Source organism: Camelina sativa, chromosome 9 (genome assembly GCF_030686135.1).
Source record: "Camelina sativa cultivar CO46 ecotype springtype chromosome 9, ASM3068613v1".
In the NCBI taxonomy this organism is placed as follows: Eukaryota; Viridiplantae; Streptophyta; class Magnoliopsida; order Brassicales; family Brassicaceae; genus Camelina; species Camelina sativa.
The window spans coordinates 18,781,556-18,852,383 of NC_141888.1; the positions used below are offsets into that span (position 1 = coordinate 18,781,556).

The 70,828-nt window shown below is 33.1% G+C and overlaps 7 protein-coding genes, 1 long non-coding RNA gene and 2 pseudogenes across 10 annotated transcripts; 5 read left to right on the forward strand and 5 right to left on the reverse strand.

Moving 5' to 3' along the window:
• The first annotated feature begins 4,753 nt into the window (after positions 1-4,753).
• Positions 4,754-6,300, forward strand: LOC104710968 (vacuolar protein sorting-associated protein 24 homolog 1-like). Of its 2 annotated transcripts, none has more exons than XM_087467351.1 (6): positions 4,754-4,936; positions 5,156-5,232; positions 5,339-5,441; positions 5,532-5,653; positions 5,722-5,898; positions 6,005-6,300. In XM_087467351.1, exons 1-6 carry the CDS (start codon positions 4,825-4,827, stop codon positions 6,083-6,085), a joined length of 672 nt encoding a protein of 223 aa, XP_087323477.1. In that variant the 5' UTR covers positions 4,754-4,824; the 3' UTR covers positions 6,086-6,300. The 2 variants fall into 2 exon arrangements, with proteins under 2 accessions (XP_087323477.1, XP_010425931.1); XM_010427629.2 differs by having other exon boundaries at positions 4,769-4,936; positions 5,722-5,916.
• A 9,124-nt stretch (positions 6,301-15,424) lies between these two features.
• Positions 15,425-17,045, forward strand: LOC147938290 (zinc finger BED domain-containing protein RICESLEEPER 2-like). The gene is made up of 2 exons (XM_087464193.1): positions 15,425-16,506; positions 16,591-17,045. Exon 1 carries the CDS (start codon positions 15,492-15,494, stop codon positions 16,422-16,424), a length of 933 nt encoding a protein of 310 aa, XP_087320319.1. The 5' UTR covers positions 15,425-15,491; the 3' UTR covers positions 16,425-16,506; positions 16,591-17,045.
• Positions 17,046-19,719: 2,674 nt separating this feature from the next.
• On the forward strand, positions 19,720-22,893 carry LOC104710971 (serine carboxypeptidase-like 48). The gene is made up of 9 exons (XM_010427633.2): positions 19,720-20,495; positions 20,909-21,077; positions 21,200-21,319; positions 21,404-21,547; positions 21,629-21,779; positions 21,875-21,969; positions 22,066-22,324; positions 22,430-22,563; positions 22,653-22,893. The coding sequence occupies exons 1-9, from the start codon at positions 20,152-20,154 to the stop codon at positions 22,767-22,769; spliced, it is 1,533 nt and encodes a 510-aa protein (XP_010425935.1). The 5' UTR covers positions 19,720-20,151; the 3' UTR covers positions 22,770-22,893.
• Positions 22,894-23,042: 149 nt separating this feature from the next.
• LOC104710972 (uncharacterized) lies at positions 23,043-24,205 on the reverse strand. Its single transcript, XM_010427634.3, has 2 exons — positions 23,965-24,205; positions 23,043-23,664 (listed from the first exon to the last, which is right to left on the reverse strand). Exon 2 carries the CDS (start codon positions 23,637-23,639, stop codon positions 23,238-23,240), a length of 402 nt encoding a protein of 133 aa, XP_010425936.2. The 5' UTR covers positions 23,640-23,664; positions 23,965-24,205; the 3' UTR covers positions 23,043-23,237.
• Positions 24,206-24,216: 11 nt separating this feature from the next.
• On the reverse strand, positions 24,217-27,514 carry LOC147938291 (dolichol kinase EVAN). Of its 2 annotated transcripts, none has more exons than XM_087464176.1 (13): positions 27,201-27,514; positions 26,976-27,088; positions 26,689-26,892; positions 26,486-26,590; positions 26,226-26,296; positions 26,015-26,095; positions 25,718-25,932; positions 25,421-25,610; positions 25,252-25,317; positions 25,073-25,161; positions 24,850-24,964; positions 24,712-24,763; positions 24,217-24,617 (listed from the first exon to the last, which is right to left on the reverse strand). In XM_087464176.1, the coding sequence occupies exons 1-13, from the start codon at positions 27,404-27,406 to the stop codon at positions 24,403-24,405; spliced, it is 1,722 nt and encodes a 573-aa protein (XP_087320302.1). In that variant the 5' UTR covers positions 27,407-27,514; the 3' UTR covers positions 24,217-24,402. The 2 variants fall into 2 exon arrangements, with proteins under 2 accessions (XP_087320302.1, XP_087320303.1); XM_087464177.1 differs by having other exon boundaries at positions 26,190-26,296; positions 27,201-27,442.
• A 134-nt stretch (positions 27,515-27,648) lies between these two features.
• On the forward strand, positions 27,649-29,030 carry LOC104710974 (uncharacterized). Its single transcript, XM_010427637.3, has 4 exons — positions 27,649-27,800; positions 28,286-28,458; positions 28,544-28,692; positions 28,774-29,030. Exons 1-4 carry the CDS (start codon positions 27,749-27,751, stop codon positions 28,859-28,861), a joined length of 462 nt encoding a protein of 153 aa, XP_010425939.1. The 5' UTR covers positions 27,649-27,748; the 3' UTR covers positions 28,862-29,030.
• Positions 29,031-29,295: 265 nt separating this feature from the next.
• Positions 29,296-31,343, reverse strand: LOC104710975 (high affinity nitrate transporter 2.6-like). The gene is made up of 2 exons (XM_010427638.2): positions 30,384-31,343; positions 29,296-30,283 (listed from the first exon to the last, which is right to left on the reverse strand). The coding sequence occupies exons 1-2, from the start codon at positions 31,224-31,226 to the stop codon at positions 29,495-29,497; spliced, it is 1,632 nt and encodes a 543-aa protein (XP_010425940.1). The 5' UTR covers positions 31,227-31,343; the 3' UTR covers positions 29,296-29,494.
• Positions 31,344-46,098: 14,755 nt separating this feature from the next.
• Positions 46,099-47,252, forward strand: LOC104715271 (KIN17-like protein pseudogene; annotated as a pseudogene).
• Positions 47,253-58,732: 11,480 nt separating this feature from the next.
• Positions 58,733-60,527, reverse strand: LOC109131340 (uncharacterized). The gene is made up of 7 exons (XR_015567261.1): positions 60,388-60,527; positions 60,009-60,100; positions 59,752-59,842; positions 59,565-59,654; positions 59,403-59,452; positions 59,275-59,333; positions 58,733-58,983 (listed from the first exon to the last, which is right to left on the reverse strand). It is a non-coding gene; the product is annotated as an uncharacterized LOC109131340 (long non-coding RNA).
• A 6,981-nt stretch (positions 60,528-67,508) lies between these two features.
• On the reverse strand, positions 67,509-67,916 carry LOC147938292 (zinc finger protein ZAT7 pseudogene; annotated as a pseudogene).
• Between the last annotated feature and the right edge of the window lie 2,912 nt (positions 67,917-70,828).

The window sequence follows — 70,828 nt, forward strand, 5'->3', positions numbered from 1 at the left end:
GTAAATATATTAATTCATGTTATAAAAGAAAACACAACATTTATGAAAAATTAAAATATAAGTTCATAATATATTGTTATAATAATAATCGTAAATAACACATCAACATAGACTATTATGTATTGGCTGTTATAGTTTATACTAATATATATATATATATATATATATATATATATTACAAAACAACGAAAACTTTATATTTCTGTTACGTAAATCAAAGTTGAAAAGTCTATATTATATTTGTAAATTAAAAATACTGACTAGCACAAGGTCCTATACTATGTACATATGTATGTGTAAAACACGATAGAACCGGCATTTAAAACACGCAATGGTAGACGTCATGGTGAAGAAGCCTCTCTTCCACCGGCGCAGCTAATTAGACGGCTTGACCAGGAGGTACGAAATCGAATCTACTCAATCCAACTTTAGCGAGAGGGAAAGTTTGATGGCTGTATGGTGGAGTGGTTCACATCAAGATAACACTTGCGGAGCTAAGTTCCTCAGTTCCATTTTATTCTGTTTTTGTAACATGAACCGTATTTAACGAACGATGCACTCGTTGTAAAACTGTAATTTTTTCGAATAAATTTTACATTTATTCAAAAAAAAAAATACTATAGAACCTAATACATATTTTATTATCTTAACATTTGAAGTTGGTTATGGTATAGATATTGGACTTGTTGGTAACTTTGTATTGGACTTGTTGGTAACAAAATCAGGAGGCTTAGGTGCATAAATCATGCCGAGAAAAGGGCTACTTACCGTACGGACATTAATAATTAACAATAATATTGTTCACTATTAATAGTAAAATAAAGAACAAAAAAACATCAATAATCTGATATCAAATAATGAAATGGGATGCAGATTACTCCATTTCAGGAAAATGAATATTAGTTTTGCAGGGAATATGTTATTTAAATTATTCGTACTACCTATATCAATACCGATTGCCACAACAACTTTGTGGTTAAGGTTAACCAGCTACTAATAACCACATTAAGGCCAGTGGATGCTGTTTTGATGAATAAGCCACGAAAGCAACTATTATGTAACATATATATATCGTACTAGAATAAGAATGATGATCGTGAATTTAGTTCCACGTAGAAAACTATTGTTTTCGGAAGTTTGGTAAGTTTCCAGAAATATATATTTTCGAAATTTTTGAAAGGATCATCACCACCTCTCGTGCTCCTCCACCTCCAATCTCCCTTTCTCCTTCATTTTTGGTGAGAATTCACCGTGACTCATCTTGTTTTCTTTATTCTCTTGACCCTAAGTCTAACTAAACCATTATTCTCTGATCATATAGGAAAGAAGAGAGGAAGTCAAGGGAAGGAAAGGGATGCTATCATATCTCTTGAACCGGACAGGTCAACTTGGTTAAACATCTAAACTGGTTGTCAAACCTGTAACTTGTTAATTGGACATCATAAGTCCTATTTAACAATTAGGTGATACTAATTTAGTAAATTGTAGACCAAGGAAGTGTTTTCAAACCCCTTTTGGTTTAGTGAGAACCAATGTTAGTATATTATCGTAGTTTACAACTTTACATAGTTCTCCTGAAAATTATTCTGTCTATGCTGGACGACGAAGGCAATATTTGGTCTACGGTACGGTCCTTGACTAGTGGACAATCAAATATTGTTCTATTAATTTTTTTTAATCAACTAAAGATTTTTATAGTCTAAATTTTCTAGGGTTAATCTAAATTGAATCTTTAATTTTTTTAATTTGCTTTTAAAGGGTAAATCGTCACTTATTCTTTTATTAGCTCAAAACAGTATTAATTCCTTAAATTATACTGTAACTATAAATTACTCATTAGTCATTTTCTAATTCTACTTTTAAAAATGACCTAATTGTAGTAAACTACTCTAAAACTTTTGAACATACTTTCCTAAATAACAACCCAATTACAGTAAAGAATACTTAAATTCATATATGTCAAGTACCATGATTATAAATAAGGTTCCCTTAAAAACATTTCGGTTGCTTCTATCATTTTCAACAAATAACTTTTGCCGATAAAAAATCTGAGTGGGGGGAAAGATTGGAATCTAATAAGCTTAATTAGAAATGTGCTTACCGACAAAATCTGAGTGGGGGGAAATATTGGAATCTAATAAGCTTAATTAAGTCATGTCACTTCAACAATTGTGAAGAACATTCTATCCTCTTCGGTATTGTAATCATTGATGGTAATTTCATAAGAACAAATATTAATCTTTTTAATACAAAACACAAATGGTATGGTTTACTGCAAAAGAATATTAGTAATGGAACTAAAACACATAAACCAACTAAATCTGGTTTGCGGAAAAAATGAACCAACTAAATCTGGTTGTTATAATTATCAACAATATAGCCTTGAGATGTGTCGGTAGGAGCAAGAAGACTTTTGATATTGTCAGTTGAGTGGTCATGATCTCAGATACTTAATTTAAACCTAGTTGCTTATCATTAAAGTCAGATGATGAAAGTTTTGCATGGAAAGATATAAATAAAGGATAAATTCGTTTTCGAGGTGCACACTTGTAGTTTATAGATAACATTGAAATTGTAAAAATTGGTATCAAGTCCTTTAACTTTAACTTTGGTATCGGTTCAAGTAATTGTCCAAGTTTTATCGGTGTTTCCTTCTTGGATCTATGATGGTTGATAATCTTTTTTGGTTTCCTATTCATATTCTTTTGTTGTTTCGTTCTTTAAGTTTTAGTTTTTGGTTTTTCTGTTTTTTTGGTTTACTCTGTAACCGTCATAAAACTTTGATATCCATATCTCTATGTATTAACAAATTAATGAAGAGTATGTAGACAATGTTTATTTGGGAAGAAATTTGGTAAATATCGATAAAGTCATGCTAATCTCTACATATTTAAGATGATAAACATCTTCATCGTTTTGAACTTTCAGATCAAATAAAAGTCACATATTTGAAATATGAAATTGATAAATCAACAAAGAACAAAATCATATACAGAAGTCTGGAAATTTAGTAGCTTGGTCAAAAGCAGAGCAACAGACATAAATATTGTCAAAAACAAAGCCATATAGTCATGGTTTTAGTAACCTTCTAAGATGATGCAAACCAAAAAGAAGCTATTTAAAATGGTTTTTTTGTACTTTAACTAAAAATACATCTCAAAATGGCAAAATTTTCTTATACTTAAATAGTTAAATATATGTATATTTTAAATAATTTTATATGAAAACAAATAAAATAATATCAAAATAAAACAGTATAATTGATCCTGTTTAATATGATTTGAAAAGATAAATTACAAAATAATAGTGTACATCAGTTTAGCCAAAAAAAAGTAGTGTACATCAGTGACTATTTGAATCTAATGAAATTAAAACGATAGATCTAAAGGAATTTGTTATTCATCAATCATCCAATTATCCCTAAATTATAACATATTTTCTTACATAACAATAATTATAATATATATTTTTGACAAATATATAATTTAAGAGCATAAAGGCTTAGGTTAACATAATACAGTATAAGTTAATGTAGTTCTAATATTCGAAAATTCTCAGTTTTCTATATAACTTAATTTTGAAAAATGTATAATTGCAATGATTTCTCGAAAAACTTACAATCATGAGAAAAAATAAGATAAACATAACTTAAACACGTATTTTACAAATTTTTCATCTTAATGTGACATCAATAAAATAATCGTAAAGGAAAATTACTTTCGACAATTCAACGATAATTTTTTTGTATAAACTTTAAAATAAAACCACATAAACAAAACCTCGTCTCTAGAGTAAGTTCAAAATTATAATCAAAAAATTTCTTCTTTTTTAGTCATCATTCATCTTTTTACTTGTTCACACATACGAGAGGACTAATTAACAAACTCTTAGAACATGCTGCACCAAAGTTAATCCAACTTTGAAGCTCGTTAAAAAAGCATTCCAACATTTTCTACAAAATGATATAAAAGGACCATTAAAAATAAAATTTACTGTTACCAAAAATAAAAAAATAAATAAAAAAATTTACAAAATTTACAATTATCCAATCATCCTAGAATAGTAAAAACGATTAGTTTGAGAAAGAGGCCAAAGTCTTTGAATGGCTATTACATTTCCAATAATTCCATCAACAAAAAGAAACCAAACTCAACACTCGCCAATGATTGCTCCATTCCATGGTTGTTACACAATGATTTGTTTATTAAAGTTGATAATAATTAACAAATCAATGATCGATCACACGTTACTAAAAACAAATAAAGCAATGACCCCGATGGCTCCTTTTTTAAAACAGAAAATCCCCCGAATATTTTAAGTGGTTTTCTTGTTGACAATGACCACTAATTATAGCCTACAAAAAAAATGACCACTAATTATAATTTAGGAATTACAGTATATATTTTCATAAACAGTGTGATGAAACTGCCGCCATAAAAAACAAAAAATTAAAACAAACAGTGTAATTAAACTGCCGTCATAAAACAAAAATATTAAACAGTGTAATCAAACTTAATATATAAGCTTTATAAAACAACACAGTAGTAATATACACTGTTTTTAACCCCAAAAAATGAAAAAAAATGTAAAAAGAAAGTTTTGCTAAGATTTCTCCAAATTTGGGCTTTTCTAATTGGTGAAACAAATAAGCCCAAAATTGGGCCTTTTTGATAAAAACAGTCATAAGATTAGCCGTATTCGGAAGTGTAATTGTTGAAAACTTGAAATGGTATAAATAGCACAAAGACGAAGAAGATTCAAAGACTTTTCGTGTTTCTGGAAAACTTGGAAAAATCAAATCTTCAAAGAAGTAAAAGAAAGAAAATGAAGAGACTGATGAACATGTTCAAGCGAAAGCCTGATCTGAAGCTAAAGCTTCGAGATTGGCAGCGGAAGCTACGCCAAGAATGCCTTAAAATCGAACGCCAAATTCGAGGTATTCTTGAAGTTTTCTAGTAAAAGTTTCGATCTTTGAGAGTTTTGGTCACTTATATGATGATTTAGATTGATGGGTTATGATCAAAATCCGATTTTGTGAAGTAATGATCGAATGGTTTATGAGAGTATATTGAATGGTGTTCTTAGAATTGGATTCTGGTTGTTTCTTGGGTTTGTGTATTAGGGTTTTGTTTTAACTGAGTGAGTTTGTTTTCAGATATAGAGAGAGAAGAAAGAAAAGTAAAGAAAGATATTAAAGACTCAGCGAAGCGGAATGATATGGCCACTGCGAAGGTACGAAAAGGATGAAACTTTATCAGCAAATCTGATCAATTACGAAAGATGTTGAAGTTTTAAAGATTGGTTAAGTTTTTTTCTCTGTTTTGTGTGTGTTTTAAAGGGACTTGCTAGGGAAATAGTGAGTTCTAGAAGAATAGTGAAACGACTTTATGAAAACAAAGCTCACTTGAATTCGATATCGATGCATCTTGGGGAGACTGTTGGTAAAATGATCAAAAAAGCTTTACATTGTGGTTTTCATCTCAAGTCAAGTCGTAAGATGTGTTTATTTAGATTTCTTTTGCGTCTTTTAGGAACTGCGATAACAGTTGGGAATATTTCGAAGAGCACTGAGGTTATGAAGCTTGTTATTATACTCATGAAAGCTCCGGATTTGGCTGTGACAATGCAGGAGTTCAGCAAAGAGCTCACTAAGGTACTCTGTATGATCATATTAAGCATATGTATCTTAACAAGTTTTTTCTGATGTGGGGATTTATGTAGGCTGGGGTTATTGGAGAGTTTGTGAGTGATGCGGTTGATGATACCTTAAATTCTGAGGATATGGAAGAGGATATCGAGGAGGAGGTTGAGAAAGTGTTGACTGCCGTAGCTGGAGACACTGCAGCTAAGCTCCCTGAAGCAGTTAGGAAGGGAAAGATAAATGTACCAGCTCAAAAGGTGAAAACTTCACGTGAGGCAAGGATCTTCCACAGTTGAATGATTTGCAAGATGGTATATTTACTGACAGGGGAGATCAAAGTCTGAAAAGTTTAATGTATTGCAGGAAGAGACAATTGCAGAAGGAGTTGATGATGAAGAAGAACTTGAGGAAGTTAGAGCTCCGTTCGCCAAAGTTAGATCGTAACTGATATATACATACGTGGTTCGTATTAGTGAGTTTTCTTATAACTGCGGCTCTATTCTTGGTGGATCTCTGAGTCTGAGCTTGAACGATGTGTTGGACAGTGATTGTGCTACTTGTATAGTTTGAAAGAAATTTTAGTTTTAGTGTTTGTTAGGTTTGGTTATGTGTAAAGTTTTTTGACTTGGAGAAGGAGAAACCCATTCGGTTTTGGTTCATCTTGATTTGATTTGGTCTGGTTCGATATACTAATTGCATCATCGTTTTAAAACCAAAAGATTATTATTAAAACTTGGTCACATTACTATATTTAATGTGCACGCTAAAATGATTTATTAAGGCAAGCTATATTGATCAAGAAATGATTTATTAAGGCAAGCTATACATGTGTAGTTGCGTAGAGTGTTACGTAAACATGCGATTGAGCATCACAAACTTCAGACGGCACTTCTTCATTGAAGTGTCATGTTCTTGTTGAGATCTAAGTCCAAAAGAGGCTTTTGTAGACTTGCGTGTGTCACAAACATATGTGTGTTCTGCTGTTTTCTATTTGTTAATTTCCAATTAAACACTTGTGGTCAATACTGTATTTATAACATTATTAACCTTTCAAAACTAGGATGAGCAGTTAGTTAACTCTGCCCCACCCTATTTATTCCGTAACTTTATTTTTCATTTTTCTTCTATTTACTATTACAATTTTTTTATATAAAAATTTCTATTTTGCGTCTCTCTAAATATATATCCATATATATGATATGACAGTGTTAATCTATTTAGTCTGCCTTAGCAATTGCATGCTAAAATATGGGTTGCTTGATGCTTAGAGTATATATGTACGATAGGTGTCTAGTTTGTGTGTGTGCGTGTGTGTTAGATTTGTTCAATGACACAAATGTTTTGAGCGACTACTTGATCTAAAAAGAGAGGTTGAAGTTGTGGTACTTAGTTTCCATATATATGAACCAGGTACAGATCATCTTCAAAGATACACTTTGGGCTTGGACGATTTAGTAATGGACGCAGTAGCTGAGACCTTAACACAAAAGAAAAAATATATATATCGAATAAAAGGGAATATGGACGAAGAGATATATAATGGGAATTTTGTTTAATGTACCATATTTCCCACAAAACTTTTCAAATGTACCACAATCAAGATTCCTTTTCTGATCTACCATAATGTGAGATAAAATGACGTTTTTGCCCTTCTGCTAATATGATAAATCTCGTAGACAAGTTGAGGAGTACAAACTTGTCCATTAGCTTAAATTATTTGTCTATAACATAAATAAATAAATGATTAGTTGTCTCTATTTTGTGCGAGTTTAAAACTGGTCCACCGAGTTAATAAAAATGTTGTTTACTAGAATTTTTGTGAATTATCTAGTGCATGACAAATTTAATAGAGGACAAGTGGACAAGTGGACATTGTGGACAAGTGTAAAACTTGTCTATCGAGTAAATAAAGTATTGTCTTTGTAAAATAACTTGTCCACGATAAGATTTATAGTGGACAACCTGATGCGTTTAATTGGTCTATCGATCTTGCAAAGAGAAGCGGAAGACTATGCCAACGACGAACGTCAGATCCGGTAGTGAAAGTAAGACCAGCGACAGAACTAAAAAGCAAGGGCCAAGAGATATATATGAGGAGGCGATCTGGCGGTTCCGGTTCGTCCGGCGAAAGAGCTCTGATGAAAGAGCTCCGGCGATGGCGGTGGTAAGAAGAGCTCCGAGAAAAACCAGGCTGAGAAGAACCAGACGAAGACATGGCGGTTACTGATTCTCTTCTTCTTCCACTCACTGGTTCACTCTCTTTTTCGCCGGTGTTTGAAAAAAAAAAAAAAAAAGAGCGAAAGAAAATAGAGAAGAAGAACGGAAGCAAAGAGAGAGAGTTAAAGTGAAAATTGAGAAGGAGAATGGAAGCAAAGAGAGAGAGAGTTAAAGTTAAAGAGGTAATTAAAAACAAAGAAACATTTTGTTTTTTAGTCAAACAAATGAAGGATACAATAGTCATTTTGGATGAGCAGATTTGGTAGATTGAAAAAAAATTTAAGAATGTGGTACATTGAAAAAGTTTGAGTTTCAAATGTGGTATAATTGTTAAATATCTCATATATAATCGCAATATTAAAAGTGATATTTTGAAGAAAAAACATTTCTCTTATAAAGTGTATTATATCACACAAATGGATGAATATGGATTTACATATATATATATATATATATATATATATATATATATGTACTTTAGTTGCAAAGAGTGTATGTATAGACACAATTATGTATCTTGAATTTGTAGACGACAAAATTTTCTTCAACGAAGTGTTGTCATGTTTCTGTTGTGGTCTAAATTTTAAAATTCTAGTATGTGCAATGCATAAAGCAAAGGCGTTGTATTGATGATAAAAGGAAAAAAATGAAGTTACAGCAAATAAAATTATTATTGAAATTTTAGATTACCGATTATATATACTATAGATCTGGAAGTGTCATTTTCAGTGTTTATTCTAAAATTCAAAACACTAATTATTAGAAAATAGCAAGTTCTCAAACGTAAACAACTCCCTTCAATTCGTTTACACATTATCATAGTCATCAAACTAACCCTACTTTATTTCCACTATTCCGATATCCAATAATTGGAAAATGCAATTGAAGTACTACTTAATTTATTGTGTTTCAGTTATAAAAAGAAAAATAAACATTGTAGATACATATTCGCTATGTTTTGAAAAAAAAAATATAGTTAATATTAGTTTGATTTTAGAAATGAATGGTATAACATGTTCCACATTTTGAAAAAGGTAATTCTGCTATTTCTTACCACTCAAAAATATATAAAGGCCCTGATTGGTGAAGGCTTTTAAGACTTTAAAAGCATTTAAAAGTTTTAAAAGTATTTTATTTACCAATCAGACTTTTATGACTTTTTTATTTTTTTTAAGTTTCAACAACCACTTTAATTTTTTCCTTCCTTTTTTAAAGCTTCAAAATGACGCTTTAAAACCAACAAATTTTAAAACATTTTTTTTTCTTCCTCCATCATAATTGAAAACTCTTTATAAATTTACTTTTTTTTATACATTAATTATCAGCATTTTTTTATTTTATTTTGACATCCACTTCTTTTCACAAATTTCTTATTTTAATCATCACATTTGTATTTTCTTACAATTTTGTTATTAATAAAATTACAGCCACAACTTTTAAAGTTTTCTTTTTTAACAATAGAATTTTAACAGTTAAGGTATCTACAGCCAAAGTCTCTGCAGCCAAATTTTTACAGTCAAAGTCTCTACAGCCACAAATAACAGTCGTTACCAATCGGGGCCAAAGTCTTTTACGGTTTAGAAAACATTTTGCGTTATAAACCTCTATTCTATTAAAATTACAAGTGGAAAAAAGTTATTAATCTATTGAAACTAGCTTTTCAGAATCTTATAAGTATTCTATAATATAATTTTCCCAATTTAGTTTGTTCGATTAACAAATTTTTAATTATTATGTTATTCCACTATTTTATTGACATAATTGTCATTGTCAAGGTGGTAAATTAGTTTCTGGAAATCCAAATATAACCTTGATTTTTTTGTAAAAAACAAATTAATTAATAATATGTTAATAATGATGAGTGAAGGAATGATATACAAAATATTTGTATTATAATACTATAAATTATAAGGATGGAATAAAAAACAACGAGTGAAGCAACAACAGGTGGGTCGGTCAAGAAGGAAACATAAGGCGCATGTATTATTTGAAGATAAGTGTTTACATCATCTTATTCACTTTCAGTTTTGCGTGAATTTATAAGACAGTTATAACAACAAGCAAAAAGAATCGGGGGGAAATAAATACTGGTTAAATGTCGTGCCAATAAAATTTAAGGAATCTGGCAACCTATTTATTACTATTCCGATTAAAATTCTGGTTTGTCTCAATTTCTTTTTTAAATGTAATTTGCTTGGAAAAAATAATGACAAGATTTAATACTACCTCAAAAACCAAAAAAGGTTTTAATGCCTTGCACGCAACAAACTATGAGATTGAGAATCTGAGATACCGACTTAGGTCTTTTGATTTATTTTCTTGAAAAAGGGAAAACATGCAAAGGATTTATTAAGTGTGAGTCATACATTACGTATATTGTTTCATTGGATTAATAATTACAAGATTGTTATCTCATATGGAGATAAGAAAACAATTATTGACAAAGAAAAATGGATATGATTATTTTCTTGAGACATTAAAGTCTATTCCGGTTTAGATAATGTCATACTGTACGATTAAGCAAGAGAAACTGAAAGCTACATCACAAGTTTTCTTTTTGAAACGTGACGAGTAAGTAGTAGAAAAGCTTGAGTGTGAGGAAGATTCCTAGAAAAAGAACTGCTGAAGTTGTGGCCATACGTAACACAAGTCTCGGATCTTTAAGAATAAAACGATATGATCATTCAAGAATCATGATGATCTGCATGACTGCATATATATAATATTTTATTGAGATCGTTAATTAATTCTATTTAATAATTGTTAATTATTTGAACATATGCATGTATTTGTTCGAATATCACGAAAGACATGTAGTTTACACAGCTATAAGAATTTATTTTAAGTACATCCAATAAAATCAGAAATATATACGTTGTTATGACGACATTGCTGCAAAAGATCTTATTAAAATATATGTATCAGCAATGACGAATGTATTGTAACAAACAAGAAAAAGAAAAACAAAACTTTCATGTACTCTCTCGGCTTAAGCCTTCCTCGTTTGGATATAGTATTCTACTTTATATTTTATCTTGGTTGAAACCAAATTTATCAATTATATCAGTTGACAAAAAAAAAGAACAAAAACAGAGAGACATTAAGAGGTGGAAATGAGCACCACGGGCCACGGCTGTGGTGGCGTCGACGAGTTCTGGTGACAATACATCATGTGTATTTTTTTCTTGTTACGTGGTTACATGATGTCTATGTCTGTTTAATTTTGTTAAATGATGTTTTTGATATAATAAATATCCTTTAAGATCATAATCCGCTGTCGGATATATATTTCATACGGGAAGGAATGTAGTTTTTATTTACTGTTCTCCATATGGTAGACATCAACAGTCAAACATAACGTATATGTTTGAAGCTAAAACTTTTTTTTAACTAATTAGAGCGTTGAAATTGAAGCATACATAATTCTAGGGTATATAAACTGAAATCAATCATACAACGAAATTATTCTCTATTTATTTTTTAAAAAAATTTTACTTTTATATTTAAAAGCCATTGGTTAATTGGTTTGACTCTTTCAAGTATCCAACTTTGTTTGGATTTCATATTTCTGATGTGTAGCAGAGAAGTTAGTAGTGTGACTAGAGTATCGTTTTATGTTATTGGTCACTTCACTGTATTTTGGCTGGAAATTACTACCGAGAACGATCACATCACTTTGTCTTTATTTTGTCGTTATTTCAATAAAGATTTTAAGACTTTATTCTTTCAAACATTTTTGTTTTAATCTTATATAAGAAGAAATTCGTTTATATCTGATCCACTACTATTTTAAATGAATATAACCGTCGATTAATCTGTTTGTTAAATTCACTAACCAAAAATTAGACATGTTGCAAAAATCGAACATTAGGAAAACACATGTTGACACATCAAGTCATTGCAGCTTCAAATTTTGCGTAACAAGTATATCAAAGGAACACTCATAGTTTTAAAACATCAGTCGCCCTAATATTTTTCTCCCATACACTATTTTCGAGGCACCATGTTCACTATTATTCTCCAACGCTGGTAGAGCTCCGGCTCGCCGGCGTCGGGTCCTTTTACCCTCTACGCTATTCTGCTGCTTTTTGTGTTCCCTCGTTCTCTTTTTTAAATCTTTTTTCCCCTTTTATTTTCCTCTTTTGAATCTTTATCAATCCTCGACCATTACCCTAGATTCAGTCGAAGAAGCCTTGCCCTTGCGCGCATACCGAAGGATGTGGAGTCCGGCGAACCCCATCCTCAACTATCCTCACCCAGTCCTACCGTCGAATATTTCAAAGTCCCTACACTTCTCAATTTCTCGATCCGGATTGTGCTCCGCCTCTGAAGACCCCTTTTCCGCAACATCATCTGAACCTCCCTAGGCGGCGTCGGAGTTGATGATTGACGGGAAATCTTCTAGAGCTGCGACATACCTCCGCTTTTGACTCACGGGTCAAAGACATGTCACCTTGAGAGCTTCACAGACCCATGGCCACTCCCACTAGAGAAATATAACTTTTTCTCCTCTCCGGTTAGCCGCTGCGCGATTCAACTCCCCTGGCCATCCACAACATCCACCGGATCTCTGCGGATGAGCTATGGACCCGAACTCGGTTTGTTGACACCCCAAATGGTCTTGCCCAACCTCCAAAAGCTCAGGTTCTCTCTATCTAGCCCTCTGTTATCCTATAGACTGTTCCTAGTTTGTTTGGCTATCCTTGATGTTCGAAGACTGCATCAGAGAATTTATTTAGCTAGTGTGTCTTGGATGTACAAAGGATATGTTGGAACTATGGTTATTGCTCAACTTATGATATTGTCGTTTGATCCCCAAATCTTGATTGATCATGTATTTATCAATTCCCCGCAATCATACCCTCCTTTGAAGCTCAGGTTGTTTGCTTATGTCCCCGTGTTTTGCCGAATACAAACTTTGTGTGGAATCCTTGATCACCATATTCATGGCAGAGAGGACCCACCTGTTTTGTTACGGCTTTACATTATTTCTTTGCACCTGTTATTGGCTTCATTGGTGAATTCTTCTGCTTTTTATTCGTCAGTGTATTACCGACTAAAAACTTTGTGTGGAATTCTTGATCACCATATCCATGGCAGAGAGGATCCACCTGTTATGTTACGGCTCTACACTTATTATTTGTGAATCCTGGTTTTACCTTCAATCCTGAAAGTTACTGCTCCTAAGTTCTTGAAGTTTCATGGCGTGCTAGGTCTGAATTCAATTGTCAAGGCTGTGGTTATGGTCTTAGAGTTTTCTCTACCAGTAACCACCCCTCAACGATTCTAGCTAACTACTTCAGGTACCACCTTGCTAAGAAAGCAATCACCAGCACCTCCCTCACCTTCTGATTTATTGCCCCCGAATCCCTGCCATGGCATTGCTTCTGCTAATGCTCCTCACTCCAGTAAGATCCTTGGCTCTGATCCTTCTACCAACGGCACTGCGTCCTTTGACCGTGATCGACTTGTCATCTCTCGAGATCCTCGATGATGTCCAATCCTGCAACCATGATCCCACATGTCTCCAACTGCTTTTTAGCACTTGTTTCATAGCTCTCATGGATTCTTGCTTGATGTTTCCTTTATTTTTGTTCATATTTATGGCTTTGGGGAAAGCATTTTAAACTCTGGGATACTTTATCCCCTCTTTGTAATGTTTACCCCTGGGTCTTCGGTTCGGTTTGTTTGGATTGAACCGAATAAACCCACAAATGTCGGATTTTGGTTTCGAGAGAGGAATAGGGAGTTAACCGATCGGATGCAATTAAATAGGGAATTCGGTTTCGGGTTAATCGGGTTCAGAATCTGATTTCCGATCAGTTTTCATTAACCGAGGTATAAAAGCTTATTAACACTAAACCTAATCACATTCACTCCGCAGCCAACTCTCTCAAACCCTAGTGCGACTCAAAGGCAATTCTTTCGCCGTGAACACCAAACTCCGACTCACTGACTTTTCTTCATCGTTTCTTCTCTCCTTCTCGTAATCTCTTCTTCTGTTGCTCTTCTTCGTCTTCTAACAAGTATATCAGCGGTGGAAAATCAGATTTGGTGAACACTAATCCCCAAATCGAAAAGGTAGACTCTGGTTCCTTTCAATTTATGTTCTTATAATCGAAATGGTTTAAAACCCTTGGGTTTCTGTAAATTTGTAGTAGCATAATCTCGTTAATCTCGGATTTAAAACAAAAAACCCTAACCCTAAATTTTTCAATTCGATTTATTTTCGAAATTTTGTTATAGTTTCTTGATTTCTTCTGCTAGGTTGTTAAATGTACTACTGTTGTTTTTAGTTTTGAAGTTTTAAGCTGAAATTAACCACAACCTAGGGATGCTGTTAGTCGATTGAATTGAGTAGACTTTTCTTGATGGTAAACTTGTTTAAACTTCTCTAATGCTAAGCGTCTGTTATGCTTTGTAGATGGAGGCTGAAGATTACGACCCTAACGTCCAAAAGGATGGTGAAGTACCTGTTATCATAGAAGGAACTGCTCAGGCTGGGACTGCTCAGGCTGCAACTGCTGCGGGTGGGAATAAAAGATCAAAACCAGACCCTAGTGTACAACCTAAGGCGAAGAAGAAGTATCCTAAAAGGGCTCCGGTCTGGAAACACTTCATTCAAAGGAATGATGATGATCCATTCAGCTTCTGTAAGTATTGTCAGCAACAGATTGGGTGTGATACGAAGCTATCATGGACTAGTGCGATGAAGGGTCACATAGAAAGATGCCAAAAGTTTAAGGATTTCAATGCGACGGAAACTCAGACTGCTTTAGGTGCTGATAAGAGGGGGGATATGAGGGTCATTAAGTATGATCCTCAGCTTTTTAGGCAGTGTACTAATCAGCTGGTTGTGATGAATGAGTTACCTCTTTCATTTGTTGAATCCGAATGGTGGAAGCGCTTTTGTTTAAACATTTTGCCTTTGACTTTCTCGAGAAGGACCTCTTCGAAGGACATAGCTGGAATGTTTCTGCAAGAGAAAGAAGAGTTGAAACACTTGTTTGGTGTTGAGCAGGAAAGAGTTTCTCTTACGATAAATATATGGGTTTCACAAACAACCTCTGTCAACTACATGGTGGTGACTGCTCACTGGATTGATGAGAAGTGGGAAATGCAGAAAAGGATACTTAGCTTTAAGGTAGTGACTGATCACAAAGGAGACACCATTGCAGGACAGCTTTTGGATTGTTTAGATGAATGGGGAATTAAGAAAGTCTTCGCAGTGACTGTTGACAATGCTAAGAATAATGACAAGGGTTTGGAGGTTTTTAGAGATGAGTTGAGGCTGAGAGGAGGAGAAGCTTTAGTCGCAGATAGTGATTTCTTGCATATGAGATGCTGTGCGCACATCCTCAATCTGATAGTGGTAGATGGAATGAGAAAAGCAAAACATAGTATTGCTGCTATCCGGAATTCAGTCAAGTATGTGAGATCATCATATACAAGATTGAAGTCTTTCGCACTCAGGTGATAACTTCAAACATTTACTTCTGATTTTTATTTATTACTTTAGCGTTTAGTCTAACATTTTTGTTTTCTCTATTTATTGATTAGGTGTGACTCATGGAAGGTGTGTAGAGGCAGCTTGCCTCTGGATGTCATTACTAGGTGGAATTCAACCTACCTAATGCTGACTCAAGCTTTGAAGTTGAGAGTAGCATTTGACAAGATGCTGAGTGAGGACAAGCTGTATGAGGATTACTTCAATGAAGTTGATGAAAAATCCAAGATTAAACATGAAGGACCACCAATGTTTTCTGATTGGGAAGAGGTGTCAAGGTTAGTGAGGTTCCTGAAAATCTTTTACAACTGCACTTTGACATTTTCTGCCTCTACATCAGTGACTTCAACTGATGCTTATAAGCACATAGTGAGCATTGAGAGAAGTCTTATCACTAGATGTGGAAACAGTAATGAAGAGGTTAGAAAGCAGGCTCATATTATGTTTGATAAGTTTGATAAGTATTGGGATGGGTTGATGAATATGAATCCGATCATCATTGTTGCTAGTGTTTTAGATCCCCGGAATAAGATTCAGTTTGCTACTCTCTGCTTTGAACAACTTTATGCTAAGAATACAGTAGAGTTTAAGAAGCTTAGTAAGTCACTTACATCTGTGATGAAACAACTATACTCGGAATACAGTTTGAGACTTAGCAACCCTATGGATGTTGATCAACCAGAAGCTGAAAATCCGAGACATGTTGTAGATGACTTATCCGATGATGATGACTGTGAGGGTATTGATTCTTTATACAACAAGCTGGTTAGATCTAAGGGACCAGTAGAAGGCTGCAGTGAGTTAGATATCTACTTAACTGAGAAGACAGAGGTTAGAGTGGAGAGTTCTTTGGGTTTCCCTTATAATGTCCTCTCATGGTGGAAGTGCAACAGCCAGAAGTTCCCAATCTTATCTGCAATGGCTAAGGATGTTCTAGCTATTCAAGTCTCCTCTGTTGCTTCGGAATCAGTTTTTAGCACAAGTGGTCGAGTCTTGGATTCATATAGGAGTTCTTTAACTCCTTATATGGTTGAGGTTCTGATTCTCACACAGCAATAGCTTAGGTGCAACTTCAAAGCAGATGATGAAGTTGCAAACATAACCCAAATGATGGAGGATGTTGCATTCTTTGAATCCCTTGGTAAGTATAACATCTCTGTTTATATACATTTCTTCATACCATCTTACTTATAAGTTCTCACACTTGTTTGTTTTCATTGTGTAGATTCACGGAATGCACAGACTCAATGAAGTTCTTTATATAAGTTGAGTATTTCAATTTATGTCTTCTTGCTTGTTACTTGATAGCTTATTGACTGTTGGAACAAACCGATTATAAGTTCTAATGCTTCTTTGTTTTCAATGTTTACAGGTAATCATAGGCTGCTCTTTTGTCCTTTTTGATGTGGATTAGCAGCTTTAACTTAACTATTGGCGCAAATGGAAGCTCCCCATACCTCATTAGTACATTTTGACTAGGATAAGGAGCCTGCGACCAAGACCAACAGCCAACAGCCTTATTGTATTGATTCAATACCCTCTTTCTCTCTCTTTTGAACAATGTGATGGTATTGTCTCAATTCTAAACTGTTCTTGAGGCTTCTTTTGGTTCTTACTTTCTGATATGGCAAATATGGTCTGTAATGGTACATTGATGAGCAAAGTCTCATTTTTTTTGGCTATTTCGGTTTTTCTGTAATGGTACATTGATGAGCAAAGTCTCATTTTTTTAGCTATTTCGGTTTAGAAAAACCGAACTACATTGTATTTCGGTTTTATTCGGATAAGAATTTTAGGCAGCAAACCGACCTGAATTACCCGAGAACCGTTTAAACCGACCCGAATCTTTAGTCGGATTATTTCGGAACTAATTTAAAAAATCCGAATAACCCTGAAAACCGAATAAACCGTTCCGAACAAACCAAAAATTCCGAAGCCCCAGGGCTAATAATGTTTCTGTTTGAATGAATAGAATTATCGTTCTAAAAAAAAATATATATCAAAGGAGCACTGTAGTGAAGCAATCATAGATATAGGTTTTGATTGTTAATTTCGTATAGTTGTATAGGGGATGTACCGTTTTAGTACTCATTAATCATTAAATACTAATAGTATCGTTACCTTCAGATTTTTTTTTGTATCGTTTTTATCGCGATTTTTATATATTTTATTGATTTTGTTTCTTCAATCCACTAAAAAAACTTATATCATTTTGATCATTCGAATCCGTCGAAATATGCCTTTGCCCTGGCTTGAAAGAAATACATATACTCTCTCTTGCTTGCTCTTGAATCGACTGTGGGCCACCCCCTCGGTGAAAAACCGTAATACGCCCTGAGTTAACGCAGCCTCACAGGCAGCCTGAGAAGTTTTTGTTGTTTCTTCCTTGCTATTAGTTTATTAATAAGTATAAGGGCTTGGAGTTAATCATCTTGACTGCATATAATGAGTTTTCTGTTGAGGTCTATCCTGTAGAGGTACTCAAATTGGATCAGTGATCGATTGCTAACAATATTTGCATTTCCTTGGACTATATACAACAACGATGAACATGACGACAAAAACAAATTAAAAATACATGATGAACATATCATTTATGGATGGAGGGAATCTCACCGTAATTTGATAATTCTATTATGAAAAATACTTGAGTTCACCCTTAGAAATAAACACTTTTATTTATCTCCTTTTTTCAGCTAATAAAAAATTTTTATTAAAAAATATATCAAAATTAAATTAAAAAACAAGACAAATTAATAAAACAAATTATATATACTTTTAATTAAAAAAAAGTTAAATATTGTTTGGTTTAGATTATTAAACTAGGTTATATATCGGTTTTGATTTATAAATGAAAATTATGGTTTAGATTTTTTTACAATTAGAACAAAATTATTTATCGGTTTGGGTTTACGGATATAGTGATTAGGAATTAGATTTTACAATTAAAATAAAACTATATGTCAGTTTGAGTTTACAAATGAGGTGGTTAGAGTTTAGATTTTACAATTAGAAAGAAATTATATCTTTGTTTGAATTTTCAAAAAGGTGGTTAGGATTTAGATTTTATAATTAAAACAAAATTATCTATCGATTTGTTTATCAAAAAACGTTTGAATTTTTAATTTTACAATAATGTATACAGATTTTATTTTCTTATTTTATAAAGAAGTTCACCCCAAATATTGTTCTTCTATTATAGTTTAAATTTTTAAGATTAAAAACATTTTAATAGATTAAACACGTAATTACATTCAATGAGAAGAAGAAAAAAAAAACTATCAAACCACCACATGTTAAGATTCTGCCTAATATTTTGTCGTAAATAGTAAACAAACACACAATAAAGAAAAATCAACAACATTAATCAGTCGTTAACAAAACATTAATATCCATCGTTAATCACACTTTGGTTGGTGATACACGCCAAACTCATACTAAAATAATACATACGACATTACGGTGCATTGATTTGTCCATGTCTAAAGGATTCTTCGACCCGAAAACAATTTTATACGCAAAGATTTGAATTAAAGCAAGGATTTGGACAGAATGTAAGCAAAAGCAAAACGAAATAGCTAGCGTTCACACAATTTACACAGAGTCTTTGTTGTCTCTTGTCTTTTTCTAACCGAATTAATTGCAATTGCGAAAATTTATGTACATATGTATAAAAAAATAAAATAAAAAACTAAAAGATCCTAATGTTTCGGTAGGTACGTGTATCCATCTTAATTTAATTTTGGGGTCTGGATTTTAAAAAACAAAAAACAAAGAGCAATCATATACTACACACTTTTCCTCGAAAGAACAAGTGGGGTTTTATCACAGCATGAAACTTGAAAAAAGGAAACAAAAAGGATTGTTTTGTGTGTGATTGGCTACAAATTGAAACCAAAGGTGGAATTAGATGGAATAATTTGCAGACAAAGACATTGTTGTGATATTTTTGTTAATAAGTGGTTGTGTTTCATCTTGGGAGAATTTTTAAAATTTTGTGTCACCGAAAAAATATTGTGAAAATTCTGAAAAATTATGCATGAAAAAAATGAACCACAATATTTATGTAAATTATACATGGTTATTTTTAAAACATTGATGATATTACTTTTAAATAAATCTACATAAACTACCTATATGTTCTTTCTTTCTTTTTTTGTCAAATTCCTTTATGTTCTAAGTTTATTTTTTTGGGCAAGCCTATATGTTCTAAGTTTAAACGTTTAAATTATGAGTTCAAATGGTTAGAATGAGTAGAGCGGATACAATACAACTATCGCTTCTAGTGGTGCAAAACCGAAAAAGGGAAAAATATATATATATATATATAATACTAATTAGAAATAAATTGCTTAAATAAAAATTGATTCATTCTAAAAATATAATTCAATCAGTTAATGATTTAGTCCGTATTATCCGTAAGTTTAACATCCATGGAAACCTCATAGTTGTATTAGAGTTGGAAAATTGTGAAGATGATTTCATTGATTCTAGCAACCGTTACCTTTTTCGAGGTGGCAAACAAAAAAGGAAAAAATTGACAATTTTCGTAAGTAATTTGTAAATAAAATAAAATATTTTTGGGAAACTCTATCCCTTTTTAACCCTTTTTGTTTATTTATCAAATCTTTTTTTTTTAAATAAAATCGTAACATTGAAAACCAAATTTTCATCCACGATTTTGTGTAGTACAGACAACAAAAAAAACCAACTATATATAAATAACAACTTCGTTCTCTTCTCTTCAATCCCATAACCCCAATTCTCTCTCACAGAACACACAAAGATGGACTCAAAAACAACTTTTCTCACATTTCTCCTCTGTATTTTCATTTTCTCACATTTTTCACCCTCAAGTTCTAAATCTCTTAAAGAAAAGCCCTTATCTTTCTCACCGTCGGCGAGTTTGCCGACCCTCACGGCGGAGAGACTTATCAAAGGATTCAATTTGTTGCCTACACGTGACATCAATGTCATCGACAAGGACGGTTCTGAGGCTCCAAGACTAGTCGAAAGAGAATTCGATTTCTCGGCGGAGGTTGACCGTCGTGGCTCCGGTGGTTCTCCGTCGGTTCAAGAGTTTGGTCACCATGCTGGTTACTACAAACTCCCTAATTCAAAAGCAGCCAGGTAACTTCCATTTCGCTGTACCGAAACTAAACCGGTTAATTTAGGTTTTTTTTTTTTTCTTTTTAACCGTTTGAATTTCGAACCGGTTTCCTAATTTTCACAATAATGTGAACCAGTCCGGTTTAATTAAGCTTTTTTTTTATATCGTAATTTTCCCTATTTGGTTTGATTCCGATGCGGTTCACATTGCAATTCTAACTAAACCGGCTTTTTAATCCTCGTTTCTCGGTATCACACATAAGAAAAAGAATCCGGTTTAGCTTATTGTTTTTCTTAACCGTTCTACTTTTCTAACAAACCTTATAAAATCCAATACCTGGTCAAACAATCAAAAGAAATAGTTTAAGAACCGTACCGGTTTACTTTGGTAACTAAACTAAACCATTTTTTTTATTTGTTCAATTTCGTGACAGGATGTTTTACTTCTTCTTCGAGTCAAGGACCAACAAAGCCGATCCAGTGGTGATTTGGCTAACCGGAGGGCCTGGTTGCAGTAGTGAACTTGCTTTGTTCTATGAGAACGGACCGTTCACCGTCTCTAACAACTCTTCTCTTACTTGGAACGAGTTTGGTTGGGACAAGGTTGGTTAGAAAAAGAACAAAAAATGGTCAACCAAAACACGTTTTCTCATATCCCAACAAGAAACCAAATTATTCTCAACAACTTTTATTTTAATTTCATTTTAATTTTATATTTGTTATAGGCATCGAATCTAATCTACGTGGACCAACCGGTGGGAACCGGTTTCAGTTACACATCGGACCAAAGTGATCTTCGACACGACGAGGAAGGTGTCAGTAATGATCTTTACGACTTCTTACAGGTTCGGTTTTTAAATACTTTTCCTCTGTTCCAATCACATTAAAACCATGTTCTTGAGGCTTAACATTACACACTTTGTTTGCAGGCGTTTTTTAAGGAGCATCCACAATTTGTGAAGAATGACTTTTACATTACCGGTGAATCCTACGCCGGACATTACATTCCGGCATTGGCTTCAAGGGTCCACCGTGGAAACAAGAACAAAGAAGGAGCTCACATTAACCTCAAGGTGAATAAACGCACTCCATATTGGTTCTTTTTATTCACTACTTTTCTGTTTTGGCTTTAACTAAACTGGGTTTTACATCAGGGTTTTGCGATTGGTAATGGTTTAACCAACCCGGAGATTCAATACGGTGCCTACGCGGATTACGCGCTAGACATGAAATTGATTACACAGTCTGATCACGATAGCCTCAACCGTAACTACGCAACTTGTCAACAGTCCATCAAAGAATGCAGTAATAAAACAAGCCTCATTTTTTTTTGTCAAGAATTATAGTAAAAAGGTTTGTGATTTTCATGAAATATGTTTGCTTCTTCTACTCGATTTCAGGCGCGGATGGTGGTGAAGGTGATGCTTGTGCGTCTTCTTACGTTGTATGTAACAACATTTTCCAAAAGATCATGGATATTGCAGGAAACGTCAACGTAAGCATCTAACCTGGAATCAAATGATTCTTTTTTAATACTTGTTTATTCTTGAAATGATTAGTAACTAAACAAGATTTTTCCTCTGTTTTGAAGTATTATGACGTGAGGAAACAATGTGAAGGAAACTTGTGCTATGATTTCTCGAACATGGAGAAGTTCTTGAACCAGAAATCGGTACGGAGGGCATTAGGTGTGGGCGATATCGAGTTCGTGTCTTGCAGTACAGCGGTCTACGATGCGATGCAGATGGACTGGATGCGTAATCTTGAGGTTGGGATTCCAGCTCTTCTTGAAGATGGAATTAAGCTTCTTGTTTACGCCGGAGAATACGATCTCATTTGCAATTGGCTCGGTACGTTTCATTGCTATGTCCATGTGTTTACTGTTCACTGGTTTACATTTCCACATAACCAGTTAAGCTCTGAGATTGATTGAATATACTTTTCTTGACTTATAGGAAATTCAAAGTGGGTTCACCAGATGGAATGGTCAGGCCAGAAGGAGTTTGTAGCAGCTGCGACAGTTCCATTCCTAGTAGACAGTAAAGAAGCCGGTTTAATGAAGAACCACGGTTCACTCACTTTTCTCAAGGTAAACCAAACAAAAACCGATAAACCGAACCTATTTCTATTATTTTTCACACCTGACCTAACTATTGAAATTGGGAAAATGCTTGATAGGTTCATGATGCTGGACACATGGTTCCGATGGACCAGCCAAAGGCAGCACTGCAAATGCTTCAGAACTGGATGCAAGGAAAGCTCGGTACAGCCACCGGTCGGACCGCTCGTCAGTGAATCTAAATCCCCAACCGACTGAATTATTATGTATTTAGGAGATCAATATTTTACTTTTTAAGAAAATTAAATAACATATACTTGTGAATTATTTCAATGAATACACAGGAAATTTCATTGTTAATCTATTCCAGTTTGTTAACTTGTTAAAGATTTCTCACTTCATACATGAATCAATTACTTAGCTCCTCCTACTATTTGCAAATGAAGCACACCACAAACTTTAGTATGGAGCAAATTTAAGACACAAAGTAAGAAATTCATTAGACATGATTTGCAAAGTGTAATATAAATATATAACCAAGTTACTATATGAACCTTATTCAAAACCAGATAGATTCTTAAATCATTGAGCTTTCTTATCAGCTTTATATGTCACAAAGATTGTACTATTGCAAGTTATACAGACTTGAATCTAAGATTCCATAACAGCTAGAGAACATGACAGAGAAAGTAAAGCTTGAGGATTTACCGATGACCCTCGTAAGAACGATCACGGTAATCATCATCATCATCATCGTCGTCAAGAATGAGTGTAACGCCATTGTTTTTAAGGGAGTTAATAACAGCCCATACCTTGGTCCGACTCTTAAACCCTTTCTTTTCGATTTCTTTCTTGACGTCGGCGTGTATACCTCTTCCTTGCCCATCTTGAAGCCCTTCCACTTTCAGCCTCATAGCCAAAACCTCTCCTACGATAGCCGCTGCCTTAGCATTGCAAGTACGACCACACTCTAACGAGTTCTTGATTGCGTGCTCCACTGTTGAAGCTGTTGTCACTATTCTCCCGTTGTTTCTGTCAACTACGTTTGCTGTTATGTACTTGATCGACATAAACAGCCTTAAGACGTACCTTTTCAGAACTGTCATTGCTTCTACAAAAACCCTCTTTTATCTAAAAATACACAAAAAAACCTCAAACGTTGTCAGCAGTGTTCGGCTCACATGAAATTCAGATTAGAATTGAGTCAGAACGGGCATTAGATTGAACATTTCGAAACCAAAGAAAACGCATCAAGTCTCTTAATTTTCGTCTTTCTAAAATTCATATGATTAATACATCTATAAGAAACCTCCGAAACACAGTGCTTGTAGCTCAATAACTCTGTCAGGCAAATGATCAAACACCTTGCGTGCATACAAAACACTGAAAATACAAAGCATAGATAACTAATCAAACACAGTTTTTTCTAACCTTGAAAGCTAAGAAAACATGGCTCTCGGTGAATATCTCGTTATCTCAGAGAGTCATGGCAGATTTAGTCAAAACTGAGAAGCGAAGAACGGAAAGAAAAAACTGGAGAAGAAGAGTGACGAAGATTTTTTTTTTTTTTTCACCTTTATACCTGGATCCGTCCCTAAAGCATAATTGGGCCTTTTACTTGTTTAAGCCCAATTTTGAAAAACTCACTTTTTGGTCTGTTTGGATTTTGAATGGCTGTGGAAATATCTTGGATATGTATTTTTTATAGATAGGTAGGTATCTCTCCTACGGCCTAAAGGCACGGTACAACAATTGATTTGTCTCTTAATAGGTAACATACATGAGGAAGTGTGGTTAGTGGTAAGATACTTTGTTATGTACATTGAGTGAAAAAAAACACACCGAAGAATGACTAAAGACTTTAACTACCTACAAGCAGAGGAGTGAGTAGAAGACAAGAGGTATGAAGGCGTTGTCTAATTGCGCCGTGTAAGCTTCCAACATCCCGGTGGCTGTCACCGCCACAAAAAGCGACCACCATCCTTGGCTTAGTATATAACCCATTGATGCTAATACTGGGACCAGTACAAAGCAGACTGCCATCACCGATGTTATTCCTGCTGCTGTACCCTCGACCGTTTTCTCTGTTCCGGCAAACATTATTTTACGCATTTGACAATATTAATTTCCAACGAAAGCAATAGTTATTATTTTTTTTTAAAAGAAGAAAGTGCTCACTTCCTGTCTTGCTCCATCTTAACACCCCATACTTGTGCCCAACCATTGATGCCTGTAAATCAGATCATTATAACATTACATTACATTACAAGAGACACGGGTTTTCGAAGTTAGCTTCTCTGCTGAGTTAAATCTTACCATTGTATCTCCAATCCCGAGGCTGAGAATTCCGGCAAATGGGGATAAAGCTCTGTCATTGAACCCAGAAGACATCCAAATTGGAAGCGCACACCCAAGCAAGAGTGAAAAGTGGCTACAAATAAGACATAATATAGTCAATGGTTTATACAAATCAAACAAATATGTCATAATTTTTACATCGCATTTTCCCATCCATGGTCTATAAACAGTTTTAGCATACCTGACAATCAGATGCTCTGAGTCACGATGGTCGGTGAAAGCATTCATGAATTGATGTAAAGGCTCTCCGAGGGGATGAATTCTCCAGATCTGGTTTGCAAAATGAGTATCTTGCTTCAAAAGCCCATCGAAAGTGATGAAATCGAAAAGATGACTTATTTGAAAAGGAAGAGGGCTTACTCGAATGATCTCCAATGCAACAAATACCGCCAATGCAGCACCAAATGCAAGATCAAGAAATTTTGGCTGCACGAAAGAAAATCGAAATTATAATTAGCTACTAGAGGAGAGGACTAACACATAGAGATTTTCTGAATAGTAAAATAAGCTTTTATTGATCACCCGTCACCTGTAAGACAAGAGCTGGCAAGAACATTAAAACAGCCATCAGATGGTAGTACTTCCGAAGCAAGATTCTCTCAACCTTGCTACTCCTCGAGATGTTATAAAATCGTGAGACAGACACAACGATCAACAGAACCCAGTAGATACATAATGAAAGTCTCTTCAGAGGTTCAGAAAAGACAAATGTGAGCACCCTGCGACAGAGTATGAAAGTTGGATACAGTCTTAGAAGGTGGAATGGAATGATCACTACAGATGCTACAGGACACAAAATAAGTAACTGATTGTAGAGATTAAGTACCATAAGAAAGGATGCTGGTTGAAATCGTGTACAAACTGCATCCAAGAAGGAACAGCCACGACCATAAAAAATATAAGTGAAATAACGAATAAGACAGATTTTGCAGTAACACTGCAGTTTCTTTGTTGAGCATCTCTCTTTCTCAACGAGCTTTCATATATATGCAGAGTAAATCTAAACACCATCGGGAAAAGTAGAAGGCCCAACAGTAGACCCTAAGAAGGAGACAGGTAAGTTGTTATGCAGCAATACAGTAACGGTAACTATTCATTGAGTTTCGATTTATTATTCTAATACCTGGACGATTATGCCGGTTTCAGTTCTCCTAATTCCATAGCTTATTGAAACAAGATCTACGGGTATCAATTTCTCGAAAATCTGTAACAATCATCATACCAAAATGACAGTGAGAAAAATAACGGAGCCATTCTGGCTAGTATAGCAGTAACCGATAAAAACATAAATGCATGACCTGTTAAACGATTGGAATAAACTCTAGAACTCTAACCTTCGCAATTGTGCATGCCAAAAAGTCGCCAAAATAGAGAACAAGACCACTGGTCACAAGAAGAGCTTCCCCTATAAAAATAGCAATTATTTAAGGTGGACTAGAAATGTGGAATAATAGTAATCAAATCCAGAGTCTTAACTATTCATGATTGCTAAAGTGGAACTAGTAAACTCTTGAGCACAGAGAATATACTGAAAGAATACTCCCAAAACTACTACTTCACCCAAGATGTGAATAGAAGAGTCTATTCTACTTACCAATTGAGGCACAAGAAGGGAAGGTGGAAAGCAAATGTCGAATCAATTTCACAGCTGCAAGACCGTGAAATAACATCCAGAACATTTTCAATGACGTGTTCAAGCCTGTCGAGATAAAGAACAAACAAAGGTCACTGATGAACTCAAAACGAAAAAAGAAAAAAACTATTGAAAACAACTAATAAACCCAAACTAGATCTCACCAGTGTGTGATATCATAGAAAGTGAAACAAAACATGCTACTCCATACAACACCGTGCCACTTAAGCTAACCCTCGTAAGCCAAACAGACGAAGATGACAAAGACTCAGCTTTTCCCGTTTGTGACATAATCACAGTGAGATATATAAGTATAGCACAACAGCTTGCTGATGCTGCCCAATACTGCATTGTCACGTGCGCAAGCTCTACACACAAAAAAAAAAACCTCCCTATGTGAGACTAAAGAACATCAAATACTAAAACACAAACGAATCCAAAGATACAAGACCATCTTGTTCAGCTTCATGGATTGAGATAGCTCTTGTAAGCTGAACCAACTTAGACATCATAACAGCAGGAAGTGTTACAGCTCCTAGCAATATCCCTGAAGACGCACCACGTCTACAATAATACATAGCAAAAACAACATCTTCTTCAATCTATGAAGATTTCAGAATCGGAAAATTCGAAGCCCTGAGACCAGAAATTGAAAATTGGATTGGGGAAATCTCACCTGGCGCTGAAACAAGAGAGGAGAAACGGAGAGTTCTCGGCGCGGATCTCGACGAGGAAGGCGGAGAAGCAGAGGAGGAAGAGGGAGAAGCCATGGGAGATAAGTGATAAAGGTAGAGATAAGAGAATACGAGAAACCACGACCGCTACTACAACTCTCTCTCCCGTCACCAACGACGTTGCCGTCGTCGTCGTCGCCGTCTTCATCGTCGCCGGGGATGATGATTTCGCCGGTGATTATGTTTGTTTTTTAAGTGTGATTTGTTTTTTTTTTTTTAAATGGGCCGCCAACTAACGAAGACTTGTATATATTTGGGCCCACGAAACACGTCTGGCACGGACTTTAAGGTTACGCTACATTTCCACGTGAAAAAAGTCAATTTTGATCGGTTGGTTCAGTTTAATCGGTTTGGTTTGGTTAAATCCGGTTATTGAAATCAAATTTTTTTTTTTTTTTATCCCGTTGAGTGAGACTTTGTGAAGATAACACAGGTAACGAAGTAACGAGATGAGAGAGATGATAATTCTCTCTGTCGTTGTGACTTAGTGATGGAGCTCAGTCTCAAGTTTCAATCTTTTTCATTCCCTTCTTCAGTCTCAAGTAAGCTGAATAAAACCCCAATTTTAGATTTCCTTTTGTTTCTTCTTCTTCTAGAGAGGATTTGACGCAAATTCCTGTGAAATTTGGATTGGGTTTTGACCAATTCTTTGATATTTCTGATGATGACGAGTCGAGTTAGATCATTTCTAACAATCGAGTTTAATTTTGAGTCTTAAATTTGTTTGATCTTCTTAGTTTCTGAAGTAAGAATGGAGCTTTGAGTCAGTTCAAGCTTTGGTTGTTTAGAGTGTGCTCTGATTGATATTTGTGTGATCATGGTGGAGTTATGGTTAAATTGTATAACGAATTAATTAAGTTTCATGGTTTAAATTTTTTGGATTCATTACTAAACACTACTGTATGATTCATATTAGTTTTTTAGCCTTTGACCATTTCACTTTTTTTTAAGGTTTTGTTTACAAGCATCTGAGTTGGTATGTATATTCATAGAGCCACTGACTTTACATTGTTAATGTTTTTGGTAGGTGTTAAGGATGTAAGGTTCGTAAACGTTGATTTGAATAAAGCTAAGAGATCATCAACAGTGGTTCCTGCTTTAGCTGAAACAGCTGTTTCTATAGCGATTGCAGCCACGGTTGTTGGTACCGCAGCCACTATCCTTGCTCGCAGAAGTTCTAAAGCCGCCGAAGAAGCCGAAGTAGTTTTTTAGTATATATGATCCTTGAACATAATATGTTGAGGATCCTTATTGTTTGGTTTATCTCTGTTAAATGAATTTGCAGGCTACTATGAAAGAATGTGAAGCTTGTCTCGGTTCAGGAATCTGTCCTGAATGCAAAGGTGAAGGATTTGTTCTAAAAAAACTATCAGATGCAAGTGCTGAGAAAGCAAGACTCACCGCAACAAATATGGCCACACGATATACAGCTGGGTAATAATTTACACCCCTCATTGTTCTTCCCTTCAGCTCATCGATTTCCATTTATTGATTGTCAAGAAAACACATTTTTAGGCTTCCCAAGAAATGGAGCTACTGCACTAAATGTTCTTCAACGCGGTCTTGCCTAGTATGTGGTGGGAGTGGAAAGATGAGCATCTAGCGCCTTACGCTGAGTAGAGTACACAAGTACGTTAAACTCTTTTCTTCGGGAAACACAATTCAAAAAGGTTTAGCATAGCTTTCTTGTGTTGTTTAATATATGACAGATTCTGTAATGTTTGAAAACTCTCATCAAACTTAAGTTGTACATTTGCAATCTTTTTGCGTCATACTTGTTTAGTTCTTTCTTACTCTTTCCAGATTCTCTTAACGCGATCTGTTTCTGAGTTGTAAAGATTACTAAAGTCAATTGCTTCTTCTCTGGTCTTTCTTTATATCTCTGTGACGTCTCTCCAAGGAAGAAAAGGCTCTTTTAAGGTATGACTAGTTGCGCCTAAAACACTACTAGTCTCTTTTTCAATACTTGATCGATACTTTTAATTAAAAGTTTGATTTTGGAAGACTTTTAAAGACTCAGCTTGTCCATAAAACAGAGAGAAAAAAACTGATGCTTAAGCCTTTTATCAAAACGACATTGTACATCACGAGCACCGGGCTCACTGAACCTCACTTATCAAGTCAGGATCTTACTCGGTACATCTCTCATAAGAGGAATATATAACAAGAAAACATAAAGCTAGCTTTGAGGGTTATTTATATATGGAGAAAAGATGTAATGTGACTAAATCCTTCACTAGACATGACCCGGCGATCCAGTCTCCGGTGTTGGATCATCAGCCAACATCGCCTTGCGGCCTCTCTCTGAGCGACTGTTTTCAGCAAACTTAATGCTTCCCTCATGTAGACCTAAGCTCTTCTCTTCCTCTGTCCATTCAGCTCCATAGTAATGCTCTTCTTTTGACTTCTCTCCGTCTTGCGATGGCCTCAAGAACATGCTTCCCCACTGTGGGAAATGTATAAACGCAACCGGAAGGGAACACACGACAGCCATAACACCCATCAACGATAGTCCTTCAGCTGTACTAAACCTCGATGACGAGAAGAAAAGAAGTTGAGTTACTCCCGACCCAAAGTTTCCTCCAGCACCGGTTAATCCTGAGATGAGACCAAGAGAACGACGGGAAACAAAAGGTGCAACACCAAAGAGAGCTCCACAAGCGGCTTGTGTGCCGATGGAAAAGAGCATCATGGCTAAGATAGCTATAGGGAGTGAACTAGCACGACCGAGCCAGATGCAAAAGAGAGCTCCAACAGTTTGTAAGATCCACAAGATCCATAAACGACCCCTCATGCCGAAGAGACGTGCAGCTACATCCGAGGCGTAGCCACCAAAAGGACGTGCGAAGAAGTTTGCCATACCAAAGCTAGCTGCTATAATACCGGCGGTGTGAAGTGTAAGGTTAAACCTGTCGTAGAAGTATCCGGATATAACGTTGTTGATCGTTAATTCAACTCCCATAGAAAATCCATAGAGCACGAATAAGATCCATGTTCTATAGTTCCTCACAGCGAACCAGAAGACCTATAAAAAAATTACAAAAAAAAAATGGAATTAGAATCACATGCGTACTGTTACATCAAATATTGAACATGCATATGTTGAATGTTTTGGTAATAATTACCTTGGAGAATTTGTCTTTGGAAACTTGACCACTCTTTTGGAGGGTACTAAGGTTACCATCAGGGAGATCTTGGCCGAGAGTGAGGACGAGAATGCCCATAATGATCTGAAGTACGCCCGGGATAAAGAAGGCGAACCTCCATGCGGTGAAGGGAGTGGCTCCGGTGAGTTTGATGACGTGGAAGACCATTGGCATGAGTAGCTGAGTCACGCCACCTCCCATGTCTCCCCACCCTCCGGCACAACCGTTAACGAGTCCGATAATCTTTCCCGTGAACATAACACTTGTCCAGTATTGGCATGACACAAACGTCGCTAAGCAAAAACCAATCATGAACCGCACGGCTAAGTAGCTTCCGGCATCAGCTACAAACGACATGGAGAAAACAGCTGGAGCCGTGAGCATAAGAGAGAAGGCAGTGCCGTAACGTGCTCCGAGAAGGTCACATACGGCTCCCATAGCGAGTCTTGAGAAAATGGCGCCGGAAACAGATGCAACTCCAGCATTTCCGATATCGGTTTTGGTCAGGTCGAGGTTGTCACGGATGACAGGGACCAGAGGTGCAGCTGCGAAGGTGGAGATGAAACAAGTGAAGAAAGAGATCCATCCTAAATGAAAGGCTCTCATGTGTGGTTTGGCGAATGATAATGGTTTAAACACTTTTGCCCTATGCTCTGAGTCCACTGGTAGAGCGAACTTAGCCGTTGTATCGTCTGATCTGACGGCTTGAGAGGAAGGACCACTTTCGTCGTGTACGGAGAAGGAGAAGACTTGCTCCTTTCCTGTGACTCCATGCAAGGAGCTTCCAATAGAGCCGCCTTCGTTAGAATGGTTGTGAGCCATTGATCTTTTAGTTCAAAGAAAATGGGAGAAACTAAGAGAAAGACTTTAAAACGATGAAGAAGGTTTTGTTCTTCTTCTTCTTTGTTCCCTTTGTTGTGTTTTCTTGTTGTTGGTGTAAGTTGGAGAAGAGAAGTTGGATAAGTATATATAGAGGAAGAGAGAGATCTCTGGGACATGGTGGGTATGGTTAGGTGGGTCCAATGATAACATTTGAATAATACTACAAAAAAAAAGTGAATTGTATTAATTAATGAGTTTTATTATAATGATCAGAACTTATATTAAGTGTACATGTATGGCTTCAGAAAATTTTCATGTAGTTCACACGGTAAAGGCATCTGCATAATGCAATTTACGTGCCTCTTTAATTATAATTTTGTTCTTTTTTCATTATTTGTTTATCAGTTTTGTTAAATTTGTCAATACGTTACATAATTACTTGCACCATATCCCTATCAAGTCAGAACATTATATTTATATAACCACCGTTGAATGTATAAATATCTAATGTATACTAATATATAACGTATGAGTCAAATAACAATAAGAAGAACACAACGTGTCATTTTCACCGCCGGCTGCGTATTGTCTATTGTGTAGCTAATGTACAACCATGTAATGCATGCAGGTTTCCAGCTGATTATATTAATTATAGACGTATATGGTTATATTAGTTTACTTACAAGAATTTATTAATGGTGATTAGAGAATAGAGATTCAAATATGTGACACTTGACGTTAACTAAAGGCCACCGAGACCGTACGGTTCGTTTGTTGAATTCTTTTTTAACATAACTAGTTTGTCTTTTGTGCATCGTCCCATGTGGTCGACTCACCAATTTAATTTGGTATGAATAAAAAAACATTTGTTAAATAAGGTTTTGGATTTTTTTTTTTAAATATGTTTCGCAAGCTAAGCTGTATAGAGTTTTTATCCAATTTACGAAATCTTTTGCTTTCAGTTAGCCAATTAATTAAAATAATAATAATCTCATTGCATAACCTTAATGCTCGATAGAAAGTTTGTGAACAGGACGGGGGAAAAAAAGAAAACATGTACAAAAAAACATGTCTCCGACTGATTATGACCTTTTAAATCGACATTTTGGGTTGCTACTTGCAACATAAACATGTCCCGAACTGATTATGACCATTTTATAGACAAAAGGAAAGGCTGGTTCTTAGCTTTGTCCAACAAAAATCTCTTTTTCTTCGATTAATCAAGTCAGTAACTGCTAGTATCTCAACTTCTTGCATGTGTTTGGTGTTCATGTTACCGAAACCTTCTCTAGATGAGATTGTGAGCTTAGTCAGATTTTTCTAATAATTACAATAACAAATCTAAGGTACTTTGGGTATAATTGTGTTATCCGTAGGTTGAAGGTTGATTGATATTTCCAATACACTAGAGTACTAGACCAACGTAAATAAGTTGAAAAAATACAAGATATTTCACAATAATATAGTTTAGTCTATATGAATTGTTGGCAGAGAAGGCCATGTTTATAGGGAGATCAAATGGGGTGTTCTTAGGCCCTTTAAAAATGAAAATAATTGAATAGTGGACTTAAGATCATGCTCATTGATCTTATTTTAGAACTGTTCTTGAGTCTGATCTTGTGTGACGTGTCTCTCTCGGATTGGTTGAGAATATATGGAATAAATTTAGACATTAATCTATGTATTAATTAAATAAAACGTTTGTCTTGTTTAATTAATTAAGTAATATGTTTGTTTGTTTTTTAAAAAAAAATTTATTTATAATGTTTTTTTTGTTTTATAAAAATATGGCATTGTATTTTAAATTTTAGTAAATATTTTATAAGTTTGCAATTAAAATGTTATTTTATAAATTTTTATAATTGTAATATGTTTAAGAATATTAATAAACATTATATTATTAAATAGTATTAAACATTCTTAAATTTTTTATTAAACATTAATCTATGTATTTATTAAACATTCTTAAATTTCTATAAGAATATTATATTATTAAATATTAAAATCTTAAACATGTTCTTCCAATAACTAACTTTTTAACAAAAGTTCTTAACCACTGATCTTACATTATTTTTACAATATTTATACTTTAAAAACACCCTAAACTGATCTTCCTATAAACATGCCATAATATTTCGCATATGCTGATCACTATTCATATATGGAACGATAACGATAAGTTGACTTTCTAACATCTTCCTCAATCTCCGAACTATCTCAAACAATCTCTATGTTTCTTTAATGCCAAGGATATAGTACTAAATACAACTCTTAAGTATTTAAGTTAGGTCATTAGAAAACAACAAAAAATCTATATTTAATCTACAAAAATATCATGTTAGAAGTTTCGAGAAACCATTACTCAAGTTTACTTTTCTATTAATTTACTTGTAATTAAAGTTACATTTTTAATTATTTGTAGTTTTAATGATTTGTACTTCCTTTTGTCAGCAACTAGTAACCTTCACTATGATAAATTTCACGATTGGAGATCCACAACGGCGCCTGAGAACCTAAGGCATCATCACAAAATTTATCACTACAAGTTATACAATCGGTTTCGTCATTCTCCATGTGAAAACAAAATATATTTTAAAATAAAGAGTAACCAAAAAATTGATCTTTCTTGAAAGAATTACACTTTACTTGTTGTTCAAAAAACAAATCTGACAATATATGTTCGTGTTTGAATGGTTGACTACCAAAAATTGTGATTATGACGGGAAATTGCTTTTTCTTTCTTGGATTTTTTTTTTCCATTTCACAAACGTAGGCAAGGGTAAAAGGTCCAAACTTTATAGGTAAAGAACAAGAAGAAAATTCCAATAATGTGGGGAGGTCAAACAAAAAAAACCTCTTAACATCTTCATAGGTACGTACAAAGAAGATTTTTTTTTTTCTTTTTTCTTTTTATTACCGATGGTCGTTGACTTGTTTAGAGTTTAAGAATTTACATAAAAGTAGTTGCAACTTGGCAATTTGCTATTGAAGTACACTCCATCGATGTCAAAACATTATTGCACAAAAAGGGTCTTACATTTTATCATATTTGTTAATGTGCTTCAAACATAATTGAATAGAAACAAATTAAACAACGGTAGCTCGATCGTATGTCAAAGAACATTTTGTTTTCACTTCTCAGCGAGATCTTTAATTGTCATTGTAACATTAATTACGGAGACATTTTTATGGAGTGTGAAAAGTTAACACAGCTGATCCTATAAACCTAGCTAGATACATATTTCAAGTGTGATATATACTTTTTTTGACAATTGTATATATATTTTAAATCAAATTTCTGAAAATATAGCAATTTAAGATATAACTTAAAAATAATGTTGTTTAGATTTAGTAATTTTCACTAGTTCTCATGTGTTATTAATTTCTTTTTGTCTAACATTATATTTAATTACATATGGTTTGTGATTTTTAGACAATTTTTATATATGTAAAATAGTAACAAACATTTTCATAACTTATATTGAAAATTAGCAAACTGGTAATTCCATAACTATGCATCACCTAAATAATTTTTTAGGTTACTTGTTTGTTAGTATCACTCAAGAACTGATGACGGTTTACATACATATATGCTGTATGCATGTCGTCTAATGCTAAAATATCCAATGGGTCGGTCACAACAGTAAGAGAGAACAACAAAGTACTATGCCTCATCTAGTTTACGAAACCAAACTATGAGGGTTAAATATTTTGATGCTTGAGAAGTAAATTATAATCGAGGTGGGTCAATTTTGTAAATATTCCAATAGAATTTATTTTCAAAGGCGCCGCTTGGATTACGGCAAGTTTCACGTAATTGTCAACGTGGGGTTGTTCAAAAGTTGTTGATGCTTATCGTGGTTTCTCTGATAGGCGTACTTTTACAACATTATGATAGTTTATTTGACTTATAATATACAAAAAAGTCGTCCTTTACGACTACTATTTAATACCGTACAGATCACAACCTTTTATATTCGTGCTGATGGGGACATGGCGTGGAAGATGTACGGGCCTCTGACTATGATCCTCATCATTCAACACATCTGAAATATTAGTACACATCTCATTTACGTCTCTTCTTCTTCTTGCCAGCTATAACTCTGTACTTATGTCTACGGAAAGAGTTCATTTTATTTGAAGACGTATCAAAACATATTGTTTAGTTAGAAATATTACAACCTCTTTCACCACTTTTTGTTGGTAAATTGCAAAGTATGTGGAAATGAGTTTGCTGCTATGTTAACTAATCCAACAACATATCATTGAGCAAAAAAAAAAAACATATTCTAAAACTGAAAATTATCATATCGCAAAATATAGCGCAATGATCAGTTTCAATATATATATATATATTGCAATGATTTTTTAGTCCATTCTTAACGTACGAGTACGACTTGCTTAGTTTAACATACTGAAGAATACGTGATTAGTAATTGTTTGTATTCAAGTTTGTTGGTCCATCATGGGTCATGGAGGTCTAAACTAATCACACGCTAATTTAAAGTCAATAAAGCTTAAATTATGCTGCTATTGTATATGATGACATAAAAAGTGGAATGTTGTAGATTTATGTTTCAAAATCAATTGTCATTTTATACCCAACTTTCGAATTTATCTCTAGTGACGTGAGATATTGTATGGTTGACGAATGGTATACCGTACGACAAAAAAAATTACTATACATATATAAGCAAACTATGTGATAGATTATATATAGTGTCGTTTCTGTATGGTAGTAATTAACCATCGTGTACTTTAAAATTCTTACGCAAATCCATAAGTTGAATAATACATTAAAATACTAACTTAACACATGTTTACTACGGTAGTAATTTTCCATTACGAAACAAACATGATTATCGTCAACATACTAATTGTGATACCCAACCGTATAGATATTTAAAAGAATTGATTTGATAATCTATATTACCAAAGTGCAATTATTTTTTTGGTTAAAGATTCTAAGAGAACTCAAAAGTTAAGTGTATTTGAGCTGAAGTATAGTTTCAGGATAGGTGACCTTCTATAAAATGATTGTCAGAATTGTGCGAGTGAGAACAAAACACAAGAAAATATCGTGTGGTAATTTGTAGGGATGGTAAACAAGTTTTTAAAGCCTTCCAAACATAGCAAACCAGCCATCAGATATAGATGGACACACGGACCGAAAATGAACGTGTGGACCACTAAACAAAGTGGGCCCATGGGGTAGGAATGGACATGGGGCCATTAAACAAAGTGAAGGTCGGAGCGTTACAAGTGGTATCAGAACCAAACCTAGACGAGTGTGGAGTCGAGAGGGCTAGCACCGTCGGAGGTGAAAATCTTGGTGCACAACAAGGACGTTGCGATCTTTTAGTGGGAGTGAATTATGACACCCAAGCTTGCAGAGAGGTTTAAAAGAATTGATTTGACCACCTAAAACACCAAAGTGCATTTATCTTTTGGGTTAAGGGTCTTGAGAAAACTGCAGAGTTAAACGTGCTTGAGCTGGAGTAGCTTTACAATGGATGAACTTCCAGGAAGTGATTGTTATAACTGTGCAAGTGAGGACAAAACACATAAAAATATTATATAATGATTTGTAGGACATTAAACAAGTTATTAAAACCTTCCATACATAGCAAACCAGCCGTCGGATATGGATGAGTCCACGGACCGAAAATAGACGTGAGGCTCACTAAACAAGTGGGACTAATGAACCGAGACATAGGATGACCCACTAAGCAAAGTGATGGCCAAAGTGTTACAATAATATTTTTCTCGTATCATATATAAAGTGATATTTTAGATAGTTTTTGGTCCATAGCTCTCAAGCCCCTAATATCTTTTGCGCTTATCTATCTTTACTGCTTTGTTGTCTTAAACTTTGAGGATTGCTTTGTTATGCCCTCTTCCCTACTTTGTATGTTACTCTTTCCCTAATGAATGGTAACATCTGTTTGTCCAAGAAAAAGAAAAGATAACGAAATGTGTAAAATTATATAATATTTTCAGTATAAATTCATTAGTTTTTCTAATCTTCTCTCATTGGTTGAATCATTGGTTGAATGAGATAGTAAATGATGATTGCGTTTAGAAAAATCAGAAAATAAAATGAAATCTATGCAAAAATATACAACACGATTATGATAATCGGATTATCTTTTAAAATGGGACAGAAAGAATATCAACAGTACGTGTTTCGCCATTAATTAATAACTAACTCCTTTAAAAGTGTAAAATTTAATTTTGCTCAGCGGTTTTACTGTATATAGGAGTACAACAATTGGAATTATTTAGTGACTACGTACATTTTAATTTTGTATGGCAATTTGGCATATGGGTCACAAATCACAATTAAAGCACTCACATGTACGTGTCTTAATTGGATGATACTCAACTAATTTATTAATCAATTTTACTACTCATATCATATGTTTGCGGTTTTACACATATCTAAAATTAATCTTACCATGGTAGTTTAATACTACCGGTCTACTACTCACATTATTTACTTTCTTCCCATAACTTATGCAAATTAAACAAATTGTAAGAGGTAAACTGAAAATTACTTAAGTGTTAGCTCGACTGATAAAGATTCTTAGGCAAAGCTTACAGATCATCGAATGACATTTGAGAGAAATTTATATAAAATGTTTCGATTCTTGATCTAAGAAGACGTACAGATCTAAATCCATAATTTATTAGTTATTTAAAAAGAACTGAAGATCTAAATAATTACACCTAAAAAGTTTCGAACACAAAAATAACTGAAAGCATTTAATAACTAAGAATGAAAAGAGTGTGCAATTAACATTTAACCAAACAAAAAAATAACAAACATAATGAAAAGGGTTCAGTCAAGCGCAGCTCTAGAATTGCATGCATCTACGTACGTCGATACCAAACGTTTCTTACAATGAAAGAATATGATAACAATCGCTAGTCGCTAGAGTTCAGATATATGACAAAAATATGTAAACACGTACATATATACATATGTTTTTGCCCAAAAAAAACAAATTACATATATATATATATATATATATATATATATATGAATATATTCATATTCATATACAATCTAATTTACCAAGAGGTACTAACGCACTAAATGTTTGGTGAATATCTCGAAAATACTGAACAATGGAATGGAAACATCAAACATGCATGTGTACCGCCAGCTCTTCCTATAGAACACCTAAGCTCAGAATCAATTATCGATCCTCACCCAAGATATTGTAAAACCTGCATCTTATCTCCTATTAGTTCCCTCTACAACTGAGCCGATTATACGAGGTTCACAATATTCTTATCACTGAGTCTCTTACTCAACTCGTCACACTAGCTTTCACAAAAAATGCTCCAAATAGAAACTGATGTCTCATCCGAAACTACTCTCTTATTCGTTGAAGAGTCTGCTCTAATATATTTTGCATTCGTAAAGGATGAAAATGTTGCTACCATTGTACAAACTTTACATGATGTCCTTGTGGTAAGTGATTCTTAACCTTCTTAGTTTCTTTTCTTTGGAAGCTCTCAAACATGTGTCAGATAAGTTTCATGTGTGCATAGTGGAGAATGAAAAAGTAGATGATGAGGGTGCTAAATTAATAGAATATGGATAAGAGAGTCATCTTTGGATCCAGAAACCATGCATGGCAAGAAAGGATTTGGCTCGAGGTCCCGTGTGGAAAGGCCTCTAAAACTAACCCAAACAATCCAAGACCAATAGATTACAGTTGGAGGGCGAGGAAAACGTGTAGAATAGGTCGTGGACTTTTCAACTAGTAACGTCCCTAGAGAATATACATTAAAGTCTTTCTCTTACTCGACCATGTTTGTTAGGTTTTAAATGACTAGATTAAGCTCTTGTTAATAAATGGCATAACTTGCTTCGTCGGATTTGGAAGAATTTTCCGATGACAAAAGTTCGTCGGAATTTTGTCGGAATTACAATTGTAATGGTTTACTTGCTTTTAACTAAAAACCTTTTATAACAAGGAAAAAAAAGAAAAAAAAAAGAAAAAAAAAAGATAGTATAATTTACCAATTTCTTTCTAAAAAGACATTTTTCCTTCTAAAGTATAAATAAATTCACCAACAAATTACTAATAATTCACCAACAAATTACTAATAATTTATGGGTTTCCTCTTTTCAACAAACATTAGTCGTTTACTAATTGTCAAAATGAAAAAAACTCAATAACAGAATGGTGAGAGGTACGTATGATCTGTTCATGTCATCCATACCGTCTTTTTCTTCTTTCTGATTTATTTTTTTCTTACTTTTTCCTTAAATATCTCCCTTAAAACCTCTGAAGGTCTTCACTAAAAACCTTTTATGACAAAGAAAAAAAAAGATATAATTTACCAATTTCTTTCTAGAAATTTTTCCTTCTAAAGTATAAATAAAATCACCAAAAACTTATTAAACATTTATGGGTTTCCTTTTATCAACAAACATTAGTCATTTACTAATTGTCAAAGTGAAAAATACTTGCCATGATACATATCGAAACTAATTACTAGTTTACAATAACACCCACTTGCTTACTTTGTCGCGTTATGTGAGTTATTAATTTTCAGTCGTTGTTGCTATGTCGTATGCATATATTACAAACACACTGGAGATTACTAGTATAATACAAATATAAACTTGGTTACTTATGACTTAAATGGAGTAGACAACTTGTAGTTGTACTATATTATCTATCTAACCGTTATTATAACATTTATGTACATTTGATCGATACATTTTACCAAAGAATCGTGTCTGATATTCAAAATATCTCTAGAAATCTTTCCGTCGATCGACTGGCTTCCATAGCGTCACCGTCAATCACGTACATCAACTATTTTCGGCACAAAATATAGTTTAAGACTTTTAAGTTATAGTAAAATTGTGATAGCTATTGAACAAAAGAAAAGATCATAGCTGTCTTTTCTCTAACTTTTAAACTTTTTTGTTCTTAGCTATATGTGTATAACTAATAATGTTTTTTTTTTCAAAAAACAATTATTGAGCAATACATTTATGTATTTTGACACTTCAACAACGAAAATCTGTATTTTGACCTTTGGTCGATTCAGAAAGAAGTTCATTGTTTCTCCCCAATTTTCTAAAGCATTATACATAACAAAAGCAAGATCCAAACTAAGTAAAAAACCTTTCTTTTTTTCCTCTTCTGACTCAATTATATAAAACCTTTATGCGGGCACCGTGGCTTTAATAAACAAAGGAGTTTATACGGACAACGCGATAAGTGGATCAATCAAAGCACGTTCGTTGACTTCGAAACGCGTAAGATAAGCGGGACAAGTAAGTACATATCAAATTATCAATACAATAATAAGATAACCACTTGGTCCTATTATATATAGTCATATCTACCGATCCTTACTTTATTTATCCAGTAGACCGTACAGATCATTCATCATTATCATCTCCTACTTTTCAAAAACCAAGTAGTTGTAATATCGATCTCTTCCGGTCTCAAGCTGACGCTATTTCTCTGCTTTTCTAATCGCTCATATGTTCAACTTTACGTATAAAAGTATATGTAGAACAATAGTATTACCAACGCTTCGTCTATTTGCTAATTAACTTGTTATGTTAAATACGGTATACGCTGACAATACAATAATGGGTAAAAAGACCAAACAAATAGAAATTAATTGATTGAACTTTATATCTTAGCTGATTAGAAACGTTAACTCCTAATTCTACTAAGAGGTCATGGGGCACTCAAGAGAACTGGATCAGTCTGGTTAGCCAAAATCTGGTCATCTATGATCATTTTGAACCATATTTCCCAATAGCCTGTATACCAAGTGAATGTGTTAGTATGTTTTATCTGAGGCGGCTACTACGATTTTGTAATTGATACTTTACTCCCAAGTTCAAAAGATTTAGTTAATTCACTATCCTGAGGAAAAGATGGAGAGCTTTTATAGTGTATCTGTTAGTCTTTGTTGGGCTTTGTAGCCTCGTTTTTAATTGTGGTTCTTTTCCAGTATGTAACCCTTGTCTTCCTTTCACGAACCATTGTACTCGTAATCTGACCTTATCCATTCCTCATCCACTGATCCAACACTTCTCAAAGTATCCTTCCTCTTCTTTTAAATTAAATCATCTTTATTCAATCAGCTATTATTTTTATATTGATAAAATATTTTCTATTATTAATGGTATGATTCAAGAACAAACAAAAATTATAGAGAAGTTTATTGCAACCTTATAGATTCCAAAAACTGCTATAGATTCCAACCTCGCTTTCGTGTACTCTCTAAACACGATACTCTAGGATTATAATCTCTAATTTGTGAGATGTAGGCATAGGCTAAGTTTTGATGTTAAACATTGAAGACATATTACTTCAACAATTTTGACACTTCAAAAATTGGAGAAGTAAAACATAACATAGTAGAAAAACTAAATCATGGAGAAGAATAAACACTTAAATTGGAAGAGTAATAGAGAAATAACGACATAGTGCTAGAGTGATAAACTCTAAACCTTATCTAGAGTCTTGAATATCAAAATTACCTTTCGATTTTTGAATCTCATAAGGTAAGTAGCCCATAATCAACATGATTGATTTTAGGGGAATCTTTACAACCCTGAATCTAGTCCCACCATTGTGCAGAAAATGTCCAAAGCATTCTTCATTTCCCATAATTTATTTTCTTGGGATATACATGAATCCCGTGGTAAAATTCCAGCTAGATAAAGATTATGTAACAGTCGAAGGTAGTCACCATCTGAAGTAACAATTAAAATAAACGCCGGAGGAGCAACTCAAGCCTCAAGAGCCAAATGTGCGATCATGAATCTGGCCCATAATTAATCAATCATGAATCTTAATATTAATCATATTTTTATCATTTAAATTATCTTATTATTTATTGCATTTATAAATTTTTATTTTCATGAAATAGTCAAATTCAATTAATTATTTTCTTCTTAAATTGTTTGCGGTTTTAAAGGGGAAGACAATATTAATTTCTTGCTTCTTAGACTGCCTTTGTAGGATTTTAATTTTTGTTTCATTAACCATATCGTTACATTTTTTTGATACAGACTTTTAACTAATTTTTTTGTTCTATTTTTATTGCTTCTATCTTATTATATAAAATTTATTGCTTCTATCTTATTATATAAAAATTAGTTTTTAAACCTAGTAGCTCGCATGAACTTGATACATGTAAATTTTATCAATTATAGATTTTGCTATGCGTAAAACAAAAAAGAAAACAGTTTTAGTTTTTTTTAAAATATTAAAAGATAATTAAAAATAATCAATTTTTAAATTTTAAAAAATAGAAAAAGATAAATCTAATATGTACATAAACAAAATTTTGCTTTAAACAATTTTTAAAAATATATATATAAAAAGATCATTATAAGAAAAATATAACACTATACATATATAAACAAAAAAAAAATTAGAACTATAAAAAGATAATTCTAGTCTTATATATAATAAACAGAATTTCAAAACAAGAAAGATAATTACAAGAAAATATAACATTTAATATAATACGAAAATTATGAAAACTATAGAATAAACTATTAATCCTAACAGAGAAAGAATTATAAAAAGATAATTCTAGTCTTATATATAATAAACAGAATTTCAAAACAAGAAAGATAATTACAAGAAAAATATAACATTTAATATAATACCAAAATTATGAAAACTATAGAATAAACTATTAATCCTAACAGAGAAAGAATAGTAAATACTCATTTCTGCGTATAAAGTATAAACAAATAGACTATGTCATATTTTCTCACTAAACAAAATAATTTCGTCAAAAACATCACCATTACTTCAACTTTGTTATTGTAATTAATTTTTATTTATTTATATGTTATTCTTATGAGGATCAATGCTTATATGTTATTCTTATCACTAGGACTTAGAACCCCCACGATGTCGCGGGGAAAGTATTTTAGAAAAAAAAAATTTAAATTTAAAATTTAAAATTATACACTATGAAATTATTTGAATGTATTAGAATAATTGAATACATAAACTGTTAATAAAAACACAATCATCAAAATGAAAACTTATAATAAAAATTAATATGTAGAATAGACGCAATTTTGCAAAACATATTGTTTAAAGTATTATAAATATAAGATAATTTTATGAAGAATTATGGTAAAGAGCTACAATTAAAAAAATTATTATGACAAAGTGATCCTTACTGAAAATATTGAACTAATGGTTATAATGAATAATGTAATTTTCTATTAAATAACTATAATTAAAAATATATTTAATAATAAGTAAAACAGTATCAACGGAAAAATAAAATTAAAATACACAACTCTTAAGAACAAAATAAAATAAATTTTAAATATTAAAATAGTTTTTTAACAAAAAGTTACGATAAATAGACGCAACTGTAAATTCTATATTGAGTTTTATTAAATTTCTATATTACTATAATCATTTCTAAAATTTTAGTTAGATGATAGAATAACATTGAATACTAGATTAAAAAATAAAAAAATAATATTCAAATTATTTAGATTTAACATAAAATGAAAAATTTGTTTCAACGAACAATGATTTGTTAGCTATTGATGAAGAGACAAATATATAGAGAGTTCAAAAGATATGACTATTTAAATAGACACCTATTAGAACAAAAAGTTGTGATGAAAAAATATGAATGAAATATAGTGAAAAGACACAACTTCTACAATAAACAAATACAACTGTTTGAGTTTTTTAAAAAGAACAAATAAAACCAATTTTTTTACAAAAAAGTACTACGAAAAGTCGCAACTGTTGTTTTCATTTATTCAGATTATTATTATTACTTTTAAGTATTAAAATATATATTTTTTTTTTTATTTGACCAAAAAAAAAAAATATTAAAATATTTTTTTAACAGAAACTTGAGATAAATATACACAACTGTAAATTTAATATTAAGTTGTATAAAATTTCTCTATTGCTATAATTATTTCTAAAATTTTAGTTGGATTATAGAATATATTCAATTATCTAGACTCAACATAAAATAGAAAATTTGTTTCAACGAACTTTATAGTTAGTGATGAAGAGACAAATATAACGAGAGTTCAAAAAGCATGACTATTTAAATAGACACACCTATTATAACGAAAAGTTAGTGATGAAAAAATATAAATAAAATATAGTGAAAAGACACAACTCTACAATGAACAGATACAACCGTTTGCATTAAAAGAAAAAACAAATAAAAATATTTTTTTACGAAAATGTACTACGAAAAATCGCAACTGTTGTGTCTACACTTGATTATACCTACAAACTCATATAAACTGCTTTTAAATAGAAGATATCTTTATTACTCTTGAAAAAATGTTTTTATTTGTTTATTCAAAAGTCAAATCCAAAAGCTCATTATATAATCCATCTAACTCTTGGAAAAAGACTCTATGTATAAAATTAACTAAAAGTAGTAAATTAGATTAATCATTCCAAAAATCTTCTGTTAAATCAAGAATTGGAGGAATCTCTTTACTTTAAAAAATAGAATGCTAGAGAATAATTTAGAGAGCTGTAAAAACCGTTGAGATTGAAATTTTATATTATTTGGTGTCACGGCAAAAAAAATGAAAACAGTTCAAACAGACAAATATATATAGATTTAAAAAGATATGAATATTCGAATAGACACAACTCTACAATGAACAGTTGCAACTTTACAAAAAAACTGTTACAATGAACAGTCGCAACTTTGTGTAAAACACAAACTTTTAATTTTCTACAGATTTTTTTTGGAAAATTATCCAAAAACTACGATTGAAAAAACACAACTTTTGGTGGCATTTATTCGGATTGCTACTATATATAGGTACTTTCATTAATTTTTCATATATAAAACTAACTAAAAGTTGTAAATTCGATTCATCATTCCAAAAATCTTTTGTTAAATCAAGAATTGGAGGAATTTCTTACTTTTAAAAGAATGAATGCTAGAGAATAATTTAGAGAGCTGTAAAAACCGTTGAGACTGAAATTTTATATTATTTTGTGTCATGGCAAAAAAAGAAAAAAAGTTCAAAAAGACAAATATATTCGAATAGACACAACTCTACAATGAACAGTTGCAACTTTACAAAAAAATTGTTACAATGAACAATCGCAACTTTGTGTAAAACACACGATTTAATTTTTCTACAGATTTTTTTGAAAAATTATCCAAAAAGTACGATTGAAAAACACAACTTTTGGTGTCATTTATTCGAGATAGATTCATCATTCCAAAAATATTTTGTTAAATCAATAATTAGAGGAATTTCTTGATTTTTAAAAGAAGTGAATGCTAGAAAATAATTTAGAAAAATGAATAAACCGTTGAGATTGAAATTTTAGTTGATTTTGTGTCATGGCAAAAAATAAAAACAGTTCAAACAGACAAATATATATAGATTTCAAAAGATATGAATGTTCCAATTAACACAACTTTACAGTGAATAGTTTTAAGTTTTCATAAATAACCGTTTTAATGATCCATCACGACTTTTCAGAAAATATCCAAAAGGTACGATTGAAAAAACACAATTGTTGGTCGCATTTATTCGGTTTGTTATTATTATATAGATTCTAATATTATTTCATGCAAATTAAGAAAACTGTTTTAATTTGTGCTTTACCCTTTACACAGGTATGAAAAAGGAAATTTTTGTTTAGGAATTGTACTAAAATAAAAATGTTAAAAAGAAAATATAAAATAGAAAGTGACATTCTAGGCTAATTTATTTAGCTCTCGCTTATCAATTTGAGTATTTTTGAAACCCTTGATTTTCAATTCTCAAAAGACGGTAATTTTGTTGGAACGAATCGATGGGTAAGAAAGAACGTCTAACCCCGAAGGATAATTCAAAAGCCAAAGGTCTTCAAAAGCTTCGATGGTATTGTCAGATGTGTTAGAAACAATGCCGAGACGAGAACGGGTTCAGTGTCATTGTATGAGCGAATCTCACCAGAGGCAGATGCAAGTCTTTGGGCAGAATCCAACTCGTATCGTCGATGGTTACTCTGAAGAATTCGAGCAGATGTTTCTCGATCTGATGCGGCGGAGCCACCGTTTCTCTCGTGTTCATATGAATTCCACGAAGTGGTCACATTGAATGAGTTCATCAAGTATCTTGGAAAGACGGGTAAGTGTAATTAGGTTGAAGAGACTCCTAAAGGTTGGTTCATTACTTATATTGATAGAGACTCAGAGACTATGTTTAAGGAGAGGTTAAAGAACATGAGAGTTAAGAGTGATTTAGCTGAGGAGGAGAAACAAGAGAAGAAGATTCAGAGAGCTGCTGAGAAATCTAATGCTGGAGGTGGTAAAGATGATGAGAAGAAGAAGAAGGATGAAGAATTAATGAAGTTGAAGAGTGGAATTAAGGTTGGGTTTGCTCTTGGTGGAGGGGTTAAACAGGTCGCTACGGGTAAAGAGAGAGTGAAAAACGTGTTTGAGGATGAAGAGAATGAGAGAGAGGGAAAGAGGAAGAGAAGCGGGGACTCTTTGGAGAGGATGACTCGTAGAGATGACTGGTTGTTCGAAGGAATCATTGTGAAGGTGATGAAGAAAGGGTACTACAAGCAAAAAGGTGGTGTGAAGAAAGTGATTGATAGGTATGTCGGGGGAATTCTAAGAATGTGCTGAGAGTTGATCAAGGCGAACTAGAGACGGTGCTTCCACATATAGGAGGGATAGTGAAGATAGTGAAAGGGGCATACCGTGGTTCGGATGCAAGGTTGTTGGATTTGGATATAGAGACAAGTTTTGTGCTAAAGTGCAGATCGAGAATGTCATCAAGTCCATTGACTATGAGGACATGTGCAAACTTGCTTAGTTTGGTTTTGTGATGCCTTAGTTGAGGTTGGACAAACAGGTCAAAAAGTGGAGCAATCGAGCCATGATTGTTTACTTTGATACGCTAGACAAGTACTGAAGTACATATCAAAATTATTGTCGCAATTAAAAGATAACCATTTGTTCTTACTGTATAGGCCGAATCCATACTCTTATTATTAATGATCTAATACATATGTATCTCGGATGATCACCTAGTAAAGGTATCAATGATGGGGAAAATTAAAGAACTCTAATAAAGGAATAAACAAACCACACATTAAGTTTCAATGATGAAGCCGATAGTCCATAGTTTACGAAACCTCATATAATCAAATTAATCAAGATCTTGCTCGCTAGACATGTAAAACCGTGAAAGTCAATTAAGTCGTCTTAGTCATCTAAATTAGTCGAGTGGTTTAGATATATGTGTATATCTAATTAGTATATATATATATATATATATATATTTTAAAAACTTATTGAGCAATACATTTAAGTATTTTGACACTTCAACAAAGAAAAACTGTATTTTGACCTTTGGTTGATTCAATAAGGAGTTTCTTGTTTCTCCCCAATTTTCTTAAGCATGCTATAACAACAAAATTAAAGCAAGATCCAACAACTATGTAAAAACCTTTGTTTTTTCCTCTTTCGACTCCATTATCTAAAACCTTTATGCAGGCACCGTGGCTTTAAACAAAGGATACGGACACGGGACAACGCGATAAGTGGATCAATCATGCCATGTTTGTTGACTTCGAAACGCGTAAGATAAGCGGGACAAGTAAGTACATATCAAATTATCTGTAAAAATAATAAGATAACCACTTGGTCCTATTATATAGTCATATCTACCGATCCTGATACTTTATTATTCAACAGACCGTACAGATCATCATCACTATCTAGTATCTCCCACTTTTCAAAACCAAGTAGTTGTAATAAGAACAAATGATTCGTCTTGTTGCTAACTTGCTATCAACATCCCAAGTGGCGCAAGAATAAAACGGTATTTTTAATGTGATTTAGATGTTGGACTAAGAAATTATGGACTTTTGCTTAAAAAACATTATACTAAATCATAGCAATTGACCAATAATTCATGCATAAATACTACAAAAAAATATCGAAACAAATACACTATTAATGATGCATCAAAATTTTTTTTTTATCATTTATTCGTTTTTATATGATTGAACGTACGTGGTCCTGGTTCAACTTGAATAAGGAAGTTGAATATGGTTCAACCATATTCCCTAATAGCCGGAATACTAAGTGAACGTTTCCTGAATGTTTTATATGACGCGGCTACGTACGACCATTTTGTTCTTGTACTCACTCGTTAGCTCAAGAGATCGAGGTTTTTGGTGTATCTGTCAATCTTTGTTTGGTCAGTCCAGTAGTATGTTACTCATCATCTGTCTTTATGGATTCCTCATCCACTGATCCAACCTGTGTTAAGATTACATGTAAGAGTATTAACACTAAAAGCAAAGAAATGGGATTTTACCTCCTCCCAACGAATCAAGATTTTGGTTACCTCTTCACGGTTACATTCTTCATTGTTATCACTGAGATCTTCATCATAGACTTCTTCATCTTCATCGCTCCCATGTACCGAATGCTCCTCTTTAAGCTGCATAGAATTAGATACATAAGGATTAAAAAACGTTCTATGAAAGATTCTTTTATTTTCATACATTTGATTTTTGTAAATATACCTCTTTGTAGCTTCTTATTTCAGTAACATAAGCTCTTGACTCACACTCATCTATACTCTTGACGTGACTAGTTGTGCCATCACTAGGCCAAGCACTGATCCCAAAGAGATCGAACTGAAGATTCACTGGTTCACTTTTTTGTGGGTGCTCTATTCTATTATCTATCTCAGTACCAAAGACGGACTCCTCGATCTTATTAACGGAATCTATTTTCCATAAAATTATAATCCAATAGAATTCAATTTCTGATTACTTTTATTATTACTAGGTGTTAGCTCACACTACGCATGAGTTATTACATAATCACTATTATATTTTGAAAAATTAATATAAATTAACATGTTATTATTATTATTTTTTCGGTATACATCAAAATGTAAAGACTACATAGTATGAATTTAAATAAAATAAATTAATCAAATTTTCTTTTGATGATAATATATTTAGTGCAACTAAGTCATATTGTATCTTACATGCCATATGCAATATATTTTTGTAGTTGTAGTCATATTTCAAAATCATTGAGATATATATATTTCTTTCTTTTTTGTTGTCAACCATTGGGCCACAATTGGCCGGCCCATTAGCCAAATTCCTACATTCCTAGGAGCCGGGACTCGATCCCGGGTGTGATGATGCCTTCTACAAATGAACTTACCTCCTGCCACTGCACTAAGGTCACTTCACGAGATATATATATTTCAAAAAATTTATTTTGTGGTGTTAGTTATGGATATTTTTTTATTTTTTTTATGGTGATAGCTTAAAAAAATTTAAAATGTTTCAATTAAGACAAAATCAAAATAATAAACAGTAGGTTTGCAGTGTATCATACATATATAACTAAGTGAGCCTAACAATAGAATATTAGACTAATACATTTTCCAATAAAAAAAAAAACAGCAACTACTTTATTCGGTTATTATCTTGAGGTCTTTAATTGTGCTAGACTTTGATTTATATGAAATGATAATATTTCATATAGAAAAAATAATTAAACTATATATCATATATTATATGTATATCCTATTCAAATAAACTGAAACTTTTATTAAGTTAAGATATCATTGGTCAAATCAAGAAAAAATAATGATATTGAATAATTTATATAATTATGTGAGATTTGAAATATGAGGCCATGAGGATTATAATGAGAAATGTGTCTTTTCTAATAGATAATACAGAAATCGATGTGTAACTACATAATATGTAATTTAAAAGTGAGTGTTGGTGGTTCCATAATTAAATGGGTCTAACTACATAATATGTTACACATTGATCATTTAAAAGGAATAGGAACATCTAATTCTCAAATAAACTTGATTTTTTATTAAAACCAATATATGTGAATTTAAATTTAACTATGGAAATTTTTTTAAAAAATATGAATAGACTAGAAAGGCAATAAATATAAAAGAAATATTTTATTTTTATATAAATAAACTAAAAATTGAAAACAATGTTAAATATATATAATACTTACTAAATTAAAATATAGAATTAAACTCTTACAACACATATGAGATATAACAACATTTGATATTGGTGGGAGAGGCAGAGAGAATGATTACTTATAAGATGATAATCCAAATTATATAATGGAGATGAATCTTAAAAAATAAGAACAATGTAAAATATATATCATGTAGTCTCTAAAATTAAAATTTAGCATTAAAAATTTACAATGATATTTCATTTATTTTTTTTGTAACCCATACAACAAAAATAAGAAATCGAAAAGAAAAAAATGATTTGAGGTATTGTGGAAGAGAATGATAGAAGTGGAAGAGAATGAGAGAATGTAAAAATGAGAAAGTAAAAGAATGTCAATATGAGAGAATGAGAGAATACTTATTTATATGATGAATCCATGGAAGTTACATTATAGTAATTTATTATGTTTGAATAAAATTGAGTGGTGGAATATGATTAATGCATAATTTATTTTATTTTCAGTTATAATTTATTTTAATGCGTGAGTTAAATGTATTGTGTTAATTGGGTCTTAAATATTATTTAAAGCAATTAAAAATTAGAAAGCAAATAAAAAAAATAAAAAATAAAACAAACAAAAAATCATTTGAGGTATTGTGGAAGAGAATGAGAGAAGTGGAAGATAATGTGAAAATGAGAAAGTAAAAGAATGTCAATATGAGAGAATGCTTATTTATATGATAAGAATTGATGGAAGTTACATTTATAATAATAATTTATTGTGTTTGAATAAAATTGAGTGGTGGAATATGATTAATGCATAGTTTATTTAATTTTCAGTTATAATTTTATTTTAATGTGTGAGTTAAATGCATTGTGTTAATTGAGTCTTAAATATTGTTTATTTTAATGCGTGAGTTAAATGTATTGTGTTAATTGGGTCTTAAATATTATTTAAAGCAATTAAAAAATTAGAAAGCAAATAAAAAAATAAAAAATAAAACAAACAAAAAATGATATGAGGTATTGTAGAAGAGAATGAGAGAAGTGAAGATAATGTGAAAATGAGAAAGTAAAAGAATGTCAATATGAGAGAATGCTTATTTATATGATAAGAATTGATGTAAGTTACATTTATAATAATAATTTATTGTGTTTGACTAAAATTGAGTGGTGGAATATGATTAATGCATAGTTTATTTAATTTTCAGTTATAATTTTATTTTAATGTGTGAGTTAAATGCATTGTGTTAATTGAGTCTTAAATATTGTTTAAAGCAATTAAACAATTAGAAAACAAATAAAAAAAATAAAAAAATAGAAAGCATTAAATGGAAATCAACCAATAAGCAGAGACCAAAACCTTACTTTTATGTATATGATTATAATCTCTCTCCCTCAATCTACTGGAAATCAACACTCCCACCCCACACACTAACTACGCTTTTAAAAGTGTTACAACCTAAAAAAATTGTTCTCTACTCTACTCTAGAGTTACTCTCTAACGATGACCACCGGTAAAAATATGATTGTTTTTGGGAAGCTTCATACTTTAGCAGAAACAATCTGTAATATCCGCGAACCGGATTATGCTGTTTTGGTAGGAGTGTCGATCGACACCCTTGTGGCATCGATCGACACCACTATTTCTGGGTTCGTCGGGTTTGTTTTAATTCGCAATTTTTGGTTTGGTCTGTTTGGTTTAGTTAACTAAACCGAGTATATAAGTGGAGAAGCGAAAAATTAAGGGTTTTAGGATGTCTGGTCGCCGTTTGCAGAGATAGAGAGAGAGGAGAGAGCCTATTGTGGTGTGAAGGAGATTAAAGGAGAAAGTGCAGAATCTTTAGGGTTTGGGAGGAAATAGTTTCGGCGTATCAAATCGTTCTCAAAAGTAATGAAATTTGGTAGGTTTATTCCCAAGTCTTTCATCGTCATTCTCCTTTTTACAGAAGTATTTTTAGATTTAAACTCGATGAGTTATTGGCAGTTTCGTGAAGCACGTTTTCTCAGACGCGAGTTGGAACCATCGGGGATTGTAATTGAGATCGTGGTCTCGTCTGGTTCCTGATCGTGCTGAAATTTTGTGGGAAGCGTCGTGACGTCTAGGGATAGCTTTTCACCGGAGCGATTTGGTAGTTAACGGTTGGTTTTCATTTTAGGGTTTCGTCTTTGAGACTGTTCTTTTCTGATGTTTCTGTCCAGTTTTGCTATAAGTCGTTTTTGGTTGTGTGGCTTGTTGTAGGGCGTTTCTGGGCTGTTTCAGACGTTAGGAGGGTCTCAACTGGTTGTATTGGTTGTTATAATCAGTTGATAAGGTGAGTGCATGACCATGGCTTATCTAAGCCTGAGAATCCTTTGTTTGCTTGATTTGTTGTGTTTTGTGGTGTTGTTCTTGCTTGTGGTGGTTGTGTTATAGTTATTATAGGTTCCTGAGGCTTTTGGGAGAGTTTGGGACAGATTGTAGGCGGATTGAAACGGAGGTTCGTTGTTCGGATTCGTGCAGTTCGTGTCTGCGAAGGGAGTGTTGATCGACACCAGTTAGGTGTCGGTCGACACCATGTTTGGCCAGTGTCGATTGACACCTCTCTGGTGTCGGTCGACACCAAGTTGCTTGTTTCGTGATTTTTCCTGGTTTGTTTGTGTTTGGTTGTCATTTGTTAAGCATTGGTTTCTCAGTTGCTTGTGTGTATAGCCCAGTAGATGGGAGGATTGCCTCACTAAGTATTTGTGATAATACTTACGCATCTCAATTGTTGTTTGTGGTGTGCAGGTTTGTGTTGTGGAATCATGGCGATGAGGAGGAGGATGATCTAGGGTCTCGTTTGTGTGTTATTGGATTGTTGGATATGTTGTTGGAACCTTGGATAGAGATATGCTAGGTTGATGGATAGAATGCTTAGGATTGTTATTGTATTGATGTTGTAATGGTTTTGTATGGTTGGTATGTTTCCGCTGTGTGTACTGGTTGTTATTGGTTTAATGAGGAGTTGTGGTTTGGGTTGGTTTAATTTAGTAGTATAGGCTGCATAATTGTTTACATTGTATTTAATTGTTAAAAAAAAAAAAAGGTCGGGTTGTTTCACAATCTCTTACTCAGCTTTAAATGTCTCTTTCTAGACGAAAATGTAAATCAACTACCTAATCCACACCACAACTATCTCACCTAATGTATATTAAAAACTTTCTCTCTAACTAATTTTTTACTTGCTTTCAGACATGCAACTCGCCTATCTAAGTTCGAAGATCTGTTGATTCGGGGAAAGCAGTTTCTCTCTTTGGAAAACATTTGCCATTGAAACACATGCCAAACTTCTTACACTCTGGACAGACTATTTATATTTGAATGCAACATCGTCAACCCAATATTTTTTGAACTCCAACAATTCCCAAAAGATATTATATTTCATATATATCTGGTTAATTCTGTATTTGTTTTTTACCCATTCTCCAACATGTAATATATATTGCTTCCAGTTAAATCAGTTTTTGTCTTACTTTTCACATCAGTTTTTCCCAATATTCGTACAATAATCTTTTAAAATGAACAGCAATCTTATAGTCTTTAATATTTTCCCCAGTAACTATTTCAAGGCAAGTAATGTCCCGTCAATTTTAGTTGGCAAAATTTATTAAGACCTAAAAGATTTGTACATGATTGAACAAATAGAGACTTACGTCAAACAACAAGGATGGAGGCCAGGTAATATGACCAATTTATATTTTATATTTACTACTATTACTTAAAATATCATCTTGATATTTTTAAGGAACATTTGTTTTTGGTGTAAAGCGAAAGTGGTTGAAGTTGTATATTGCGCAATAGGTGGCACTACATTTCATGCACTAACTGTAATTTGAAAATGAAAAACTTTGGTTTGACCTTGACACGTCACACTTTCTCTCCATCCGAAGCTGTGGGAATACTCCATTGTGTTGTTTTCAATGAGTCCGGAGTGTAGCAATCCGTTGTTTCATACTCTTTCTGTCTCTCAAAGATTGATGTTTAGAAGTTTTTACACATTTTAAGAAAACAATGATTACTGGTTTAAAATAAATTATTTTCTCTCACAAAAAAATATATTGTTTAATTGTAGACCAATAACAGTTTATAAATTAAAATGTTTTCAATGATTATTTCTTGAAGTTTACAAAATATTAACTTTAATTAATTCAAAATTGTAGAAAATCAATCTCTGTGGGACAAAAAAATATCCCAAAACATCAATTTATCAGGGACAGAAGGAGTAGTTATTTTCATATGTTTTTTATTTTATTTTATTTTGTGTACTAACTATTTGAAAGTACTATTCAAACTAAAATTGCCAACCCAAGTCACATTTTTATTCTTAGGCCAACTTAGATGAATTGGACGACGAGGTGGCTTAGCTCATCAAAGCCTTAATAGGGAAGTCATTCTATTCAAATGTCAAAGAGTCTACATACAATTTCACGGCTCTATGTACCAGAGTTTCACTGTCAGTCTGTCACATCTATCAAAGACGATCAATACACTTACCCTTAGAACTTGAGACACACATGTGGAAAAAATTTCAACAAGGAATCATAAACCATTTACGCTTGAATTTTAACATTTTCTATTTTACATTTTTCCCTTTGTTATTTTAACAGATAATTACTGATGATGTAAACCAAAGCTTAAAACTGAGATTAAAGTCTCTCCAAGATTTGCAAGGGATAAAGTCATTGATTGGAGTTTTAACATTACTGGTCTATTGTTGAAAGGAAATACAACAACAAAAGTAAAACAACTTCTGATGTTGGGAAAAACCAGCAGGAAAAGCGAATAAAATCACTTGTCGTTTCATCTGCAAAGCAAAGACAAATACAAGCTACATAAAAAGAAGACAGTATAAATTTCAAATTTCACCGTATATGTATTACAAATTGGTAGCATCCCAAAACAACACATTCTAATTGTAAAACAGATAGATATTTTAATCTTTTATATATTTTGTTATTTAATAAATTAAACAAGACTAATAACTTAAATTATACATCAAGGTTTGTTTTTAGTAATGGAGTGTCGGTTGGGGTTGGGTATGGATAAATTATTATTTATGCTATGGATTGTTCAAATCTCCTTGTGATGATGATGTCAAATATCGATAATTAACCGATCTTTTCATTAGAATTGAATGATTTTAGGTTTTTTAAAATTGATTTGTTGAATTTAGTATTAGACATATCTCTTAAGGATAATATATGTACCAAGTGAAATTTACAAGAACAGGTGGTTTCTATTTTTTTCACTTAAGCTTGTGGGTTCTCTTATGAAGAGAAAAAAATACTTTTTCAATAATTTCATATATAAGATTTAATTGTAAAATAAAAATAAAAATAAATCCGTGCTAATAACCTCTAGTATTTAATACGAGATAGTAAGCAACAAATGTAAGATCTATATTCTATACACATCACTGATCCATGACCTCAGTGATGCGAGTTACAAAACATGATTCGACTACAAATGTAAGATGTTCTGTCAAAATAAATAAAAAAATTGGAAAGAGTTCGGACATAAACGAAGACACATAATCAAAACCACCAGCTGACGAAAATAAACGATGGAGACAGTATAAAAATGCATAATCTGGATCACCTTAAACGCGTGACGAGCTTTACATCCCATAAGCTGAAGAGTACTTTGCAATACAGTAAGCGTATACCGAAACGAATTCTCCCAATTCCCATCCCCTTTGGGCTCGTTGAGCACCACCAAGTACAAAACCTTCATCATCTCAGCCATCTTGCAGTCCACGGAAGAAAAAGAATGAATCACAATGTCAAAAGTTCAAAAAGAATGCATATGTCTATTGATTTGAAGCTACTATGCATGTGATTTAAGTTCGTGTTGGGTTTACATTGCGATAATAAAAACCATATTTATAGAGTTTGTGATTTTGTGAGGGTAAGAAGAAATAGTCTGTGAGCCTGATATTATAAAGTAGTGAATTGTTTATAGTGCATTAGAGGCATTAAATGTTTACTTAAAACCAAACAAAATCTTACTAGTATATGAGAATGAACCTAAACATTTTTTTTACTAGCTTCAATTTCATTAAAAACAAATAAAAAAAGAAGATTATTTAAAATTTAAGTTTAACCAAATTTCTATAAAAATATTTAACTGAAGTTTGGACCCAAAAAATTGATCAAAACCGTAAAGGATTTTGGGACGATTAAGAGATTGATTAATTAGTAATAGCTTTGAGTGGTGTGCATATCCATAAATTTTTACTACGGTCATTGTTTACCAACCATGCTTTTTCGAGGAAAACGATTCAAAACAGCCTAAATTTAAAATAATATTATAACTGGTTTTTTTAAACCCAAAATTTTTTCATACTAATGTTAGTTTAGATCCTGTGGGAAAATATTATATATTTTCTCTGTACTTCTGTACTTTTAAGTTATAACATATACTATTACATACGTGTTTGCGCGTATACGTGTGGATGTTGCGAGTTTATCTTTTTCTTCTTTTTTTTTCTTTTTTCTCATATACGTGTATAGTATAAGTTACCAAGCCTGGCTTAAACAGAATTTCGGGCCATGTTCCCATAAATTTTTTTGTGTAAAAGTTATGTCATACTAAAATTTAAAAGATCAGAATCATGGAAATTTTCTGGCTCAGTGATAAAAACTTATAAAGGCTTTATATTAGGTTACGGGTTTTGATTTTTGGAATATGCATTTTTGTTGTTCAGAATGGTCATGTTCGTTTGTACTAGTTGCTGGCGACTACGATCAAACATTATTCGTTTGACAGTCGTTAGATCCAGCGATATATAGGTCGCAACGATCAACGATTAGAATTTTGAGTTGTTAGTTTATTTAGCGAATGAAATAATAATATAAAAAAAACGCGGCAAAATAACGGAAACCATATGTGATACTCTCGTGTGTTAGTCATAAAGTTGTGCAGCGCTGCCAGCGCATGGATATGATCGTGAGTCAGAGATCAGAGAGTTGGACATTGTGGAGTTGTTTGGGGATGAATGTCTTGCAGTTGCAGATGGTCAGATTCCATGAATTGATCATCATTTATAATGGCATTAAATCAAATATTTGTAACATTCATGAAATCATCAATAAAAAAATAAACTTTGTAATCTTTTGTATGGTCCTTCATTTACTATAATTTGTCTCTCACTGAAAATCACCAACGACAAACCAAGCTTCTAATGTACTTTGTGTGTTAGCGTGGACTATCATCTCACAAAGTATCTTTATTTTTGATGGGATCATATATATTTTTTTTTCCTTTTCCTTTCATTCAGAGAAAAAATATTGTTTGTAAAACTAGTGCAACGTTTAGCTGGAAATAGACTGAAAACTATGATTTAAGAGCTTGACTCAAACTAACGGAGGAGGCCCTTGTCGTAGCGTCTCTTTTAATAAAGTGGATTGACATATCTTGTGTACATAGGTACTGTTTAAATTCTTCCTCGATACTGATACATTTGTATCTCGACAAATCCTAGATGTCCAGTGATTCAATAATAATACCAGGAACAAAAATATGCTCAATCTAGTTTTGTATCAAAAGTAGAGTTAAGGTTAAGAAGGCCGTTATAAACAGGATCCTTTTGCAAATATTCGAAGAGAACGCACTTTGAAAAGAGACGCAAGGATTACGGCAAGTTCACGTAAATATCAACGTGGAGTTGTCCAACAAAAAAGTAGTTGATACTAGTTTATCGTGGTTTCTGATAGGCGTACTTTACATTACGATAATCTATTTGACTTATATTATAAAAACGAAGTCCTTACCTTGTACTCCTTCTGTTTCATAAAGAGTGTCATTCTAGCCTGATTTTTTTGTTTCAAAATAAGTGTCATTTTATATTTTCAATATAAAATTAAGCATAAATTTCCTACTTTAATCTCATATTCACTGAAGAATATCAAGAGTCAATTCTAATTTTAAGGGTATAATAAATATTTTAATATGTTTTCTTAATTTGTGTGTAAAGTGTCAAAATGACACTTATTATGAAACAGAAGGAATACTATATAATCTCGTACAGATCACAGCCTTTTTATAATTTTTTTTTACTTTTTGTTGTCATAATAACAACATTCACCAGATCAACGTTTCTCCTTCTTACTAGCTAGTTACTAATAAGACCTTTGCCATTAGTTATAAGTATTATAAAATTGTTTCAACGCAAATTAAAATCACTACAACAAATATGTACATTGTTAGCCCGAGAGAAACGCTATAATATGTAATTCATAGCTCTTTTACAAACGCTATGTTAGGCCACTGTTATCATAGGTACCACACATACAATAGCGCCAGATATGTATGCTATGATAAAGTCTTCTACCATAGCAGTACCAAAATGCTCTGTTATGGGGCTTTTCTAAAATTTTAAACTAATATTATAAGTCATTTTACACGCTATGTTAGGAGTTAGTGCTATTTTATATAATATGGTAATATCTTTTTTTTCTTTCAAAATTTATTAAATTAGATTTTATATTTTTAAATTTCATAAAATAATATTACATTAACCAAAATAAGTCTTACATAACATCAAGTGTCACCAAGTCTTAAATAAAATAAAACTAACATTACAAAGAACAAAGACAAACTTTACATGTACATGTAACCCATCCAAACCTTTCTTCTGCTCACTTTGCCTTGAAACAATCCAATGAACAGCCACTAGTTCACTTTGAATATATGAAAAAGATATGTTCCATGTTATCCTCTCCATATGCATCTGCTCATATGAAACAAAAGAATCATGAGAAGCCACAATCTGCCATTAACCCTATAAGCACATACCAATCACCGAGAGATAAATAAACCCTAAATTGTAATTGTAACCAAAACAAAAAAAGAGTCAAAAGTTGAATCGGTTCACAAGCAATGGTAAACATCTTATTTTTTGTACAGTTGGTGAAGTCGTAGGACGCACAAAGGATTAAACAAGAGAAATGAAAAACAGGAAAATATATTCAAAGTGTTTACAAACCTGGTCAACAAAAAGTCTAAGAGAAAAGCATCTTACCTGAAACTTGAGCTGCAATTTCCCTATCCTTCTGCTGGAGTTATGCTTTGGCTTCAAGTCTAGATATATCCGACTGTTGTCAATACACAGCAAGGAAATGCAGATAGATCACAATTAACAAGTATTACTTCTCTGCAGGTTTCTTCTTAACGAGTTTGTGTTACAACAACTTGGGCTTCTGAAAAAAAAACCAAGTTCATATTAGAGAGTGAGCAACAAAATTCACATAAAAGATCATTGTTACAACAAGAACCTACACATGAAGAAGAAATGCAGCCAATTAAACCTACCCTCCATTGTCCAATGCGAACAGACCAGACCAGTTTTCCGGCTAGAACAGAGAGCGACTCTGTATGACTGTATCTACTGCACGACTTTCTCTATAACCACCAACACAAAGACACATCAATCCAGACACAACATCCAAAAGTTTTTGTTTATAACATCAACAGAGATCAATCCAAAAGAGAAGTTTACCTTAGAGTTAGAGCAAGATCTATAATGCGGCCAAGCTCAAACGAGGGATTAGCCATTGGAGAAAATTCCGTGAAAATAGAGACCATATTCCCTATTAAAAACTCACACATATATAAATCTGCCATCAGTTCACAATATTACAAAAACCAGAGAAATCAAAAGTAATAAACTGAAGAGACCCAAAACTAAATTCATACATCTCACAAAAATCGAAGCTTTCAAGCTAAACAACATAGGAGAAAAGAGTAAGAACTAACTTGCCAAACTTGATAGTATAGCTTGTGGTAATCATAAAGGCCACGACCATCCACTCTGAGCTCAAAATTCCAACACAAATTTCACGAATTTACTTGGATTAACAAGAAAACCCAGATCAGTACGGATTCATACAGCGAGAAGAGAAGTGAATCAACACAAATGTTGCAGAAACCCCTAAAATCTGAGAGTGAATCAACACAAATGTTGCAGAAACCCCTAAAATCTTAGAGATGAGCAGAAGAAGATGAGATTACCGATAGAGACTTAGAGAGCCTCTTTGTGACGATGGTGGTGGAATTGATATAAATCAATATGGATGAGTTGGTTCAGTGATAAACAGAGTCTCAAGTCAGAGAGAGAAAGAGAGAGAGAGAGTACCTTCGACCAATTTTCCTCTACGCTTGCCGGATTCTGGGTCCTCCACTTCTGTGGTTTTCGCAGTAGTGAGAGATTTTTCCGGAGAAACCAAAGCTGCATCCTCTAAATTCAGATCTGTTGGGAGAAGGGCCAGATTCTTCGCCTTGGCAAGAGATTGGGCACTAATCTCAGAAAAAGAAACCAATTTGGGTCGGGAGAGAGTCGAGAGACATTGGATTAGACTTTACTGAATCTCCAACAACTAATGTCGTAGATGGAGACAACGACGGTCTCGCAGATGAAACCCTTGAGGAAGGAGAGTTTCTAATTTTTTTTCTTTTGAGATATGTTTAATGTTTTAATTTTTAAAGGTAAGTTTTTTTTTTTCTATGGACTTGTTTACATACGACGCTTAAGTGAAAATTTTCCCCAAATATTGGCGGAACAAGTAATTTTAACTTCCCGCTTCATGATTTTTTGTTATAGTGTTGTTTGAGTGCTATTATAGAGTAATAAAAAAAAAAAGTTATCTTTCATAGCAGTTACAAAAAATGAGCTATTGTCTTGTGCTATCAATGTGGATATTTCTTGTAGTGAATCCTTCTTATTAATTTGTTTACACATGTGTCGAATGAGTTCGGTACTAAGTAATCTAATTTTTCATTGAGCAAAAATCATTCTAAAATGGACAGAGGCGTGTCCTATAATATATTTTCAAGCCATATTCAATTTATTTATTAAGAGTATATATATATATATATATATATACAGTATTATTTTGTATGAATGTTCAGGGTATATATTTAATGCATTAATTAATTTTAAAGAATTCATAGTCCCTATATAATATTAATGTTAAAAGCACAAGTATATAATATTTGGCCATGTTAGACTGTTCCACTTGCACATGCTAAAAGATCGTTGTCCTGAAAATGTATTGCTGAAAGAAAAATCGATGTTTCTCGCAAACTGTGATGAATTTATTTCATTCTTTAAAATGACTTTTTCATATGAAAATAAATACATAATTACGAATTATATTACCTAGCCATAACATGCAAGAAGGCTTAATGTTTGAACTGATGGAACTTTGTTATCCTGTCATGGACGGGTTTTGGTCCCCTCATTGACGTGGTTGAATTTAGCTCCTCGTATGTCAGCTATTTCGTCAAATGCAAATCATTTAATAATTTTTGGGTACTCCAAGCCGCAATATAATAGTTACTCCTCCGAACTAGTTTCTACTCAGATCTGCCAGCAATTTATCATAGGCATCGTAAACAGTTTGTCGATCGTATGTGTTTTTTTTAAGTCTGCCAAATTTACGAAACCTAAACCAAAACAATACTTGGCATATACAACGGGCCAACACTGGGTTAAGACTTGTTATATACGTCACCCAATGATAAAATATTACAACCATTGGCGTACATAATATAGGTTAGAATAACATTGTAACACTTACACATAAAGATTGCATATACATGATAATTAAGATTAAATTTAAGATTTAGGGCTTAGGGTTTTACAGTGTAGGGTTTCAAATATACATGATAATAACAAAATTAAATATTATAAAATTTGAAATGGAAGACATAATATGTAAACCAAGAGAAGCTAGATATTTTTTAACAAATATCGTTGTCTGACAACAGTATGCAAAATGTCATAAAGGTCTACAGGATGGTAAAGATAATAGAAATCCTATACCGTAAAACCCTCAGCCCTAAATCTTAGATCCTTAATATGAAAATAGAACCAAAATCAAACATGAAAAAATCAAACCTAACATGCGAATGATACTCATATTTATAAACCATAACATGAAATTGAACCTAAATAGAAGTCAAACATGCAATTGAACTCAATATCGAAATCTAATTAAAATTTATAACCTAGAAATAAAATGCTTTTGATTTGGAGTACAACCTCCACATTGACTTCCCATTTTTTTGACTATTAGACACAACTTACTTTTTCATTTAAATTAAAGAAAAAAATTATTATGAAGATTTTCCATTAGTTCAAATGGCATTTGAAGTCATAATTTCCGAATATATAATCTTTAAACAAATGAAACATTGACCATGGACGTTAGTATATATAATAAAAGTGGAGCAATAAAGCCACGTTTGATGACTGCGAAACGCGTCAGATACGCGGGACAAGTACATATCAAACTTAAAAGATAACCACTCCGTCTTATTTTATAGTCATCATATGCATGACATTTACTAATCCATGCTTTTATTATTTTATGGCCGTACAGAGATCATCGTCATCATCTCCTACTTTTCAAAGCCAAGTTATATAGTAATATTGATCTCTTCCGAACCCAACCAGCTGATGTTCGTTTCTCTTTATCTTGTTTTGATCTATATGGATTTGATTAAACCAACTAAAACCATACGTCCCATGTGATTTAGATTTACTTTACTGGTTTGTGCATTATACTGTTGTCGTGGTTTTATATGAGATAAAAAATTCGTATAATGTATGTTGTTAGACGAAAAAAAAAAAAAGATGCGGACCAAATAAATTATTGAGTTTTGCTTAGAAGTATTAAAGTACTAGGAGTTGCCCCGTGCTACGCACGGACTTATCTTAGTATTTGTTCGATTGGTAATTTTTTTAACTGTTAGATTTTTATATCTCTGTATTTTGCTTTCTTAATTGGATTTTTTTTAATTGATAAAAATTATATAAATTTTAGGGAGAAGAGTATGTATCTTAAGTAATTAAACTACACCCTCATGTATAATGGATTTTATTAATCATGTTTACTTTTTTGAATAACAAAATATTTAAAAGCTTAGACTGATTCTCTTTTAGGACATGTTGTTTTGCGATGTAACCATTTTGCAATACACTTAAGGCAAATTTTGTGATTATTGAAAATTATAGACTCATATAGTCATATTAATACATGTCACTTTCAAACTACGACAATAACTTGTTTGGATGTTGTTTCCGCTGTGGCTTTACAGAAATAGCCGAGATCTACCATCATTGTTGAGTTTTGAATTTATCCCATGAGTAATCTTTTATTAAATATGGTGAAGTTTAGAGATATAAAGTAAATATTATATTCCTTAATATTGCACATTTTTCATCCTCAGATTCAGATAATGTGTAATTTATTTTTCTTTTAACTGTTAGTAACCCCTAACATCAATATTAAGCTTTAGGTCTCCCTATCCGTAGTAATCTTAACAAATATCCAAGTTAGAATAATATATAAATAAAAGAATGTATAATGAAATTTTAAACTCAAAAAATCATTTTCTAACACAATTATACCGTTGTGTGATATATATCTTAGGCTAAGCTGCATTGTTTTAACTATATGAATATGTCGTAGTGTACATGCACGTAGGCTCATGGTGTGTCTCCATAACTTAATAGAAAACTTTACTCAATATGGCAATAGAAAAAAGCTTAAAGGAGAAAATAAGAGTAACTAAATTTTTTATTTGATTGTTTGGTCATTCCGTAAAGGTTTTCTCCTCCACCTAACCACCAGTCCAGACTACTACCTTACATGCTTGCATAAAGTTTAGTTCCTTGTCTGAGATCTTAAATCCTCCATTTTCCTTTAAAAATGAATTGTGCAATGAGCAAATCATTTACATGATCTAAAGGAAAAATGCTTCAGAGACATTAGAATTTTCCTCGAATCATAACAATAATTTGAGTATGAAGTATAATACATCACATGAAATATATATATTAAGAAACCAGCCAGTCAACCATTATAGTAGCAGAATTTGGCCGTTTAAAATTAGGACAATATATAATTTTAGTTAAAGAGAAATAAGAGATTGAAATGTATAAATTTATGACTAAACATTGAATTTGATTTTTGGATATAAATGTAGGCTAATTTATTGAGATTTTAAAGGTGATAATGGGATTTAAAAATTATATGTGCAATGAGCAAATCATTTACGTGATCTAAAGGAAAAATGTTTCAAAGTCATTAGAACTTTCCTCGAATCATAACAATAATCTGAGTACAAAATAGAATACAATCATATGAAATGTACATATTAAGGATCCAGCGAGTCAGACATTATAGTAGCAGAATTTGGCCGTTTAAAATTAATGGGACAATATAGAATTTTAGATAAAGAGAAATAATAGATTGGAATATAAATTTACGACTAAACATTGAAATTGATTTTTTAAATATAAATGTAAGCTAATTTATTGGGATTTTAAAGGTGATAATGAGATTTAAAAATGAACTATGCAATGAGCAAGTCATTCACGTGATCTTAAGGAAAAATGCTTCAGAGACATTAGAACTTTCCTCGAATCATAACAATAATTTAAGTACGAAATAGAATACAATCACATGAAATATACATTTTAAGGGACCAGCCAGCAGCCATTATAGTAGCAGAATTTGGCCGTTTAAAATTAATGGGACAATATAGAACTCTAGATGAAGAGAAATAAGAGATTGCAATATAAATTTATGACTAAACATTGAAACTGATTTTTTGATATAAATGTAAGCCAATTCATTGGGATTTAAAGGTGATAATGGGACGTTACTAAAACAATATTTAGCTTTCCACGGTTTATTGAATTAAAGATGAAGAACATCAAATCTTAAACAGAATTAACCATGCTCTAATTTTGAAATTGTCAACCCATGCTCTAATTTTGAAATTGTCAAGAATACATATGGCCCATTGTTAGCATTATATTCATTCATAGGCTCATATACATTAGTCTTAAGTTTTAGAACACTAACGTTGAACCAATTAGTATTTAATAGAAAGTAGAACGTTAAAAACACAACACTTACGCCAAACTTTTTGTGGGTTTACATGGGTTGCAATGACAACAACTGTTTCATCTTTTAGGGTTAAAAGTTTGGCATGGACATCGACCGCAAGTTCTCTCCAAAGAGATATGTATACGTTGTCACCACTACAACAAACACCATAAATGTTACACAGCTACAGACTTACAAAATGTAGAACGAATCTGAAAAAAAAAAAAAAACCCAATACCTTTCTAAAATGCAAGTCAGTATTAAACTGAAAGTTGTCTTTGAAGGGTGGTTCTGATCTTTGTTTTCAAATGTTCGAGACGAGGATATTTGGCCAACAACATCTGGTGAGTGGGTAAATGTAGATATAAATCATATACTGAAGAACATAGTGGAAGCTAAGAGACCAGAAATACGAACAATGCAAAAAAGGTTGTTACCTGGAAGCTCCTCACCCTTGTTTACCATATCAAGCAAGTCTGAAAAAGTAGAGAACCTAAAATAATCAAAACCAATAGAGCATTGTCATTTTTTAACAGTCTCCAAAGACGTTTTCTCCGTGAAAACAATTCTCCACTTGTGCTTGGTGCGACGATAACGGTTGGAGGATGCAACAACATCGAAATCATTGATGCTGTACAACTGGCCTTTAACCAATTGATCTTGAAACTTAGACACACAATTAGGAACAGCTGAAGCTTGTATAGTACAATCCTGAAACAAAGGCTAAATGAATGTGTTAAAATGGAGGTAAATCAGGGGTCAAGAGGAACAATCATAGAGATAATATACATTTTCATCAGTAAGGATACATTTTCATTAGGAACAATAAGTAACATATTGTTTCTTCAAAAGTCTCGAACTTCCCAAATATGGATGACCCAAACAACAATCCTATTGATACCAGTGTTGTGTATTTCGTTGGAGGTTGAATCAAGGGTAGAGTAGGGTGCTATTGTTTTAGTTTTACCCATGGTGTGTGAGAGAGAAGATGAGTGTCGTCAAAGGTTGTTATTTAAAAAAAAAACTTAATGCAATGGATGAGGGAGAGTAATCATGGATTGGAATGGAATGTTAATGACCATGAAATCATAGGTGTTTGGTATTATTTTCATTACGTTATAATTGGGTGGTAAACGTAAAAATGAAAATGAAGGATATACTTCAATGGAATTTTTTAATTACCTTAAAGATTGTAATAAGTAATACAAATAACGTCATAATAATGGTTTATATGATTCTAATTGGTAGTGAAGATCTAAACCCCTTTCTTAATATTTCTAAATTTGATACCAAGCAATTTAAAAACGATTTTGGACAGGATTAATGTTACATACAATTCAGAACTTCAAATAAGTGTTCGGGATCTTGACACAGACATTAAACCAGAAATGATTTAGAATTTTGTGGTGGAATAGGAAAATTAAACCAAAGAAACCCAAGGATTAGGAGATTTTTGTGAAGGTACATCGGAGGTGGTAGTTGCTGGGAACGATGATTGTGAGAAAGTGAGTATAGGTGAATTTGACATCGTTTGGTTCATATCCTCCTGATGGGTGTAAAGGCTGTCAATTATATTTGCTGGACTTGTAACTGGTTTTATTTTGTTAGGCCCAATTTGAAAATGTAAAAACAATGGTCTTTAAGAATAAGAAAGGACATGTGTCAGTTATATAATAAGCCAGATGTCATGTTCTAAGCAGAAGTTGAGAAAAACCTTCTCTTATTATATAAGATATTGTGCTTAAAATCATTACAGTATTGGAACCTTTTGTGGATGCTTAGTGGATCAAGATACAAAAAAAAAAAAAAAATAAGTCAATTTCATTAAATAAGGTATTATATAAGCACAAAACAAGCCATACATTTAATTTGAAATTGTAAGCCCATAGTTTGTGAAACCTCATGTAATCAAATTAATTAAGATCTTGCTCGTATATATAGCCTAGATAAACGGGATATAACATTGCATATGATAATATGTATCACCATGTGTTTGCTTTGTGTACATCAGTACATGTGGTGATACATGACTAAACTGTTAGAATGACTTAGGGACTTAACGTTGATACCAAAAAAAATCATAAGAATTAGGGTTCAAACATAGAGTTTAATTATGCGGCATTTTGGCTTTAGGATTATGCGGAAAAAGAAATTGATGTGCAGCAATGAAGCATTAGAAAAATTATACATATCAGATGATTATCACAATAATGAGTCTTATTATAGAGTCATATCTACTTATCCAGACATTAATAGTCAAATTGAACAGACTAATATATTATAAGTAAACGAACTTCAACTTCAAAATGATTAGACTCTACATCGAATCCAAACACGCCACTCTCTTCCAATCCAACTACTCGATTTCTTCAGAGTCGATTGTCACCGTGGGCTCCTCTGGAAACAAAGAACGTGTAACCAACGTGCTGGAGTCGTTTTGGTTCCTATGCTTCGTCATGTGACCCCCAAGAGCTTGCCCTATAGGAAACTTGAGGCCACATAGCGGACAAGAATGTGTCGTTGTTTTAGGCTTCTTAGAGAGTGAAGATGACTGATCATCGGTCTCGTTTATGGGCTTCTTGTGCTTTGCACGGTGGCCTCCCAAAGCCTGGTACGATGAGAACTCCTTCATACACGTCTTGCATCTGAAAACGCGTCTCTGATCTTCTCCTCCGCTACATTCTCCTACTCTTGATAACAGCATCAGACAACTTTGCGCTGTATCCTCAATCGTTTGATCATTATTCTTACTTGTCACAGACATGATTGAGTTGACTGAGTTTTATTGTTTTACAAAAAAGAAAATTTTCGGTTGGGGTTTTTTAGTTTTTTTTTTTTTTTTTTGACAATGTTGGGGTTATTTAGTTTGTGTTGCTGCTATGGGTATTTATGGAGAAGGCGATGGGTGAGTAAAGATGTATGATAAGTGACGAAAATACCCCTCAAGACTAGCTGAGCTAAGTAAAATCATCTCCAATTAATATATTATTTTACTTTCTACTCTAAAATTAAAGTGAGTAGATAATATTTTTCTAATTGTAAAAAAAAAATGCAATGACAAAGTTTTCTCTCTGTCCTGACTATCGAGACCTCTCCTCATATCACCTTCTCCGGCGCCGGCAAAGCTTTTGCTTGCCGGCGTCGGGACTCTTGCCTCTCTACTGTATTCTACTTCCCAAAGCTTCTTGTTTCATCTTGTTTCTGGCCATTTTCTCAATCAATTCGTCACATCACTTGTATACCTAGTTTCAACGGCGGCTTAATCTCATCGACGAGAAGAGAGAGGTGCTTTCTGACAAAATCTACCTCGCCTCAAACTTGGTCCATCCTTTCTCCATAGAACCTGAAACCAAGAGAATCCTCTTTAACCAGCTGTGCTTTAATTTCCGAATTTGACGCAGATCTACCTGTTTTGCTCAGATCTAAAGAAACTGGCTCCCTCTTGATCTTCCTTGAAGCCTTTCCCCTCTGGATCTTGTCACCGGTTCTGGTCCCCACCCCTCTAATTGTGCTTCAATCAGACCTCTCCAGACTCGTTTGTGAGCTCTCGGAAAGCTTATTGTCCAGGAGGTCCCGACCGATGCTTGCTTCGGTGACGACAAAGACGAGGGTTGACGGCGGCGCAAACCTAATCTCTATTGGTGTTTCCCGGTTGACCTCCTCCTCTCACCAGCTGGATTTAGGCCCACTTAGAATCCCATTGAGGCCCATTTATAAAAGGTGTGATACAAAGTTATTTCTCCTAAAGCCCATGTTTGCTCCAAACTCTTATTTGTACTTCTTCATTAGCTTCTCTTTGTGTCGAGTCATGATTCTAATTGTCCGAAGACTGCAACTAGAACATGATCGCTCATTGTCGCTTTATTGGTACAAAAGCTATCTGAGAACCTTGCCTTTAGATTCACCTAGAGTTATTACTCATGGTTGGATTAGCTTGGAAAATAACAGCATTATGACCCCATCTCATAGACTTTGGGGTTACCAAAACTTTTTCAAGTGCCCTGCTCCAACTCACATGTTCCCTGAACCCAGTCAAGTGCTAACTTGCATCTTTATGGACGGTACCTACCATCAATCGCCAATAAGCATGAAGCTCAGGTTAAGAAAGATCGGCATTATGATCCCCTCTCCATGGAAAGGCGATTACCGAAGCTTCTTCAACCTTCACTCTTCATCTCCCTTGCCTAACAAATCGGTTCATGAGAAAATTATCGTTTTCAGGGAGAGCTCAATTCAAAGCTTAAAGAGTAACGACATTATGATCCCAACTCCATGGAGTGGGGGTTACCAATACCTCTTCAAGCAAACCCCACCACATCGTAGAACCATAACCACCCTCTTCCTTGCCGATATGCAGATCAACCCTTTGCCTCCCATGCTAGCGGGAATCTCGTCCATGGAACCCTCATCAACGTCACTTAGTCTGTTGACCGTGACCATTACTTTGTCCAATGCTTTGTGCTTGAATGAATTCTCGACAAACCATGTTGTCCCTTGCACCATCTGGCTATCTAGCTTTGGTTCCCAAGTCTTCATGGATCCTTCGTCGAGCTACCTTCGTGTAGTATTTGCTTTCCCCTTGTTGTTGCTCTTACTTTGTGTTAAGTTGCATTCTCCTTATTTTTATGGTTTATATGAACACATTGTCGGTTGATTAATGAAAACAAATCTTTGTCCAGAAAAAAAAAATAATAATAAATAAATAAATAATATTTTTCTTTATAATAGAGTTTAGAAAAAATAGATAGTACGGTAAGGTGATTTTAGTGCATTGGTCATTGGTAAGTTCAATTGTAGGAGGCACCATCACACCAGGAATCGAGACCCACTCTCTACGAATGTAGGGATTTGGCTAATAGGACGGCCTGTTGTAGTCTAAATATTGACAACAAAAAAGTATAGTACGAAAATGCACTAAGAAAGTAAAAATGATATTCATGAAATGAAGTGGGAACTAATTAGCCTTGGAAAGAAGGAAATAGTCATTAGTTAATAAATCCTAATTTAACATAGTATCAGAGTTTGAATATATATTGGTCTGTTAAAATTAATGACTAGAAGAGCCATCATCTCAAGAGAGCTTGTGAAAAAAGATCCCACATTGAAAAATTGAGAAGAACATTTAGTAACATATAAAAAGTTAAATCCAATTCATTCATTACAATTGATTTTGAGTTAGAAGTCTATTATAAACCCTAACTTAACATATATATATAACAGACATAATGAATGTTTTCAAGCATAGTGAATGTTTTTACTGTCAGCAAAAGTTAAAGGTGTTGGTGACATCAGTCTGTTACAATGGCCACTCGCAAGCTGTAGTGATATAAAGTAAAAGACAAATCGTAGCATTTTTCTGACGGGGTTGATTGTCTCATAAAATCCATATCTTACTCGTTAATACAAGTTTTTTTGCCACACAATTCGTTTTGTACATGTTAGTTTAACCACCGGGTATATGTTTCACACAAACCACCCACTTCTAACCGACAATTTTTGTTAAATTGTCAAAACTTAAATATATGAAGCTACATTTTAACCGAAGATTCTTTTTTCTAAACGGATGAAAACAAAATCAAGATTTCAAACTATACAACTTTAAATTCGCGACACGGCCTTTCTATTGTCAGTCACACTAGTCTTGACTTGAGTACTAAACACACAGAGTTTATGCGG

Excerpts from the sequence above, each read along its gene's own strand:
- LOC104710972 (XM_010427634.3), bottom strand. The coding sequence starts at position 23,639 with ATGACAGTTCTGAAAAGGTACGTCTTAAGGCTGTTTATGTCGATCAAG.
- LOC104710971 (XM_010427633.2), top strand. The coding sequence starts at position 20,152 with ATGGACTCAAAAACAACTTTTCTCACATTTCTCCTCTGTATTTTCATT. Across the intron at positions 21,078-21,199 it reads ACGAGTTTGGTTGGGACAAG|GCATCGAATCTAATCTACGT; the intron begins GTTGGTTAGAAA and ends TATTTGTTATAG. Across the intron at positions 22,325-22,429 it reads TCTCATTTGCAATTGGCTCG|GAAATTCAAAGTGGGTTCAC; the intron begins GTACGTTTCATT and ends CTTGACTTATAG.
- LOC104710975 (XM_010427638.2), bottom strand. The coding sequence starts at position 31,226 with ATGGCTCACAACCATTCTAACGAAGGCGGCTCTATTGGAAGCTCCTTG. Across the intron at positions 30,284-30,383 it reads CCAAAGACAAATTCTCCAAG|GTCTTCTGGTTCGCTGTGAG; the intron begins GTAATTATTACC and ends ATTTTTTTATAG.
- LOC104710968 (XM_010427629.2), top strand. The coding sequence starts at position 4,825 with ATGAAGAGACTGATGAACATGTTCAAGCGAAAGCCTGATCTGAAGCTA. Across the intron at positions 5,233-5,338 it reads ATGATATGGCCACTGCGAAG|GGACTTGCTAGGGAAATAGT; the intron begins GTACGAAAAGGA and ends TGTGTTTTAAAG. Across the intron at positions 5,442-5,531 it reads GCATCTTGGGGAGACTGTTG|GAACTGCGATAACAGTTGGG; the intron begins GTAAAATGATCA and ends TGCGTCTTTTAG.
- LOC147938291 (XM_087464176.1), bottom strand. The coding sequence starts at position 27,406 with ATGAAGACGGCGACGACGACGACGGCAACGTCGTTGGTGACGGGAGAG. Across the intron at positions 26,591-26,688 it reads TTCTATGATATCACACACTG|GCTTGAACACGTCATTGAAA; the intron begins GTGAGATCTAGT and ends TTATCTCGACAG. Across the intron at positions 25,162-25,251 it reads TTGCATTGGAGATCATTCGA|ATCTGGAGAATTCATCCCCT; the intron begins GTAAGCCCTCTT and ends TTTGCAAACCAG.
- LOC147938290 (XM_087464193.1), top strand. The coding sequence starts at position 15,492 with ATGCTGACTCAAGCTTTGAAGTTGAGAGTAGCATTTGACAAGATGCTG.
- LOC104710974 (XM_010427637.3), top strand. The coding sequence starts at position 27,749 with ATGGAGCTCAGTCTCAAGTTTCAATCTTTTTCATTCCCTTCTTCAGTC. Across the intron at positions 28,459-28,543 it reads AAGCCGCCGAAGAAGCCGAA|GCTACTATGAAAGAATGTGA; the intron begins GTAGTTTTTTAG and ends ATGAATTTGCAG. Across the intron at positions 28,693-28,773 it reads GCCACACGATATACAGCTGG|GCTTCCCAAGAAATGGAGCT; the intron begins GTAATAATTTAC and ends ACACATTTTTAG.